The sequence below is a fragment of the Trichosurus vulpecula genome, chromosome 1 (genome assembly GCF_011100635.1).
Source record: "Trichosurus vulpecula isolate mTriVul1 chromosome 1, mTriVul1.pri, whole genome shotgun sequence".
In the NCBI taxonomy this organism is placed as follows: Eukaryota; Metazoa; Chordata; class Mammalia; order Diprotodontia; family Phalangeridae; genus Trichosurus; species Trichosurus vulpecula.
Window position 1 is genome coordinate 392,389,185 of NC_050573.1, and position 72,089 is coordinate 392,461,273.

A 72,089-nucleotide genomic window follows, 5' to 3' on the forward strand; every position below is an offset into this window, starting at 1 on the left:
GGGAGGAACAGGAGAGAGAGGAAGAGGGGAGAGAGAGAGAGAGAGAGAGAGAGAGAGAGAGAGAGAGAGAGAGAGAGAGAGAATGTAACTCACCTTTAAACTATACCTCGTAGCACGTGACTAGTCCCAGGCATACAGAACTAGAGTTCACAAGGGCAGACATCTCGATTGCATGGGAAATTAGTTTATGATGTATGATTATTTTAAATATTATATACATACATGAAAAGAAACAGTTCTTGCATGTGTTTGAAATTCGATGGGGAGGCGGTGCCTCCAGCCTGGTGTTTTTAAACAGTCACGGGATGCTAAAGCCTGAATTCAGCGCTAGCTGCTAGCGGCAAAAATTAAACAGAGACACAGCTTCGGAATGGAGCCACACACCAGCATTCAGTCTCTGTTGCTTAGCGTTATTAGTATTAGCAATCACAGCAACAGTGAATATCTCCCTATCACAAAGTGGTTGTGGTTCCTTAAACTTTTGATTTTTAACATGGGTGTCACAAAAGTGAGTCGGTTAAAATTTGCCTAATTAAATGAGCTTGCAGAAAGAAGGGCCGGGAGTAGCAGGTGTTAGAAGGTGTTAGTAGGAAGCTGAGTGAGAGGAGTAAGAGTGGAGAATTAAATTGGAAACCTCGATTATTTACCTGTCCAATAAGACCAAAAATAGAGCTACAAGCACACGTCTCTAGATATAGAGTCTGGGCCTGTCTCTTCTATAGAGATTCTGTGACTCAGAAAAAGGGTCCATTTGAAAGTGTAATTGACAGCGTATTATTGGCCAGGACTCAATAAAGTTGGTCTATGAATAACTTTACTGTACACTCATGTGACAGGATGACATGTATGATTCCCCCTTTGCAGACAGAAGAAAGGGAGAGGCAGGCAAAAAGGTCAGTGAGAGTAAGATGTGTTTTCTAAATGAATTAAACCTTTCTCTTCTCACAAAGAAAGCACATACAGTATTTCGGGCAGTCCTTGTTTTCTTATCAAGTTTTCTCTAACAGCTGGAAGTGGTTGGAGGGGGCTGTCTTAAGGAGACCCCCTGCTCTTCTTTTGACAGCTGATCAAAAGAAAATAGGTCACGCTTCTCAAACTTATGTCCACCCTGTCCTTAATTACTGTCTCTTTAAACAAAGGCAACATCTGCGCAACCTCAGCCAGCTTGAATCTTCAGAGTCAAACAGAGAACACAACTGCCGGGGAAGGAAGGAAGCAGGGAAGGAAGGATCTGTTACTTTTAGGCATTTCAAAATGGGCTCGTAGTTGCCCTGCCTTTTCTTGATCCAGACCCATTATCTCTTCAGCTCCATTGCCATTCTAGGGATTAATGGAGTCTTTTTTTTTTTTTTAAGGTGTACTTTCCAGACTCACTTCTGGATATCAGAGTCGTGGTTCCTTTCTCGAAATCGAGTTAGAAATCACGGACGCTGCTCGAGTTTCTAAGACTCAGTAACGTGACGTGTGTGTGTGTGTGTGTGTGTGTGTGTGTGTGGTGTAATGCAGTGCGGTGTAGTGTAGTGTATTGGGAGGGGGAGGGGGAGTCCGTGCTTAGGGGTAAAATCAGCCTGTAGGATCTGAGTGATTTGCATACTATGTACCTCTACAGAAAGTTTGCTCATAATTAGCCGTTGCAACAATACCTCCAACTCCCCCACCCCAGAGCCAGTCTCCCCTCCCCCGGCCCCTTCCCCTTCATCCTTTTCTCCCAGCTGGAGAGGGCAAGTCCCTTAAGGGAAAGCTCTAATCACCTTAAAATTGTTGGGATGAGGCGCTCTGAGTTTTACTTTTTGTTTTGCACCCTTGCAGTGGTCCTTAGACTCACAAGCAAGAGATTTATGAGCATGCCCCGAAGTTTAATGAATTTTATTGGGTTAACTTTGCATGCAGTATGCCTGACGGTGCCTTGTTGCCTACGGATTTCAATCCGTCACCTTCAGTTAGCTGGAAGCCTAGGCGAAGGAGTTTATCTATAGCAGTATAGATTATGCACGTCTCTTCGCTGCAATTTAAAGTGAATTTAAATACATGAGTGCCTGGGTCTTAAAAGGGATAGACTTACTTCCTCTTTGCTTCTGACAATGCTAAAAAGATGCTTCTTAGGGTTTATGTGTACGCTTGTTTTTTACACCAGCCTAACCAGAATATCCTTCTGGCTTATTAGCTGCAGGAAAAGACCTCAGCGTTTTAGGAAAGGAACTCCAGAAATGTGTTTTCCCCCAGATTAATGGAAATGGAAATGGAAAATACATTGCATCTTTAATATCTCTCTCTCTCTCTCTCTCTCTCTCTCTCTCTCTCTCTCTCTCTCTCTCTCTCTCTCTTTCTCTCTTCCTCCCTCCCTCCCTCTCCCTCTTTCTCTCTTCCCCTCTTTCCTCTCTCCCCTCCCTCCTTGACGTTTGATTCCAGTAGCAAAGGAAAAAAAAGGCACCGAAACCTCAGCCAAACATGAAACCTTCAGTCCCGCCTCTTCCCTTTCTCATTGGAGCGTGTGTTTAGACACCCGGCTCGTTTAAAATTCTCCAGCTCTCAGCTGGTTGGTAGCAACGTCCATCTTGCAGAAGCCCAGCCCAGCCTGAGGGAGGGTAGGTTGTTAGAGTAGCAAACCCCTTCTGGACAGCTCCAGCTTACCCAAACAGAAGACGTAAGAGGAGGAAAGGGCTAGGACATGGCGAGGAACTGCACTGGCCCGTCTGATAGAGACCGGTGATTCCCTCCCTCCCCATCCCCCCTCCCCTCCCTTTCCCCAGACTCACACCCCATCCTCTCCTACCCCACCCCCATTCCCTTACACACACGCACACACACGCTTGCGCGCGCACACATACACAGACACGCCACATACACATACACACACAAACACACACACACACACACACACACACACACACACACACACACCCGAGAGGCCTTATTCACCACCTCAACACCAAGCCTCCCCGCAACCCCGAACCCCTCCCCCTAAACAAGCATCTTGCAAACTCTCCCTCACCCACCTCCCAACCCTGTCCCCCTACCCTCACCCCCACCCCCGCAGCCCCCGGGCCCCGATGGACTGAATGAAGGCTGCTTGTACCGCCTATCGATGCCTCACCAAAGATCTAGAAGGCTGCGCCATGAACCCAGAGATGACAATGGAAAGTATCGGCAGTTTGCACGGGGCAGCCGGCGGCAGCAGCGGTGGCGGCGGCGGCGGCGGGGGCCCGGCCCATGAGCAGGAGCTGCTGGCCAGCCCCAGCCCTCACCATACTAGCCGGGGCGCAGGCTCGCTGCGGGTCCAGCCTCCTCACCAGGACCTGGGCACCGCGTCCTCCCGCTCAGCCATGGTGACCAGCATGGCTTCCATCCTGGACGGGGGGGACTACCGTCCGGAGCTGTCCATACCGCTGCACCACGCCATGAGCATGTCCTGCGACTCGTCCCCTCCGGGCATGGGCATGAGCAACACTTACACCACGTTGACGCCACTCCAGCCCCTGCCGCCCATCTCGACGGTCTCCGACAAGTTCCACCATCCACATCCTCACCACCACCCGCACCACCACCCACACCACCACCACCACCACCACCAGCGCCTGTCCGGCAATGTCAGCGGGAGCTTCACCCTCATGCGGGACGAGCGGGGGCTACCAGCCATGAACAACCTCTACAGCCCCTACAAGGAAATGTCCGGCATGGGGCAGAGCCTGTCTCCTCTAGCAGCCACCCCTTTGGGAAACGGGCTGGGCACCATCCACAACTCCCAGCAGGGCCTACACAACTATGGGCCCCCGGGGCACGACAAGATGCTCAGCCCCAACTTCGAAGCCCACCACACTGCCATGCTTGCCCGAGGGGATCAGCACCTCTCCCGGGGGTTGGGCACCCCGCCCGCTGCCATGATGTCGCACCTCAATGGGATGCATCACCCGGGCCACGCGCAGTCCCACGGGCCGGTGCTGGCTCCCAGCCGGGAGAGGCCACCGTCCTCCTCCGGCTCGCAAGTGACCAACTCGGGACAGCTGGAAGAGATCAACACCAAAGAAGTGGCCCAAAGGATCACAGCTGAGCTGAAGCGCTACAGCATCCCCCAGGCGATCTTTGCCCAGCGGGTGCTGTGCCGATCTCAGGGGACCCTTTCTGACCTGCTTAGGAACCCCAAACCTTGGAGTAAACTGAAATCTGGCAGGGAGACCTTCAGGAGGATGTGGAAATGGCTACAGGAACCGGAGTTCCAGCGGATGTCCGCCTTACGCCTGGCAGGTAAGCCTGGCATACACTGGGCTGAGCAACGGCAGTGCCGCAGAGTGTTACAGCAGCTTTTTACCTCTCTCTCTCTCTCTCTCTCTCTCTCTCTCTCTCTCTCTCTCTCTCTCTCTCTCTCTCTCTCTCTCTTTCTCTCTCTCGCCTTGTTTTCTGGTTCTGCTTTGGTTCTTCCTCCCCTTTATCCTTCTCTCCTTTTCTGCTTTTCCCTCCTCTCCTCAGGTCGCTCTGTCTCTGCGTCTGCATTGACCGAGAGTCCCTGGCCTGAAAGGATCATAGCCCCTTTCCGCTCTACACCCCGCACTCCCCAAGAATTTGATAGGTTTTTTTTTACTTCCTTCCCCACTCTCGCCGCCTTTACAGCTCCTGTTTTGGTCAGCGCCCCAGGCAGAAAGCCGCGGGGCTGGTTTGGGTCAACCCTCCCTCCACTAAGCACAATGGTCTGGTCTGCTGGGAGACCTTTGACTGTAACAATTCGGCGCTGGTCACATTCTAAACCTCTTGCACTTGAAGTCCCTCTTGCAGACAATGCAATTAAGCCGACTGGGCTGCCCAGTCTACTTCAGTAAAGAGGCACCAAAGGGGGCTTTCTTCTTTAGAAAGAGAAGCCTGCTCCCTCCGTCCCCCACTCCCCTCCGCCCCCAAGCAAACTTCACTTTGCACAATCGGGAGGCAAAGTATTTCAAGTGCTCTGTGCGGGCTGCTTGAGCAAAGGATCCTCTTCCAAAGCATCAGAGGCTGCCTTTGGACCTTCCACTGGGGACATACGCCTTTCCCAGGAGTTTGTTTTGTTTTGTTTTTCTTGAACGCCCCAACCAATTCCTTTGCACTGGACAACGCTCCAGTAATGCTTCTACCGCTGGTAATTACAGTTCGGGAAGGAGAATGCTGGGGCTGTCGCATTAACATCCTGGGGTGGGGGTACGCCGGAGCTGGGAAGTCATAAATATATGCCTTGCTTCCTCAACCTCCCCCCCCCCCCCATCCCCACTTTGTATTGAGCTTTTCACAGGCAGAGGTTGGTTGTTTCTATGGGAGAGCGCCCCCCCTCCCAGGTGCTAAGAAATTAAGATGCAAGTTAACGCATCTACAAGTAAAACTGCAATCTCCGCCTTTGCATTAAACGGTCGCTGATTGTGTGCGGAGCAGCGAGGTGGATTCGCTGCTCAAGAAGGGGACAATTACATTGGGCATATTGTTCTAGTGAACGATGAGTTCTTTGTGCTCCCTCTAGTGGCACAATGGAGAGCTACAGCCCTCTATTGTTCTAAGATGTCAGAATCTGCCATTAAGGTTGTTGGGGGGCGGGGGGAGAGAAGAAGAGGTTTGTGACGAGAGGGACAAAAAAGGGGAAACCACAGTTCTAGTGACTTGAAAGCGAGAGTCCTTTTGGCAATAAACTCAGGGCCGAAAGTAGCTAGACCAGTAGTCATTGTGTAAATGTAAACCTAGGGGCGACTAAAGAGACAAGATCAAGTTTACGTTTCAAGAACACCCCCTAATGAAGTTCCCGAGAGTACAAAAAAAAAAAAATCACTCAGTCTTCATGCTGGTATAAGGTTTCTGGTTTCTTCCGTTGGGAAGAACTCGGGTTAGCCTCCAAGAAGGATGAAGCGGTCTTGGCCGCACAGCAGAGTAATTGCCCGCTCGCCCAGACAGCTGGTGATTTGCATAGGCGCATGCACTGGGGCGCAGGGCATGCTCCGGCTTCCTCCTGGCGTCTCTGAGCTCACACGCGAGTGAGAGAAGGCGGCGAGCTCTGTGCGGGTCCCAGGCGACCGCTCGTACCGCCAAGGTGCCTGCCGCTTGCAGGGGTGGTTTAACACATGCCAAGCCGATTTGGGTAATGTGACAGGCAACATGCTCACAGATGCAGCTTCGGGAGGCGTTTCTGCTCTGACATCTGCCTTCTTCGCCGCCAGTTGGAGGGATTCAAATCTCTGACAATCGCTTCTGGGCATTGATTAGAAAGTAAATAAAATCCACTTTTCCCAAGGAGCTTACCCAAATCTGGTGGACACGAGTTGCTTCTGGGTGGTTTGATAATGGATTCCCCTATAACCCCCCCCTTTTTTTCTTTTAGGTTATTAATTTCTTTCTCCTTCTTACTTAATTTAGCGTTGCTCTGATTTTATACTGTGCTTGGCAAAAATCGGAAGCACCAATAGAAAGTAGTGTGGGAGATGTGCTCTGTCTTAGAAAATTAAAATCAAGATCAGGAACAACGTCTTTGTTTCTAGACGAAGATGGTCCTAAATGCTCCCTCACACCTTGTCACAATGCTGCCTGGAGTTGTGGGGCAGTGGAAGCGATTATCAAGTTCTAGCTCAGTCTTCAGAGGGCAATTAATGTGTGAGCCATCTCCATACAAATCACTTTATCCCCCTGGTCCACCTCAGAGATCTGCCTTCCTTCCCTGGCTATAGCTGTAGAAAGAAAAGGTTCAGAGCTAGAAAATCTCTCTCTCTCTCTCTCTCTCTCTCTCTCTCTCTCTCTCTCTCTCTCTCTCTCTCTCTCTCTCTCTCTCTCTCTGTCTCCCTCTCCCTCTTCCCCTCTCCCTCTCCAGTTTCAAATCCTTCAAGGCACAACTGAGATAAAAATGAAAACTCTAGGCCACAGGCCAGAAGTAGTTTTTTAACAGGAGAAAAACTCGACCTGAATGATTCAGACACTACACAGAAGCCTACTTCTATGCTGAAGTATTCAAATGTATCTATTTTATTACCTACTGTTGAAAGAGGACAAGAGTTTTTGCCTTTTTATCTGGTCATTTTATCAGTAACAAATATGTTGAGTGGTTATTAGTACATTGGAAGCTTTTTAGTTTGGGGTCATGAGAGCACTCTCAGTAAGTAGACAGTAGTTCTGATTTGGATAAGTAGGTATTCTGTGTTAGGTAGAGCTGGATGTGGGGGGGGGGGGACAGAGAGCGAGAATTGAGGTTATCTCTCCATGAATTATTAATGGAAATCTCAGTATGACTCCTTACGGGAGATGCCAGCGTCATTTGGGTTAAATAAGCACAAAGTGGGCGCCTGGCTGGAGTTTGGGTTCAAAACCTTTCACCGAAGGTCTCAGTCTGACAAAATCAGATCTGCTCAAAGACAATAATTTTCTTGCTGTCTCTGTCTCTATCTCTGTTTCTTTGTGTCACACATACACACACACACACACACACACACACACACACACATTTCACTTTCATTTTACTTCCAAAACAGTAGTGCTGTTTTGCTCTATTCCAGTAGCCAGACCACAAAGACAGTTAACTGGTCAAGGGAATTGAAATACAGTCTTTGGCCCACCCCCTGCATTCCCAAGTATGAGCCCTTTGTGATTTCTAGGCAAATTCCCTAATTTTGTTTTCCATGAAGGAAGCAAGAGTTTCTGAAACCTGGCATAGAGGTAAAAAGAACAGAGAAGGAAAGGATTTTTTTAATGATTGGGAAAACAAGACTCGTACTTGATTTTTAAAAAATGAACAAGAAATAACTCTACATTTATTCGAAAGGCTAGCTAGAGCAAAAAAGGGTTGCTTTAAAAAAAAAACAGGAGGAAACTCCCAGTTTAGATTTGCAACCTGTTTGAAGAGTGGTAAAATTTCTTGCTCCTTAAACTGGGTCCAGGGACTTGGATTAAGTGGTAAATCTGACTGCAATGCCTTCTACGCAAAGAATCCTAAGTAAAATATTTCCAGCTTCAGGGACTAACTCTGCCAAACACATTTTAAATGACAGGGAGCAAGTGACTAGAGTATCTGCCGGTGAAGAAAGTGAAAATTCTCCTTGAAAATGGTAAGGGAAGAGAACTGAAACCCACATGCCTCAAGCGGTTTTCGCCAAAGGTGAACCAGAACCAAAGCATAGGGCTTCCACTCTCTCGCTTGCTTTTTACAGTCTTGTTTGCGTGGGGACTGATTCTTTGAGTGTAAATCCTCGGGGGGATAGCCCGAATCCCAGTGTAAATAGCTAATTTCCCCTCCATTAGGATGTAGTCGGCTCGATTTTCTCGAGCTCATATTTTCTGGCCCGCAGAAAAAACGAGCAAGGGTAGCCAAGGCCCGTGTTGGTCGAATTTAAAAGGACAGAACGAGGTTTTTCGTGGGAGATTTGCCATCCCATGTCTTCCCCACTTCCATTTTTCTGCTGCTTTTCTCTACTTCAGTTCTAATCCCTCTTGGAGAGAGGGGTGTCCTAGGAATGGAAGATCTGAAAGGTGGTGGGTGGGGGGAGGGTTGGGGGAGCGAGGAGAGTCACCTGGTCTTAAATTTCTTTGAAAGTCCTTAGCTGTGGGGCTACTATTACAATCTAACCAGAAATAGTGAGTTAATTATTATTAGTGGGGATTCTTTGGGCTCGCAGTCCAGCATACTGGAGTATATACAGTCCCGCTAAGCTCAGCCTTCCTCTGGTCCCACTTCCCTCTCCTATACTAAACCACTGGTTCTAGAGTTGGCATGCTGATGCCATGAAACAGAAGTCTTGGTTTAATGTCACGGGATGCACTCCCCTCAGCCCATTACAGAAACACATATAACAGCGGTGTATCACATAAAATATTTTTGCTTGATGGACTAATCCGATTAATAATTGAAGAGCTCACTACTGTCCTTGCATCTTCAAATCCCTGGCGGTTCAATAACACCTTTCTAATATGCATTAGTGTGGGAGCCCAGAGACTATCAAGGGAAGGAAGACGAAATGCGCACATGAGAGATAACCAAAGCAGCCAGGACCTCGCAAAACAAGAAGTCTCCGCATTTATTTTTATTCCAGTCGTTCCACCGTGTGGTTATGTCACTTTCTCAAACAAATGTGTATATGGAGGCAGATCGATGCTGATAATGTTTAGAAGATTAAAAGGGCATTAATGCTGGCAACAATAACATAAACGTGTGGACCCAGATTTCATTGATCTGGAACTTGATCCGGCTAGTTTCCAGTAAACCTGATGGCGCTCTCTTCCCAGCATCGCGCTCACCATCACCCTGCCTTCTCTCTCTCTCTCTCTCTCTCTCTCTCTCTCTCTCTCTCTCTCTCTCTCTCTCTCTCTCCTTATACATCTTCTTTTCTTTCTTCCCTCCCTCCCACCCCCCCTTTTTCTTCCTGCCTCTTTCCTAACCCTTCTCCTTTTCTCTCATCTTCCCCCTTCCCCCCGCCCCCCAGCCTATAAACATGCGTAAAAACATATCGAAACCTTTCCTCCCTGACCACTTTGGAAAGTCAGGTTGGGAAAGAGAACACCGGTAGGAACTATTGGCCCCGTTCACCTCTCTATTATTCTACGGGGCTAGTTCAGTTCACCGGTGACTATACATTTTCCAAAAAAGAATATAGTAACAGAGACAAACGTGGGAGTCTTTGCATAATGTTTTTAACCAGTTGGACTCCGTCATGGAGTGGGAGGGAGCTCGAATTCCACGGTTGCATTTTAATAGTCAGGTCTGTGAGACTTATAGCTCACCTCACTAGAAGACTAGAAAAAGTGGCCCTCTCTAATGAAGAAGGGAATTCGGACAGTTTTCCTCCCGTAATATCGAGTCCCCCAAACCTATGAAAGAGATTGAAAATCCCCAAAGGCTTCCAAGAGCACCTTGAATTTTAAAAAGTAGCAACCAGTTGAATGCAGCCTAGGCAAAAAAAAAAAAAACAAATTGAATTCTAAAATGAGATTACTAAAGCAGATTTGGAAATTGAGTGAGGTATTACAATCCTGAGAGATGCAGAAGCCCGAAAATGCTCAGAGACACTACAGGATAAATGTGTTTTAGGAAACTACCTTGTGTATGTGCCAGCTACTGTCTTTACCACCCCTCTCCTCCCCACAGCCCCAGAGCTCCAATAATCATACTCAGCACACAGACTTCCTAACCATATTTCTCTTCAAGTAATAAATATCCCATTGGACTTTCAAAATGGCTGTGTTTACCTTTCAAATAGCTCTTATTTTCAGTTCAGTTCAGTCACAACCTATGTGACTTCTGCTGGAAGGGCCTCCTGAAATTGGCTTATAGCAGACCAGACCAGGTACTAGATCTAACAAAAATCTCTGGAATAATTGGGTCAATAATTTCAAATTTATTTTCTACTTTATTCAGGAAGATGAGGTTGGTGGAATAACATGGAACTAAAGTGATTTTCAGAATCTCAGACTAATCCAACATAGCCAGACCTGTGCTGCTCTCCTCTTGCTTATCTCCTTCTGGTTTAGGTAGTGGGGTTTGCTTTTTCCTGTTATGCCTGAGTCTGAAGCACTGGGGTCTAAAGGCTAAATTAAATTTGGGTGGGAGAGGGCCCAAGGGTTGTACTTTGTCTATGTGGCTTGTAAGGTTTAGGACAGATTATAATTTGGAGGAATGCGCACACACTCATGTACACTATTTCTTCTCTAAAATATTTCCCTTCTCTCCAAGATATTTATTCACATTTTTATTCCCCAATAGAAAGGACATCAACTGGGTCCAGTTTTTAAGCAAAAAAATAGATATAACCCTAAGGTAATAAAAAGGTCTGGAAAGGGGATTAAAATTCATTTGATACAGAATTATTTGCTTTTTATTTAAGAAGATCTACTGAACTTACAGTAAAATATTATGATGTCATCCTAACCACAAGAAGAATTAGAGGGCAGAGAGTCAAAAAGAAGGTAGAGGATAAAAGGGATCCTTTTAGGGGCTATGTTCCCTTCTGTCAGTCCTATGAGGTTTAGGCTAGATTATAATTTGCAGTGAATATACAAATATATTATTCTTTCTACAGAATATCTCCTTCATTGCTAAGGAAATACTTACTCATAAAGGTAAAAGGAGAGGTCTAGAAGAGAAATTAGATTAAATTCTTAGGACAGTGACTGGCACATAGTAGACCTTATACAAATACTTATTCCCACCCCTCTTCTTCCCTTTGAGCTTTGCTCCCATGGGGGAGGGGGGAGGAGTTAATATTTATTTTCTAGCTTCTTCAACATAAAGCTAAAGCATTAGAATGGCAATGGCCCTGCTGGGACAGAAAATCTTTCTGGAAGAGAGCCTACGGGCATCATGGGGAAATAGGGGAAGGTATTTGGATATACTTTTTTAACTCAAGCTGGGATAAATCTATGATTCCTTTCCATTCAGAAGAACCAGTTGAAGGCTAACTAGGTCACCAATAAACTTCTGAGACCGACGTTCCGGCATGGATTGTTGTATTGACGTTTAATTGGCCGTTGACAGGAAGAGAAATCTGATTAGGGAGAAATGACAAGCGGTCAGTACATAGTGAGGGAAGGGAGGAAGGAAAGGTGCACCTTTGAGAAGCTGTGTTGGGGAACTTTTCATTCCATTTCCTCTCAGGAAGATGAGGTTGGTGGAATAACATAGAACTAAAGTAATTTTCAGAATCTCAGTAAGCAGCCTCTCACCCACCGGCTTGAAGTTAGTAAGGGGAGAGAGCAGGGATGGAGGGAGGACAGAAGGAACATCATGGTTGACTTCTGACCCAGCTTCAGAGTAGCCCAGCTCCTCCACCTGGGCCTTTCCTTATCCCCACGCCCTACCCCAGCCCCAGGCGCATTGCTGTTTTTTCACAGCGAATGTGACTCCCCTGGAAAGCAAGGACCTACTCCTCTCTTCATAATTAGGGGACAGAAAGGCCTTTGGACAGTACTTGCCTCTCTTTTGCTCCGGAATATACGTCCTTCAAAACAGGAAAAAGCCGGAACTAGTTTCCCAGACGTCCCAAGATAGGGTTGGCCGGAAGAGTCTTCTGCGAAATAAATACCCATCGAGCTCTAGGAGCTCTTTGGGAAGGAAGCTTCTAGGGAACTGAGACCTTAGGAGGCTCGGGAAGGAAGAAGTGGGCTACCCTGGAATGGGAAAGTGAGGAGGCCTGCGGTTGTGGAAAAGCCAGAAGGGAAGTGAAAAGCGAGTTTGACTTTTTAGAGCACAAAGTCTAGACTTCTCTTCCCCCTCCTTATTACATTGCACTTCTGCGTTATTCATCAAATACCCATCCCTTTAGTCCCTATTAAATTGCAAGCTCATTGAGGACAGGGACTGTGTTGCTTTATATCTTTGTTTGCCCAACACTCAGCAAAATGTTTTACACATAACACTTGCTTAATAAATGTTCTTAGAATCATATTGAATTAAAGGCAAGGGCAGGAAATTGAGGAGGGAAAAGAGGAAAAAGCTTAGTGGTAGGGAGTCAGAGTTTTGTCCTCCTTGGCCCAAGCTCACTTTCTAATTTCTCTGGGGCCCAAACCCTGGCCTATCATTTAGTGAAGTGGCAGAATAATCTAATTGGGAAGAGGCCCTCTAATTGGGAGCTGTTGTTGATGTCTTTCCTAGGAGCAGAGAGGAAAACCAGTTGTCTCCAAGGAAATTATTTTTCCTTCTCCTGGAAGGGAGTGGGGGAAGGTCTCTTGAATTCTATGTGTAGTCTAATTTCAGATGTAGATAATCCATCTTTCTTTCTTGGTTGTCTGATTTAAAGGATCCATGGCAAACCATTCCACCCAATATTGTCCTTCCCCCATGTCTAATGTTCAGGCATTGAAATTTTCAGGGAATTTGTTGAGAGCTTTTGGCTCTCAGGTTGCCATACTCTGAGAAGATATTGGAGAAGATATTGTAGGGTTTTGTTTTGGGGAGCAGTAGGGTGGCTGAACTGCACTAAGGTGAAGACTTGCACTTAGATAAAAACTTAGACCTCCTGCTGACAGGGATGGTGTAGAAGGATGAGGTGTGGAAAGGTTGTAGTCTGTTACTGTGCTCATAGTTTCATTTGGGGAGCAAGATTCCTGAAGCCATGAAAAAAAATTTCCAAAGTGAGAGTTCAGAAGGGAAGGCAGGATTTGTATTCAGTCTAGGCTGCTTTCTTGTCATTTGAGGATCCATTACTCTCCTGGAGAAAGCAGACTTTGTTTGGGTTGGAAGCATACCTCCAACGTAATTTAATCAGCTGTGGACTTTGCTCATGTAATCAAATATACATATACTTTCTCCTGCAGGAAGAAAAATAATTTCACTGTAACTGGTATTGACTTTGGAGTCATGTAATCTCTGGAAGCCATCAAATTTTTAAAGGAAAGGTAAAATTAAGGGGAAAAGAAACCATGATTTTAGTTGTTGTCCTTGTTATTGTTAAGAAGAGCCAGTTACCTTGTTGGAGAGTGCATTTAGCTGTTGCTGGGACTCCTTTGTATTTGCTGCTCTTTTGCCAGCATTTTACTATGAGAAGCCAAGAAGTCCCCAACTACATCCAGAAGGGACTCAAAGCAATCAACCTGCTGATCTAAAATGTGGTCAGAAACTGCACTGGCTAGTTGATTGCATCCAAAAAAAATTATGTTTAGTGTCCTTTTATTTGAGCTTATCTCTCTCCAGTGACTGTCTTTATGGACCAACAAATGCAGAGTTGCTGTTGGATTGAAACACACTGAAAGGAACCTAGATGGTCCTTCATTTTCTCATTGCATTATAGAGGTATGAGAAGGCCATGGGGCTCTAGCTTGCTAAGTTCGGACAGGAACTGAATAGGAAGTAGGTCCCTTCACTAAAAAATGATAGTGACTACTATCTGCTCAGGTCTGGAGATCCTCATCGTAGCCCCAGGGCTATAGGCAAACTGCTGTTGTGGCAGTGCCTCTTCACTCAGCCAGGACAAGTTTGGATTCCCCACCCCCAGGTCTGAGGCATCCTGGCATTGTCCAAGTTGAGTCTGTTAGAAAATCTGTTGTAAACACAGATCCATTGATTTGCATTTGTCAGAGAGTAAAGTTAAACCAGTGAAAAGAGGAGCCCTTACCCTTTTATGCAGGGCCAGGGAAACCTTTCATATTGATCCTATTGATCCAACCTTTCCCTTTAAGGAAACCACATAGTTAAAGACCCTCGTTCAATAGATTTACCCTTCATGCTTGTGATATTCCTTTAAGTGTTCTCATCTAGCATAGCGCTGCTTTAAGCCTACAATACAAACCAAACAAAAATGAAAGAGATGGGGGTTGGGAGTGGGAGGAGGGGGAAGGGTAAGGGGAGACTGTGAGAAATGAAATTAAATCACACTGAAACACTCACCACAAATGTGTAATAGTTCATTTGATGTTTTAGCTATATAAAATATATAGGGAAAGGAGTAAAATAAATGAGTTTAAATTTTATAATATTTTAAAGGAAAAAGCCTGTAAATGTGCATAGCGGTTTGTGGCTATAACATTGTTCTAATATATTCAATCATAGTTTGAACTTTTTCTAAATATTCTAGCTTCATTCATTTCATTATTTACATGATTTGGTTTTCATATGAAAACAATTATTCTTTCTCATTAATAATGCTGGTGAACTGATACATTTGTAGAAAAGTCAGAAACAGAATCCAAAGAAAGGGAATATTATAGACTCTTCTCCATCCTAGCATCAATATTGAACTGATTTGATATAGAATGAAAGATACCATACCATAATATGTTGCTGGAAGGCAATGTAGATAATTGCATAGAGATACAGTATAAATTTTCCTCAGGAATAAAATATTATGGAATAAATAGAAAGAATATTGTTAAGTGTTTCCAGGAAGGTGAGCCCTACTCTTGGATACCAATAACAGGCTCTGTATTCGGTCAAATAATTACAGTTGTTAAAGTCTATTTAATTTCCAGAGAAATTCACACAATCAGTTTCACATAATTCCCCAGCCTTTTTTTTCCATAGATAACAAAAACACAGGATCTATACTTTTAATGGGTTGGCTTTTGCTTAGGTTGTTGGATCTTTCCTGTTAGTCTGTATGTTGAATGAAAAATATTAATGGTTCCTTAGCTGAGCTAATATATTTATCTGTTTAGTGAGTTCAAAGGGCAGAGTTCAATTATGGTTCAGGTTAATTGAACACGGAGCAGTGTGCTCCTAGGGAAGCATTGAACTGGGAATATATCCCTTTAAAATATCGTGTTAAGCAAACACTTCTAGAATGCAATTTGAGTTCTTTCATCTTGGAGTCTGTTGTCAGTTGTTCAGTTCAACTTGTAAGAAAATGTCTGGTTAAAAAACAAAAACCAGTAGCAACAACAAACAGAACCCGTCTTGAATCTCCCTTGGGGAACAAGAGTTTTCTCATTGGATAATTGCTTTATTGGTACTACTGACCTGCAGAGCAGCTGCAGGAGCCTGAGCCCAGGCTTAGTTCCTGATCAGAATAATGTGCTCCATTAGAATGGAGCAGGGCATTTTTTGTTTGTTCAATCTGATCCCACAGCGAAGTGCCATTAACCCCGTCCCAATTGTTCATGCTTTGCAAAACCAAAGGTCATCACTAGCCATACTGTACACATAGCCACTCCTCCGTAGCCAGAGAGGCAGGCGACTGTCCTGCCAATCCTACAATCTGTGGAGCCTTCCACACCCCCCATGACCCACCCTAACCAGCACGCAATCCCCCTTGACCCAAGGAAGCTGTTGCATAACTTGTTTACATTTCCTGGTTGCTGAATCACGTTATTGATGATTAAACATTTTTGGCCGTAGATGCCATCAATCTCGGAAGGGGGTGGGGGTGGGAGGTGCAATCCTATCACTGACCCTTTCTTTTTCTATTTATATTATTTTAATCACAACACATTTTCAGTCAACGCAAATATGCAAACTCTCTTGTAGCAAAATTACAGTCTCGATAAGTGCATGGATCTGGAGGAAGACAGACCTGCAAACATTGCTGGTGCCAGCCACTGGATTCTAATCTCCCTCAGAGAAGTTGGGGTGGGGGAGGGAGGACTTTTGACGGAGAAGGATTGAAGGAGACATACGGAAAGAGAAGTCAGGCTTCTGAATCCACTACGAACTAGAGCACCACCTGCCGGAAATTTTTTTCTGCACTGATACCAATTACTACTATTACCATCCCTGCTACTACCACTACCATAGGCACCACCACCACCACCACTATTCCTCTTCCTCCTAATATTAATAACAGAAACAAAAACCAGTAGGTAACATTAATTTAAAAAAATAATAAGACATTACAATTCAGATGCCTGAAAAAATATTCTCCCTAACCTTACCCCGCCTACCCCTGAGACTTTCCAACATTCATCACACAAATTAAGTAGGGGGCCGGCAAGGGGTGTTTGAGTAGTTTTCTTGTCTTAAGGTGAGGAAGGGAGGGAGGGAGAGAGAGAGAGGCGCCAGAATACTTTGTGAGACAAATGTCTTCGTGAAAGAAAGAATATGAGCATGTTAGTGAAAGATAATGTTTTAGAGATAGATAATATATGTAAGAGAGAATATGTGTACGTGAGAAAACTTATCATGACTAGGGGGAGGGAAGAGCTTAACAAGAAAGATCTGTCTCTCAAACAAGAAGTGGGCACTACGCAATCCTCTAGTGAGAGAAAAGGTAAACCAGGCAAACGGTGATAGCAAAGAAATTAGGTGATCAGCTTGGCGTGGATCTTATGCTACTGAAGCATTCAAGAGTAATAGCAGCTAAATTGTCTTGCTCGCTCGAGTTTTGTAAGCGGCAGCTGTTTCCTAGCTCTCCTCACAATTTATTCCAGCCCTGGAGTCCCTAGCAGTAGCTGCCTGAAGGCAGTTGAGCGGCTGGTTCTTCAAAGTGGAATTCAGCACCACGAACAGCAGCAGCTTTGCTCTTCCTAGCTGAGGGCTGGAAACGAGGAACTTTCTCTAGAGAAAGAGAAATACAGACAAACTGTTTTGAAGTCCCAGACAAGACCTTGACTAATGGCACCAGTTTTGTAGATCTCTGTGCTGCAGACAGAGCCAAGTCTCAGGCATTTCTCTCGTGCTGAGCTGCCTCCTTGGCTCTCTGTGTGAGGTCAGTGACAATAAAAGGCAAGGAGGCAGCGTGGGGTGAGAGGACAAAAGAGGCTAAATGACCTTTTCCTTCAGATAAGGAAGGAGAGTGTTGCCAATTTGGGGAGGGGGAAAGAGAAATTGCACTGTTGTTCCTTGGCTTTATTGCCTTCTGCAGGGTTGGCTTTTTGCCACAAGCTTTTTTCAATTTGTAGATTTCCCTTTAAATATTAAATGCTTGCTTGTGTCCAATTCTCTGAATCCCTTCATCTCCACTTCACACCCCTACATATAAATAAATATACACTCAATCTGCATGTGGTTCTGTGTGTCTATGTTAAATTCATTATTATTCTTGGATCATTTTTCTAAATGGCTGATTGCTGAGAATATGTTTTCATCATATCTTGCCATAGCCCAAATTAATTTCAGAATGTGAAAGTAATAACATACATCTCTGCACACTGCGGAGACATCAATAATGTAGTCAGGATTTAATAAAAAAAGATCAGAAAGAATACTGGATGGAGAGTCAGGAGCTCATTTGGGTGTAATACTAATTAGCTTTGTGACCTTGGGAAAGTAGCTCCTCTTCTTTGAGACTCGGTTTCCTCATAGTAAAATGAGGAAGCCATTTTAGATGAGTCCTAAGATTGCATCCCACTTTGAAATTCATGTTATGATTCTAAGATTTAATGGCTTAATAGTAAGGATTGATGCTGACTGTTCTTGCTCCATAGAGAACCCAGTTAATACTATTCTGTCTTTGCAGAAGGGCAGAAAAGGTCACAGAAGAGGGTCAGATGGCCATGCCTAGGATGGGAACTGACATTGAGTATTTATCCTGAAATTGAGATTTTTTCAATCAATTGTTTTGCTTCATTTGTTTACATACTAGAGGAGAGAACAACTTGCAGGTTCTTTGGGAGACATGTTTGTTAATACTAATAGCTGGCATTTATATAGTTCTTCGATGTTTTTAAAGCATTTTACATGTTATCTTATTTGATCCTCAAAACGACCATATGAATTAGGTGCTGTTTTTATCCCCATTTTACAGGTGAGCAAACAGAGGCTCAGAGAGATTAAGTGATTTGCCCAGGGTTAAACAGCTTGTAAGTGTCCAAGATAGGATTTAAATACAGGTCTTCCTGACTCCAGGAAATGACCTATCTACTACACTACATACTTACCTATTTAGAAGCCTTGGACTAACTCATATATCTCTGGGCTTCTAGCAAATGATTCTTGCCTTTCCAGAGATTAGAAGATAAAGACTTCAGTTTTACTTCATAAAATTCAGCCATTAGCTGAATCCAATGTGGCTGCTAAGGAAAAGGCAAGAACATTTCCAGCTTTAAAAAAAATATGGTGCATCAAAAGCTATTCACGTCCAGTGGGAAAATTTGTCTTCAACTATCAAGTGACTCTCTTATTTAAAAGTCATAACAAGCACACATCCTCTATACTCCCATACTAAATGCAGTACTGAAGTCATTTGAACTGTTTTGAAATGAAGAGATTAGTTGTAGATCAAATGCCATAACAAATACAGCTCCTAAAAGGGACCAAAAATAAAAGCATTTTTTCTTATGTTTAGTAGGCAGAGAATGAAGGCACCTTCTTCAAACCACATCTTCATATTTGTGAGCAATTATTTCTGAGTAACTATTCCATCTCACTATCAAAATCCTCTTATGGAAAGGTGTGGATTTGATGGTGAGCAAAGTCTTTCTATTTTTGGTTTAGCCTATATCCATTACTGTATCTTATTAAAATAGGATAGAATTCTCCACAGAGCTGAATGCATTTCCTTTTGACATTTAACTGTTTTGTCAAATCTGCTTACTTGGAACAGTGAAAACAAGATCTTCTATAATCTCTTATATCATCATGAGATTAGAATTGGAAAAGACCTTAGAGATCAGTTAGTCCAACCTCATCATTCTATAGTAAGGAAGAGGAGATCCAGGTTAAATGATATGTCCAAAGTTACATAGGGAGCAAACAGAATTATGCAAGTAAATGTTTAACAACTGGCTCTCTGAAAACATAAGACCATTGTAAGTTTAATCTGCATTATTCCATTTTCTCCCACACTTTCTTAAGTTTAGAAAATCAACAAAACAATAAATCAAGAGCTGATTTGTAGCATTTTCCAATTTCCAAGGAGTAAATGCTTACACTGAAAATTTAACAATCAGCTCCAATATGCCCTCATAGTAAGTAAAAGAGCTGTGATTTGAAATAAAGTCATCTGACTACAAATCCAATATTCTCTCTATTACGCTAAGATCTCTGAGCAACACTATAGCTATTTGGTCACCAAGCAACAATATTTGAAGCAAAATAATTAATTGTACAGTCAGCTATATGAGTTAATGGCACAGATTCCAATATCCAAACAAGGGACACATTTGGGATGAAATTGTTTTCCTAACAATCCTGTAGTATATGTCAGTACACATTCAAACTCTGAGGTTCAATTCTTCAGAGTAATGGATGCTATTAAGATCTAAATGATGACATGTTTGAAAAACTTTCCATGTGGTTTTGAAATTTTTTGACTTTATGATTACACAGCACTTTACATATATTAATGTAATCATTCCTTACACTAACCCTGAAAAAGCTAGAGAAGATACTATTCTTACTTTACAGATGAGGAAACCAAGGCATGGATCTACGGAGGTCTCTGTGTTCTTTCTACTACACCATGACACCTCAGGGTTGTCCCTATAAAATGCCAATTCATAGAGGGATTAAAAAGAGAATGTTCTTGTTGACCTGAAATAAGACATGAACTTGATATTGGAGAAATAGTGCTTATGGTGAATCAGCTTCATTTTTGTCTTTGTATCTCCATAGCCTGACTTAATAAATGCTTATTGATTGTTTCTAGACTAAGTACTATACACTAAAACTTCCTGTTAACACTCAGCTTTGGAGCATCAGATTAGCACAAAATTTAAGATTATCATTTCATTGTCTTATTTACCAAAAACTTACAACTCTGGTTGCATGCAACAGTTGAAGATTAAATCTCATTCATTCTTTCATGATATCTCCATTAAGCCATAATCGAACAACTTATTCAGCTTTATTTCTCCTTCTACTTCCCCCACCATTAACATTCCACTCTGATAAGCCTGATCTCATAATCTCTCTCTTCACACTCACTCATACAATTTCCCCATACTAGAATACTCTCTCTGCTCTCAGATTCAACTATGGCTTCAAGGTCAACCACAATTCTTGTCTTCCTGGGCTACTTCTGAGCACACTGGTCTTCTTTCTTGGAATTCTTTGTGAACTTGATTATGCCATACTAGTGAGCATTTTATCATGTACTGTCTCATATTATTCACTATTTCTTGTGTCAAGGATGCCTATTCTCCCCAACATGGTTGAAAATTCCTTGAGATCAAAGACTATTTCCTAAATTGATATTGTAGCAACTGCAGAGCCTAGCACAGTACTAACAAAACACTTTTTTTCCTTTATAATTACCTGTGATTTTATCAAGGAGTTTCTAAATAGGTAATTCTTCACACAAATAAAAGATTTAAAGAACTCTGAATGTAGAGACATAGAGTCTCCCTCTGTATTTGTAGCTTTAAAGACTTTCCCAGGACACTGAGACATTAAGTGACTTGTCCATGGTCATACAGTTAGTATATGTCAGAAGCAAAACTCAGTTCTGGGTCTGTAGCCCTATCTCTCTATTAAATATCTTATGCTGCCTAGCCCATATTATATTGGATAAGTGTTTCCTGATTTGATTGAATTCTGCTTTTTTTTAATAACAATCTTCTAATACTAGTGCCTTTTTTTACTCAAACATTAGGATTTTTTACATTTTTTGGATTTGGAATTCTTTTCTATACTTATCTCATTAATAAAAGGTATCCTTTGACATAAAAAAAACTTTTGATCTTTGGCAGAAATAATTGCTTACTTCATTAAAAAATAGACTTTCTTGTTAAGTTGAAAGGAGATGGGGAAATATTGGGGAACACATTCAATCAGTTAATAATCATTTTCATTTTATGCAAAGTTATACATATTTACATGAAAACAACCAAGTGCAAAAGGATATTAAAAATTTTTTAAATGGTTTCCTTTAGCAAATAATTTTAATTACAAGTTACATATATTTCCATTTATTATTCCATATTCCATTTATTATTTCCACAGCAATGCCTATTACTTTATAAATGAGCAGGTCAGCATTACTGAACTTAGTTACTTGCAAAAAAAAAATCCAATGTTTAACATTCTTGCATTTTCAGCTTCCTTCTATACTTCCCCCCTCCATTCTGCTCATTTTCCAATTATTTTGAAAAGTGTAATCAAAAGTTGTCTGAGATTTTGGAATCCCATAATGTCCAATCTCTTTTTACACACAGAGTAAGCTTGTTATACACAAAATAACCAGTCAAAGAATGAAAAATTCTGTTGTACAACTACCTGTGTGTTCTTAACCTACTTGACAAATTCCTTCACTGAATTAAATTCTTTAGGCTATTGAGACAGATCTGTGAAAATATTCCCATGACATGAGAAAAGGAAGCTATTATTGTTATCTCAGATAGCTATTACTAATATCACAGACATAAAAAAGTTTGATTGTCTATAATTCTCATATGACATTTATACTCTTGTGGAATGCTACCTTTAAAAGAATGAGTGGACTACAAAGTTATGTGAACAAAAACTTGAAAAATTAAAATATCTAAAGATTCCAACATTGCCATCAAATGAAACTTATAACAAAGTTAATCTGATATATTTACTGATAAACATGTATTATTTGCTGCATAGTAATTAAGAATAAGTGATGTTTCACATAAATGCCAGATTTCACTTTGGCTTTTATGCAATCAAAATGAACATATCTATTGTAATCTAGATTAAGATCAAGGGGCACTAGGAAGAGCAGGGAGATGTTTAAGGCCCTTCCTCAAACCCTGGAGTAGCAAACTAAGTAGAATTGGGAAGCAGGCTTTCTGCTTTTCAAACAGGAAGGAAGGAAACAAACATTTATTAACACCTATTATGTGCCAGGCACTATTTTAAGTGCTGTATAAATATCTTATTTTACTCTCACAACTGTGGAAAAGAAGTACAATTATCATCCCTATTTTACAGTCAAAGAAACTGAGGATGCAAGAGGTTAAGTGACTTGACAGAGTCAGAGAGCTAGTAAATGCCTGAGGATGGATTTGAACTCTGCTCTCCCTGACTCCAGGTCCAGCACTTTATCCATTGCCTAGCAGGTGGGTACCTTAGCTTGGGTATTGTTGGAAAAGGAAAGGTATACACAATTATTGATTTCCCCACCAAAGCCACCTCTAGAAATCGCACAATACAAAACCCTATCTAATTCATTTGACTGAGAAGGGAAGGGTTGGTTCTGGATTTGTAATTTCATTGTTTGGAGAATTCCTTATGAAGAAACATCCTCCACTAAAGCAGATCACCTATGCTGCATTATATTGTTCATTCCAGGTCTAAAAAATTGAATGACTTGCCTAGGATCACACAGTCAATATATGTTCAAGTTCTACCCCTGACATTTTTGGCTGTGTGATCCTAGGCAAGTCATCCCTGTGGGCCAGGTTTTGACTGAGAAAACCACAAATTAACATTACATATGTCATATTGAATTTTAATTTATTTTGTTAAACATTTCCAAATTGCATTTCAATCTTGTTCTGGAAGAAATTTTGCAGGCAGTGAGTTTGACACTTCTGCTAAATCAAAACTGTCCAGTTTAAAAAGAGGGGATCCCACCCACCCCCATTCCCCACCCCCCAATTGAATTGGATACTAACCAAGGTTGATTCCCAACCTTGAATTGAATATTCTTGGTCTGGATTACTCTTCCTCATGTAAAATCCAAACCACTTGAAAAACTGACTTAGTGTTTGCCATTGACAAGAGAAATATGTAATGAAGTAATCTAGCAACGATGTTACTAGTAAAGATTAGAAAGGATAGGAAGATAGGTGGTGAAGAAGAAAAAAGTTAGAAAAATCTGTGTCCAGATCCTTGGTTAAAGAGCTGGTGGAGTCTGAATGCAGATGGAAGCAAATTTTTTTTAACTTTCTTTTTTGGGAGGGATTTTTGGCTCAGTATTTTCTTTCAGAAAATGACTAATTGGGAAATATTTTTTGCATGACTGCACAGGTATAACTTACATCATGTCTTCTCAATGAGGGGGGATGGAAGAGAAAGAGGAAGGGAGAGAATTTGGGACTCAAGTTTTAAAAAAAACAAATGTTAAGTTTTTTTACATGTAATTGGGAAAATATATATTTTTAAATTCCTTGGTTTATTAGTCTCTAACTCATGACCTTGGGCATGTCGTATCCTCTCATATACCTGAGGGTCCTAATCTCCAAAAGGAGGTTGGGGTAAATGGTCCCATCCAGCTCTGAATCTCTGATTCTTAATGGAGGCATCATGGCGAAGTGGCAAGCGCACTGTGTAGTCATATATTGGCTTTTCTGTCTACTACCTGTGTGACTGTGGCCAAGTCACTTTCCCTTTCTGGGCCTCAGTTTTCTAACTGTAAAATGAGAGAACTAGATGACCTTCAGAGTTCTTTCTCTTCTCTAAATCTAGGAACCTATCATTCTATGAATCTTTGGAATTAATTAGTTTTGTAAAATCAAATGTCTGACTTTCAATGTGTATGGCACCATGGTAGAATATGCTATTGGTAGTCATGTCTTTTAATGATTGGTGGAGTTTAAAAAAATTAACAATATTTTTCTTAAGACCTATAAGGTAGTGGTAGATAAAAGAATGGCCTCCACTGATATGTGCATTGCCACTATGGCTTTCTTTCTGAATCTTCATTCAAGTAGTTTCTGTTACATAATGGCCTGGTGCATAGTGGTGCACTTAACCTGATTTATATGGACCTAGACTGCCCTCATTTGTGCATATTTAGTTCAGAGAGGTAATCAAATTGATTTCTGAGTCCTACTTTCTAAGCAATTAAACCAACATAGTTATTTAAGAGGTTGCCCTAACTAAATTGCCTGAAAAAGAAAACATTTGAAACCTTTGGAAGTACTTTTGAGGATCATTTCATTGTATTCCATATTACTAACATAATTAAATTCCCTTCACATTGAGATCTGTTTTAAATTAAATTGGGAAATATTTTTGAGTTCCATTGGGCAGTTAACTCAGTTTAGCTAGGATTGTGCTGTACACATATGAAATGGCATACCATGAATCAATATGCATTGCTTAAACTTGCCAAAGATGAGAGAAATGAGGTTTTTCTTAGATAGATGTAATCAAGTGAGCAAGCAATAATAATTTATTTAGTACCTACTATGTGCCAGGTACTGTGCTAGGCACTGGAGATACAAGTATAAAGGAGGAAACAATTCTTACTTGCAAAGAGCATGCATCGGTCTGATGAAGAAGGAAACAAAAACCACATATATAAGTGTATATGTATAATACAAAATTATGATATGTAGTAAGTATATAGAATAGGAAATTATCACATCATATCATATAAACAAACACATAAAAGTAACTTGAGAGGGATTAGGAAGACCTTATGTAGAAGGTGGAGGCCAAGATTCACCTTAAAGGAAGAGAGAGATTCCATATGGTAGAAATGAGAAGGAAATGCATTCTATGGATGGAGGATGGCCAACATAAATGCTCAGAGATGGGGGATAGAATGTGGTATGTGATGAACAGAGAGATATTAGGCTTGGCTGGATCACAGAGTGAGAGGGGGAGTAATGTCCAATGAGGCGAGAAAGATCAGTTGGGTCCAGGTTGTGAAAGATTTTTTTCTGATTATTTAATAAAACAAAATATTTGATGTAGTAACACAAAATGCCTTCTTTTTTACTTTAATTTATTTTTGTTGTATTTTAAGTTCTGAACTATCTCTCTCCCTTCCTCCCCACCCTGCACTAGAGAAGGCCACCATTAGCATCTTCCTTCATGATTCAAGTATTTATAATACTAAGAATAACTTAGTCATTGACAGTTGTTCTTTGAACAATATTGCTGTTGCTGTAAACAACATTCTCTTGGTTTGGCTCATTTCATTCTTCATTATTTCATGCAAGTCTTTCCATTTTTTTTTCTAAAATCAACCAACTCATCCTTTCTTACAGCACAGTAGTATTCCATCCCAATCACATACCACAACTTATTCAGGCATTCCCCAATTGATGGGCATCCCCTCAAATTCCAGTTCTTTGACACCACAAAGAGAGCTGCTACAAATATTTTAGAACATATCGGTTCCTTTCCTTTTTTCCTGATCACCATGAGACACAGACCTAACAGTGGTATTGCTGAGATTATGAAAGATCATAGAAGATAAAAAGGGGATTTTGTGCTTTATCCTAAAGGTAATCAGGAGCCACAAAAAGAAAATAATACAGGGCAGTCATGCAAAACATCTAGTAACTATATGCAAACCCTTACCAATTTTAAGCATCCAGGATTAACAATTGCCTACAACTATCTTTCTGAGTTCAAATCTGGCTTCAGACAGTAGCTATGTGACCCTGAGCAAATCACTTAACCCTGTTTGCCTCAGTTCCTCATTTGTAAAATGAGCTGGAGAGGGAAATGGCAAACCACTTCAGTATCTTTGCCAAGAAACTCCTGAATAGGGTCGCGAAGAGTCATATATGACTGAATAACAACTACAAAGTCCTCATGTTCCATGATTCATAGCCATACATAAATGAAAGAAACCAGTGTTAAAGATATGTTCTCTTGCAACAATAAGTGGTTAGGGATCATAGGGAAAAAAAATGGTAGACTTTCCCAAAACCTACCTAGTGCCATCCTTTACTTCCGAGTCCCTCTGGCAAGTTCCTACATGTATTTAATTGAGAAAAGGCCTCTGAAATGTTCCAGAACATGTCTATTAAGCTTCAGCTGAACAAACAAAAATAATTTTAAATAATGATGTTGAGGGAGGAATTTTGTTATTAGAAATTCTTAGTAAGACACAGAGTTTAATGCAATGGAAGCAATAAAGATAATAGGTTCAGGTTACATGATCCTTTATGATTTTTGTAAATATGAAGCATATATAAAGTATTTTCAAGAAAAAGAGGTTACTAATAACTGGGAGTATCTGGAAAGTCCTCATATGAGAGGAGACACGTGACCTGTGCTTTGAAAGAAGCTAGGGGTTCTCTGAGGCAGAGATGAGATGGCAGGGTATTTCAGACCAAAGTGACCATTTGTACAAAGGATGGAGGTGGTAGATGAAATGTCAGGTATAGAGAACAGCCTAGTTTGACTGGAAAAGAGGGAGTAGTATTCTCATGCTTTATCAGGCTTTTCCTGAACTCTGACCTATGGGGGCATTTATTAAGAAGGCCTGGTTATCTGACTTAATAATGACTTCCTATTTCATGAAGTTCATATATTGCTTTTGGCACTGTAATAGCATACCTTCTCTAGAAACTTTGGCAATTTTTGTTTGTTATTTATCATTGTGTTTACCATAGATAAACCTGTGCATTTTTCTTTATTATACTGCAGCTTCTCAAGTGATCCTTTTTTTCAAATAAAGGTACTTTTCTTTTTACACATGCTTCTTTAGTTCTAACTATAAGAGTATATTTAAACAGGCTTCAACATCTTCTGACCCCAAATTATTGAGTTGTATTAATTACTCCTGTGGTTTCATTTCTATCCTATTTCATATTCATTAATGTTTCTCTAAAATTATTACACTAATTAGAGTGGTTTTCCATTAATTCCCTTTGGTGATTCATTAATCTCTATCTCTCTTGGTGCTCTGCATGTGGTCATCTTTTTTAGAAGGCATCCAAGATGTAATTACAGCTCTTTTCCCCTAGTGATGATAGCATAATGCCATTAAGCTTTCTCCACATGCAAAGCCTAGGGCAGCTTCACTGGGGGAGTATGGCCACAATCTGCCTGGGCAAACAATGGACTCAGGCTGAGGGGAGCAGGCTCTGTGCAGGTGCACTTATCCTTCCTCCCTGGGAGGTTGAGCTCAGGGAAAGACATGGGTCCAGACTGGGAAATGACAGTAACCCTGATTGATCCCGAGACTTGGGGAGAAAGAAGCCCTGTGAGATGGTCCTTGGTGGGAGTTATTTATGTCGATTCCACAGTGTAGTTAGTCTAAGAGGAGATGAAAGGAAGAGAGAAAAAGAAAGAAAGAACTAGGGAGGGAGGGAAGAAGGAATGAAGGGAAGGAGGGAGGGCGGGAAGAAGGAAGGAAGGATGGATGGAAAGAAGGGAAGGAGGGAGGGAGGGAGGAAGGGAACTGGGGAAATGGGATGTTAACAGAGCTACCCAGGGTGTAACACAATGGCAAATAATAATTGCTACTATTTATACACTTCTTTGGGCAGCTAGGCTAGCTGTGTGACCCCAGGCAAGTCACTTCACCCTCTTTGCCTCAGTTTCCTTATCTGTAAAATGAGCTAGAGAAGGCAATGGCAAACCACTCCAGTATCTTCGCCAAGAAAATCCTAAGTGGGGTCATGAGGAGTCGGAAACACTAAAAACGACTGAAGAACAACATTACCACTTTAAGTTTTGAAAAGCACTTTACAAATATTACCTTATTTGATCCTTACAACAATCCTAGGAGGTAGGTGTTATTATTTAACCCCACTTTACGGATGAAGAAACTGAGGCAGACAGCAGTTAAGGGACTAGCTCAGGGTTGTCACATAGCTAGTAAGTGCCTAAAGCTATATTTGAATTCAGGTCTGCCTAAATTCAAATGCAGCACTCTATCCACTGTGCCACTTTGGCAAGCAGGGACACTCATTGTAATTAATTTAATTTTGATTAATGCATTAATTTTTAATGCTAGAAAGTTCTACTCTCCTTGTCAGATTAGAAAGAGGGGGGGAGAGAGAGAGAGAGAGAGAGAGAGAGAGAGAGAGAGAGAGAGAGAGAGAGAATTTCTGTTGAGTGCTAAATCCCACATTATACACTGAAGGATAACCCAGAGAGGGATCAATTTTCAAACCTTCCCAAGGGCACCCAAATATATGTGTGGTTCCCACTCTGGATGAGACTTTGACATCTTCCAGGAGCCAATGCTCTGTAACATTTGGTTTTCAAGGGGAATCCCTAGGCCTACCCTAGACAACCTCTCTGAGACCTTGTCTGAAAAAAAAAGCATGTAGGAAATTAATTCTGTTGTCCTGGCAAATATAGCTGGTGCTCACAGGAACTGCAATAATGAATTACTCTGCACAGGCTTAAAAAGTGAAATAATTATCTTAACAACTCACCACTGCTGTGCTGAAAAAAGGCACACAAAGATTGGTCCTGACACTCCTAAGTATGAGAGGAGAAAATAGGACCATCCCAATGCCTCCCCTGAATGGATGTTTGACTATATAATGCTACATGAAGGAACTTCCTGCCTCAGCCTCTCTCCTTCATCCACCAAAACCACCAATCTACCAGGAAATTTTGGTGAGGCTCATCACCATGTGGTGAAAAGATCCCTGAAATCTGAGTCAAATCTTGAACTTGTCACTTTGTTTTCTTGAATCTTGCTTTGCTCTTCTTTAAAATGGGCCTATAATATACTATTTACAATACAGGCTGTTGTTAGAAAAGCCATTTCTAAACCATAAAGTACTTTAAATGTAAGCTATTATATTTGATTCTGCCTTCTTCCTCTTCCTTCATATTTGGTTAGTTCTGTCAATTCTTCCTCTGAAGTATCTCTCACATCTATCCTGTCCCTTCTACCACTGCTACTGGTGCCTTATGAATCAAGCAATCCCTTATTAATCAATGAACAATTATTAATCACCTACTGTGTACCAGGCACTGTGCTAGGTACCAAGACACAAAAACAAAATGAAACAGTCCCTGCCCCACAGGAGCTTACTTTCTATCCAGGGAGGCAATACATAAGGCATGAAGATGTATTAGTATTTACAAAATTGGTATGTAAAAATATATAAAGAATAAAAACAAGATATTTTAGCAGAAAGATGCCAGCAGTTGAGGGGGAGAGGAAAGAACGTGAAAAACCTTTTGTAGGAGCTAAACCTCAGGTCAGATCCTTATTACCTCTGTCCTATCCTAGTAGTTGGTAAAGCCTCCTGAACTGTTCTCTCCATCTTTAGTCTCTCTCCCTAGACACAGCTTCCAGATTAATCTTTCTTAAACACAGCTCTGATTTCATCACACCCCTGTTCAAAATAGCTTTAAGGCCACCCACGGCTGAATGAATAAAGTTCAAACCCCTCAGTCTGCCATTCAGACCCTTCACTCTCTGGTTGCATCCTGTTTCTCCAGCCTCATTTCCTCTACAGAGAATACCCTGTGCTTTAAATGGAATGACTCATTTCTCAAACATGCCTATGTTTTTTATGCCTCTATGCATTTGTTCACCAAGTCCCTACATCCGAAATCCCTAGCCTGGGCTTTATCTATACAACTCTTACCCATCCTTCGAAGCCCAATCTAAATGCTTCTTCCTTCATGAAGGCTTCTTTGACCCCTCCCTAGCATGAAATAATCCCTTTCCTTGAATTCCTAGGTCTGGGTACTTCTTTTTTGCACTTGGAATATTCTGCATTGCATAAAAATTATCTTCTTACATTTACCTCCCCAGGTAACTACAAGCTTTGCAAGCACAGGGGTCATGTCTTAGTTTTATTTGCTTTTTTTTAGTCTTCCTGACTCTGGGGCCAGCTTTCTATTACTATGTCATGGCTTCATCATGAGACTTGACTTATTAAAAATAATTACCTTCACACCATGGAGAGTGTAATTTGGGAACTTTAAAATATGTGCATTTATAAAAAGTTATGTTACAAAGTGCCTTTCTGAGTTTCTACTGTATTCTACACCCAGTGACTACCAACCTTGTCTACATTTATGCCTGACTCCAGGTGAGGGAGAGAAGAGTGGAAAGAAAAAAAGAAAATCACAAGTAGATTGTACATTCCTCTTCTCTATTCCCATTGGACGAGCCCATAGCATTTTTCAAAAGTAGGGCTATTTTGTTTTTTCTTCTTCTTTGCTAGATTAATCTGGAGTCAATAAGCTAGCTTCTTGGCTGAAAGAAACTATTTTCTCCTTTCTGTAGTACTAGGAAAATCAAATCCACCTACAGACATGGCAGGCTTTGTCACTTACTACCCCAGTGACCCCAGGCAGGCAGTCTCCATTTCTTCATCTGTAAAATGACTGCTTAGGACTTTAAGGTATGCCCTTCACAACTTGGTGATCCTTGAATCATAGGTAGGGATCGTCCCAGCCTCCTATTTATTTCCTGTCCAGAGAACAAGTTGGCTTCAATAGGTAAGGCATGGGGTATCCTTACAAAAGGAGCCTGGGGTTTGCTTTCTTGAGGTTAAAGAAATGGTGAAAAAACTCGAGTATCTTGCCACCTGCTTGAGGTTAATGCCGAAGTCAAAGAAAGACTTCTCTCTGGGGTTCTCTTCTTGAAGGGGATGGGCTTCCTGCTGAGATTGGGCATTCTGTCCCCTCGGTCAGGACCGGCCCCCTCCCTGGCCACACACACCCAGTGGAGGGGCTCACACCAGCTGAAAAGGGCCTGGCTGTTGTGCTGTTGAATGACCCTTGGCAAATTAAATCCTATGCTTCACTGCTCTTGTATGTTGGTGACCGAGCTCCTGTGTGCTGGAGCTGAAAGCTCGGCATCTATTCATCTCAGGCTGCCGGAGTTTTTCTTGGAGCTTGGTTGACTACATGGTGAGTCTGTATCTGGGAGGTAATGGCTGACACAGAGGAGGGGCTTGGTGATCCTGGCAGTACTGCCCAAGATAAAACTTCTTCAAAGCTGGTGTGTGGGTGTGGGTATGGGTGTGTAAGTATATATTTTCAAATTGAAAGCCCCAAGGTAGATTCTGAATGATCAATCATGTTGCTAAAATGTTTTACAATTCCAAGATCTGAGACACTCAGAGTAACTTGGCTGGCTAGAAATTTGCTCCCTAAAATTTTCCAGGGAGAAAGTATACAAGGGGCAAAATATCACTTGAACATTGTAGTTGAGGCCTAGAGTCACAGCAGGTGAGAAGAAGGAGGAAGATTGGGCTTCTCTTCACAGACAATGCCTGATTCTCCAGCTCCAGTTTAACACCGAAGGATTTTGATGACACTAACAGGGCCAGAAGTACTGCCTACCTTCGGGCATTTATCATTTGCTTCAGCTCAGTCTTGACCAACCTATCCGGCCAAAGCGGACAGGTTTCTGCATAACCAAATTTGCCAAGGGACTATTTTCTTTCTGCCTTACCTCCAAAAATTCAAACTCCTCAGGCCAGGCAAGAGTAAGTGCACTTCAGGGCTAAGTATAATAATACTTTTAAGATACTGTGTTAAAGAAATGCCTGTTGTTTTCTTAGAATGAATTTCAGGTGTGTGAGCTGTAAGCTTTCCGGTTTTCCTTTGCATAGATGAGTTTAAATTAACAATTTCCTTAACATTACCTATTTTCGAGTAGTTTTGCAGGTTATTCTAGTGACTCTCCCAAATTTTTGATGCATGTTACCTGGTAAGAAGGATTATCAAACCCATTTTCTAGTTAGGAATTGGTAGGGAGGGGAGGGAGAGACAAATTGTTGTCCTTCATTCTCAAAGAGGACCAAAATGACATCACTATGCTAGAGTCCTGTTATAGTATGTCCGACTGTGCCTGATCAGACCAATACCAGCTCAGAATGCTCTACCACAGGCCAGCCACAAATAGTTCATGTGAACATTTGGGGTGGATTCTCTAAATTTGCACATCTCCCATTTCTTTTGAGCCACTTCAATTCTGCTTTGCTCATACAGCAAATGATGAAGGCACATCATGCTGAGCAGTCCTGTGCCAGTGTCTCCCATGTCACACAATCAATTCCAAAATTCTTAAGAGAGACATTGAGAATGTCCTTGCATCCCTTCTTCTGACACCATGTGAGCACTTGCCCTGTGTGAATTCTCCATAAAATAGTCTTTTTGGCAAGCATACATTTTGCATTCAAACAATGTGGCCAGCCCATCAGAGTTGTGCTCTCTGAAGCAGAGTTTGAATGCTTGGCAATTTAGTTCAAGAAAGGACCTCAATGTCTGGTATCTCATCCTGCCAGGTGATCTTCAGAACCTTCCTAAGACAATTCAAATGGAAGCAATTCAGTTTCCTGGCAAGGCGCCAGTAGACTGTCCAGGTTTCACAGGCATACAACAATGAGGTCAGCACAGAGATGTTAAGATACTTACCTGAGGTCAGAAGTCACATAGTGGCAAATCTGGGATTAGAAATGCTGAGCTTTGGAGGCCCACAGCCATGCTTAGCTCACTGAACCCTTGGTGCTTCCCTTAAACTTTCCTCAGGATATCAACAATTCCAGAGTGGAATTCCCCGAAGTTGTGCACAATTATTTTACTGCCTCACTTCTCCTTCCTTCCTCTCTCTGCTTTCTCTCTATTGTCTCTCTCCAACAGCCTCTCCACTCTCCTCCTTCTCTTTCATGCTCACTATTCTCCCCCTTCTTTCTCTCCTTTTTAAAAACTTTTTCTCTCATTTTCCTTCTCTTTGCTCTACTTCAAGTCAATTCAACAAGTATTTATTTAGCATCTACTAAGTACCAGTGGGAGAAGCAACTTGGCATAGTGAATAGAGAGTCTGGCTTACATTCAAGAAGTCCTAGCATCAGAGGGTTGAGGAATGATGTTGAGAGAGGTGAAAGACAGAGGACATTGAAGAGAAGGAAAGATGAAGAAGAAACCAGAGCAGGAACTGTTTCATTTTCATATTGTAAGCCCAGCACCCGACACTTTAAAAAAAAACAGACCTCTGATTTCTTCACTGTAGAAGCCCTTCCTACTCCTTCTATTTCTCATGTCAGACAATGATGATCTGACTGGTATGTAAAATATTGACACCAGAAAACCCTGGGTGTCTAAGAAGATTTGCCAGGGAATTTAGAGAGTCTCACTTTTGACACTGTTCACATACTAAATCGAGAAGAAAACCCCAAAGCAGTTCCAAATCCATTTTTGTGGCAGCAGCATCCACAATGCCATAGCATTTCAAGTCCTGCATAGATTAGATTTAGATGTGACATTCTATACTGTATGAGGAAGTTCCTATCTGACCCAGAAAGATAGCCATTCCAAGGAAAGCCAGAGCTGGACCTTAAGGCCAATCCATTAAGTCTCTTATTTGACTGGAGCCTGTGGTAATCAGGCTTTGACCAGTGGTCATTATAGCCTGAGCAATTTGGAGAAATGAGAGTGATGTACCAGTTGGGATCCCCATGGACTTTGTGCACATCACAAATACTGGCACTAATCTAGGGAAGACTGGCCCTTAACAAAAGGTCAAGAATTGAAGAAAAATGAGTTAAACCTATTGTGAGGCAATATTGGGGAGAAACTGAAAACATTTCAGTCTAAAAAGTCATATATGTATATATATATATATATATACATATATACATATACATACATATATATATATATACATATAATTTTTTTGCCATCCCTGAATTGTTTTCTGAAGGCAAAGTATTTACTATAAAGCTGTGTCATCACTTGAATTCTTTTGTTTGCTTGTTTAAATTTAAGGAGTCACAATGTTTCTTAAAGCACTTCAATAGATATAACACCTCATTTTCATTTCTTCCATACCTTTCTCTCTCTTCTTAGAGTGCTCCTTAGCTCTTCCACCTCACATTCAAATGAACCATTGGTATCACCAACTCAGAGTTAAGCAGAATTCTGAAATCTTTTAGTGATTTTATTTATGCCATGCTTGGGCTGCCAATGATTTTGTGGTTCTGCTTTCTTCACTCTGCATCAGTTCATTCAAGACTTTCTGTTTCCCTGAATTCCCCACATTTATAATTTCTGACAGCCCAATGATACTGTTCAATTTAATTCATTCAGACATCCCCCAGTTGACGGAGTGCTTTACATTTTACAAAACATTCTACTTATGTTATTTCCTTTTTATCATCACAACAAAAGTCAGGATCTACTACTTACTCTCCATAACACCAGAAGACACATTTTGGCTCTCTGGGCCTCAGTTTCCTCAACCATAAATTAAATAATTGGATGAAATGAACTCTAAGGTCCTTTTCAGCTCTAAATCTCTGATCCTATGTTCCCTTTTCCTTGTCTTAGAAACTCCCAAGATTTTTTAGTGAACAAAGCTGGCCATATTAGTACAATTCTATCACATCTCAGCAAAATTCCCTACCATTACCCTGCTCCTAACCTCCTCCAGCCATTGTCCCTTGAGGTCAAAGTCATTTAGCATTACCGTTTTTCTCCAGAAATTGACTGACATTTCTCCAAATCTGTTCCTGAGGTCTGTCAAGTAAGGCACCTCATATCACCCCACTGCAGGAAGAAAATAATTCTGGAGGCATGTTTCTCAAGTTCATACTCTTAGAGAACCAGGGGAGCACTCTTCTTTTTTAAAAACAGTGTTGATGCTCTTTAAAAAAAAAAAAAAGCACTGTCAGTTCCCAACAAACATCCCCTCCCCCCACCCCACACCCTCCCTTGGAAAAATGATAATAATGAGTACAATCAAGCAAAACAAAGTAATCCCTTGACTACTCCAAAACTGCACACTCCATTTCTTATCTGTTGTCGCCTAATCGTGGGCAAGGGGCAAGCATCAGCACCAAGTCCTCTGAAGCTATGACTGGTCTCAAGTCTTTCCATGTCATTTTTCATTGGCTTGTTGTTGTCATTGCTATTTGGCATTCTCCTGATTCTACTTGAATTTTTCTCTGCACCAGCTCATGCTGATAGCTTTTTCCAATCTTTCCAGTCTTCTTCACCTTACTTCCCTCCACATATTCTATGACCTAGTGACATAAGCCTTCTTACTGTTCCTCAAACAATATACTCCATCTTCTTATCTTGAACATTTTCATTGGCTGGCTTCCATGCCTGGAATGTTCTCCCTGATCATCTCTACCTCCTGCCTTTCCTGGCTTCCTTAAAGTTTCAGCTAAAGTCCCATCTTCTTCAAGAAGTCTTTCCCTGATCTCAGAGCTTTCCATATTACATGTGTGGTGGTGGTGGTGGTGGTGGTGTGTGTGTGTGTGTGTGTGTGAATGTCCATATGCATGCACATGCTCATGTGTTTGAGCTCCTTGAAGAAAAGCACTATTTTTGCCTTTCTTTGTAGCTCCATCACATAGCATAGCATCTGGTACCCAATGCCTTAATAAATGCTTGTTGATTTGATGACTTTATACAAATCTTTGCAAGTTTCTCTAAATTCTCCAAACTGAAATTTTTATGGAACAATGATGTCCTATTAAATTAACTTAAAAGAGACAGTGTAGGGTAATGAATAGGGAACTGGCCAGTCAGTCAATGGTCAATAAACATTTATTAAGTGCCTACTATTTGCCAGGAACTGTGCTAAGCACTGGGAATAAAGGAGGAAGGAAAAGACAATCCCTGCCCTCGTGGAACTCACAATCTCATGGATTTAACATCCTCACAGTTAGGAAAATAGGGATTCAAGGTCCAGTTTTGACATACCCTGGGCAAGTCACTTAATTCAGTGTTCTAGGAAAATATCTGGGATTTGGGGAGCTTCCTAACTCAATGAAATCACTATCCCTACATTCATATGCCATAAATTTTCAGATATTCCCCAATGGATGGATATATTTTCTTTGATTTCTTTGCCTTTATATAAAGTGTTCTATAAATTATTTTCATGTATCTATAGGACCTTTCTGAGGACTCCCTTCTTTCCCCATTCTTATAACCCCATATCCGGGAAAAACTGTCCAACCCTCCCCCATGCCTCACTCTGTCAAGAACAAGCTGAACTATCTGAGGAAAGTATTTACTGACTGCATGGAACAAGAGTACTTCATGCATTATTTATTACGGGCTAACAATACCTATCATGTGTAGAATGTTTATGGATATAAATTAATGATGTAAGGAAACACGGGTGGTCCAAAGCCTATTAGTATCCATAGTGCAGATGCAAAGATTTATAACATTCCATGCCCTGTACTGCTATGTCAGGAATTGTATGGGAGCCAAAAATGAAATAAAATGATATTAATAAAGGTTCATTTTGCTGTGGAGCTTTACAGTTTATATCACCCTTTCTTTACAACCCTATGAAGTAGATAATGTAAGTATTATTAACTTTAACTTACAGATAAGAAAAGTGACATTCAGAAAGGTCTTAAAGTGACTTGATCATAGTTATATGATGAGTTTAGTACTGAAGCCAGGACTTGAACCCAGGTATTCTGATCACATATTTGGTACTCTTTCAATTGCATCATTCATGTCTCTCACAGGAACCCCAAAAGACCCAAGTATGTGCTTGCCATTAGTGCCCTATGTACTTATTAGTTGTGAACCCTTGGGCAAGTCATTCAACTTCTGTTTACCTCCATTTCCTCACCTGTAAAATGGGGATAATGATAGCTCTGACTTGGAAGGGTTTTCGTACCAAACGAGATTACATATGTAAAGTGCTTTGAAGACTTAAAGTGGCATATAAGTGGTAGCTACTGTTATCGTTAGCTGTTCAGTGACATTCATAGATGTTTATAAGTAAGGCTGGACAGTTTAAAGTCATGAGTGCCTTTCCTCACCTTGTTATTTATGCAGGGACAGTCCTTAGCAATAAGGCAAGCAGATCTGGCTCAGTCCCCCTCCTTGTGTGCCCTTTCCCCTTTTGATGCCATTTCTTTCTCCTACTTTCTCCATGTCTTCCTGCCTCTAGAGTCAGGGCTTAGCTAACGATGGCACTGGGCTTGAAATCAGAAGCCACCTTAGGCTTGGGTTCCAGTTTTGTTGCTCGCTGACTATGTAACCCTGGACTTCTCTGAGTCACAGTTCCTTCATCTATAAAACAGAATTTGTTCATCTACAAATGGAGATGACTCCCTTTCTCACAAGGTTGTTTAAGGAAATTATTATAGAAACATTATGTTTATTTACCCTAATAAGTAGCAGCATGACACAGTGAATAAAGAGCAGAACTTCAAAGTCAGAAAGTCCGGGGTTCCAGTCTTACTTCTCACCTCTGAAATTTACTAGCTGAATGGCCCTGGGCAAATCATCTAACCCATGGTGCCTTCAGGCAATTCTCTAAGACTATAAATTGCAAAGCAGTTGCTAATTTGCATCAGTGGAGGAAGTGTCCTCACCAGGAACTCCTTTAAACCAATGAAATCCCAGATCTGGAAGTACCAGCCTCACCTCACCACCACCACCCCACATTGCTTCCCATTAATCCATTGAAATCGGAATCATATCTTTCACTAGCCTGAGTTGTAAATAACAGATAGCTGCTGTAAGTTACACCTTCCAAATGGCTTTGTATTTCAATTCGAAGTCTTCTGTCAAAGAGGGAGGAAAATCTATATGGAATTATAGTTATCAGCAAAGATGAGTTGAAGGAGCAGGTTCACCTGTAGGGGTGGAACAACCTCAGCACCTTCTTGATATGCTGAAATCATGAAATTTAGCCAATTCCCTACTCCTTACATGTTCAGGTGTGCCCCAAATAAAGGTGGCCCTGATCATGATGACATTAATATGTTATAATCAAACCTCACCATAAAGTAAAATTTCACTGATAGTGAATGATCTTCCATTTATAACATTGAACGTATGAAGCTAATTGCCCCCTGTAATATTGTTTCACCTTACACTGTGTTTTTAGGAAGCCAATTAAGGATGTTAAGTAAAGTATGCTTGCAGAATGGACTACTTAAATCTACTTGCACCCTGACTTTTTCCACTGGTTTAGCACTATTCTGTTGTTATGGCACTTTTGCTTGTGAATTAAATTTCATTCAATACGCCAGATACTTTTTGCCTCTTTCTCATTCCTGCATAGCACTAGAGAAAAAGGGTTTTGGGGTGTGTGTGTGTGTGTGTGTGTGTGTGTGTGTGTGTGTGTGTTTCTGCCATAATGCCAAGTGTTCCCGTGGTATTCTGGGAAAAGTGTCCTAAGGAAAGATGATTCCCAGCAGGCTTCCATATGCTAGCCTAGTAGTCAGCAGGAAATTGATATTGAGAGGGGGAGGGAAGGGATGAAGGAGAGGAGTGCTGAGACGAGTCAAGAAAGAATTCTGGGAGGAAAAGGGTGCAAGGACTAATAAATAGAAATGACAGGAGGATAAGAGGAAATAGAAGAGAAAATAAAAGAGAGAGAAGGGTGGTTAAAAAAAAAGATAAGAGAAGAGTGGGAAAACTGAAGAGGGGAAAGGCATGCAGAAAGTAGTCAAAGCCAGACTTCTTGAATTCAATCAAGTACTTGCTTGCACATAATCCCTATTTATGCATTTGCCTAGTGTTTGGTCCTAGTCTGCACATCCTTCACATGTCTCTCTATGTGGAGATCTACTTGTTTGTGCTAAGAATCTTCCTTCCCTCCTTCCCTTCCTACCTCCCTTTCTTCTTTTACAAACAACTTCCATTTGAGTGATTTTCCTAGTGCTTGAGCTACTTTCTCATCTTCTCCCCCCAAAAACTATCAGTGGAGTGACTCCCAACCTTTTCTCATTTGTATTCTAACTTGAGTAGCAGTGAGGCTTTATTACACCAATGATTAATGGGGAGCTAAAATAGCTAGGACCTATTACTTTTAATTTAAAAATTCATATGTAACCCCAATTACCACAATATAAAAAGCCCTTCATCTTTAGTCTATTCCTTCAGTGCTTTCATAGGACATTCCTTTCACCCCATCTCACCAGGAGCATTTTGGGGGGCTTTTAGACTAGGATCTCCCTTGCTCCCACCATCATAGCTTTTATCAAAGCAGCCATTTTGGCTTGGGCAAAGACTGGTTCTGCTCCCTCCTCTAACCAATGAGGAGAAACTGATGAGTGTGGTGGAAACCTTGTAGATGTGCACTCATTAGAGTTGGGGATGGATAAGGAAGAGAACAGTGTTGTCTGACAAGGAACTTAGGAGAATGGATTTCAGAAAATTCAGAGAAAAGCTAGATGGGATCTCAGTGGCCTGAGATGCTAAAAGGAAGGTCAACACAAGAGAGATGGGGGACTCTGGAGAAAATCATTCTAACAAGGCAGTCATAAATGATTCTGGTGAGGAAAAAAAGGAAGAAGTTTCTAAAATGGTGGATGTGGCTTTAGGGGAAGCTTTCCCATGGGCTCATATTTTAAAAGGTCATGTACAGAAGATGGAAATGAGGACAAATATAATAAAGTATCTTGGACTTGGAAAATAAGTGTAAAGAAGCCAAAAGGCCAGCATGACTAGTTAGAGGTTTGCAAAAATTTTAAGCTTAGAAAAGAGCTATGTTGATAACAAGAAAAGGTCAAAGAATGGATAGACATTTCTTGTGGTAAGTGTTCTAATAGAGATGACAAGGAGAGCAAGTTATTTACCTTCTCATTTGCTTCTGTGTTCTTTGTGAAAAGAATGACCTTTAGACTAAAGAGGGTGAAACACTATGAGTTCAAAGGAAATTGGAACTGAAGGTAAGTGAGAAAATGATAAAATAGTTCCTAGTTATCATTCAAGCCTTTGAGAATGGACATATTACATCCTAAAATATCAAAAAGTATGGGGATACAATTATTTCATCAACTGAATCATGGAAAGTGGGAGAGGTACCAATTGGAGATCAAAAACCGTTTTACTAATTTTCAAAAGGCAATGGGAAAAGGAAGGGTTCAAAAAACTCTAGGCTGGTGAGCTTGATGTGGAGTTTCAGAAATTTTCAAGAACTGATTATTAAAAGGAAAGTTTTGGATATTTGGAGAGGAAGGTGATGATCACTATGAGAACAAGTCATGAATCACTAACCTCATTTCTCTTTTTGATAAGATAGCTAGACTAGCAGATCAGGAACATATCATACCTATAGTATACTACCTACATTTCAGCCATGCATTTCACAAAGTCTCTCATATCCCTCTAGACAAGAGAGGTAATGTGATATACATTGGAGACAACGAATACTGTTTCTTCTGGATGATAGCAATAGATAGATAGATAGATAGATAGTCAGATGGGTGGATGAATAAATAGAAAACAGACATCAATAGATAGATACATAGATGGATAGATACATAGATGGATAGATACATAGATAGATACATAGATAGATAGACAGATAGATACATAGAGCTATCCAAAAATTGGGAGAAGGAATTCCCTTTGGAGGTTGTGCATTCTCCATCATTGAAGGTTTTCATTCAGAAATGAGATAAAAAACCAAAAGAAATTGTATAACCACTTATCATTGATCCTGAAAGGGACTATTTTTGGTTTCCCCTAAGCAATTGGTCTGAATAACTTCTGAGGTCACTCCCAACTCAGAAATCATATACATCTAGCATAATTATTAGTCAGTCAGACAGACCACAAAGCTGTCTCACCCTTGGTCCTTCATATTTAGCCAAGAGATTTAAAATTGGATTTCTTTTAAGACAATCAGGGATAAGTGACTTGCCCAGGATCACACAGCTAGTAAGTGTCTGAGGTCAAATTTGAATTCAGGTCCTCCTGACTCCAAGGGTAGTGCTCTATCCACTGCACCACCTAGATATCCTCCCCCTTTTTTGGAGGCCCCTAAAATTCTTAAATGCTATTGTAATTATCTATTACTCTCTTTAAGTCAGCTCCACTCTCCTTTGGGAAAAACACCTGATTGCATTTTCCTTGTGTGAATCTGAAATTTTCAGTAAAATATAAGGAAAGCTATCTTGTACAACACTAAAGGTATGAAGTAATGCCTTGTAAAAAAAAAAACAGCAACCCTCTCTCTACTCCCAGGACTGCTCCAAACTGTTCCCTAGTGGTCCTAGGGAATCCTGCTCATTCTTAGTCATGCCAACCCCTAGGAGTCTTTGGGGCCAGGGTGAGATGTTCTAGTATAAGATTTACTAGCAATTAATTGTGTGTTGTAAAACCAATTATTCCATCAGCCCATGCCTCAGTTTCCTCATCTAATGGAGATAATAATGCTTGCCCTATCTACCTCTCAAGGTTGTTATGAGAAGAGAACATGTTTGGGGCAGAGGGTACACTAGACTGAGAGTCAGGACACCTGAGCTCTAGTCTAAGCCTTGACGCCAACAAATAGCCACATTGCTTAACTCCTTTAGAGCTCAATCAGTAGATGGTTGGGCTGGATTAAAGGTTCCATTTCTAAGCATCCCTTCTAGCTCAAAATCTCATAATCTATAACAAACAAAATCAAATGAGATTATACGTTCATGCCTGTCAAATGTAAGTAATATAAAATGTTGGTTAACCCAAGACTGGCCTCCAAATAATAGACCAAGCCAGATGATTCAATTCCCCCCTTTCCAAAGCATCAAGCCCAACCCAAAGCAATTATAAGCCACCCTCTCAACCCCAGAATCAGATTAGCCATCTCAGGAAGGAAGGAACCAGGAAAAGTGTGCCAGGACATTTAGTCTCAGTCCTTTGTAGTTGATGCATTGTAGGCATATAGCTAAGGCTCTGACTGCCTCCACTGTCCCCATCTATGCCAAGTCCTAGGAGGAATAGACACCTGAAAAACAGGCCTCTGATGCCCTCTTGGGCACAGCCCCATATGCCCATCTGCATCAAGTGCTCAGCTTCCAATAATCCCTTTATTCCAAGCATTCAAATTTCAAATGACCTTTGTCACCGGGAGGAAAATTAGTGGCAGGTGAGTGCCTGGCTTTTCTGTAGGGGGAACCACATGGTTAATTATCTTCCTAGTTAGCCCCTATCAGCCCCTTCCCACTCTGACAGGCAGATGAAAGCACAGGATGATACATGTCGTCACTCAACCTTTTTTCTCTTTCTGTCCCCCTCCCCCCCATTCTTCTCCTCCCCTTTAATCTCCTCATGGAGTGAATTATCATTTGCTTTTCAAATCTTTGCCTCTAAAGTCGGTGCTCCAGGAAAGCATTTTGAGGTGAAAATATCTCACTTTTTACAAATCCTGGTCTGCTCTATTTATGTATGTTTGCGGAAGTTAAGAATAATGAAGCTGAGCTTTTCTAACCCTGAGCCAGTCTCTCTAACACAAAACATTTACAAAGAGCTAAGGTTGTGAAAATGAGCAACTAAACAGACAACTTAGAGAATCATTCAAGGGGGGGATGTCTTAAAAATAGATTTTTATTGCTACCTTTTGGGTTTTCATTGCCTACATTTCCCCCTATATCCCTCCTCTACCCACCCTTATCCTTCTCTTATAACAAGGACGGATTTTTTAGAAAAAGAAGAGAAAATCATGCCTTGAAACTGATCAACATGTCAAGAAAATTATCTATATGTAATACTCCAGACATGCAAACCTCAATGTTTCACAGGAGTTAGAAGAGGTGTGCTCTCATATCTCTTCTTTTGGGCCAAGTTTATTCTTTATAATTTCACAGCACTTAGTTTCAACTGTTTCATGACTGCGGTTCTTTCTGTGTACAACGTAGTACTCAATATACAGTGGTGTATATTGAGCAGCTAAGTGGTGCCGTGGGTAGAGCATCAAGGCTGGAGTCAGGAAGACTCCTCTTTAGGAGTGAAAATCTGGCCTCAGACCCTTACTAGTGTGTGACCCTAGGCAAGTCCCCTAACTCTGTTTATCTCAGTTTCCTTATCTGTAAAATAAGATGGAGAAGGAAATGGCAAACTACTCCAGCATCCTGGCCAAGAAAACCCCAAATGGGATCCAAAGAGTCAGACACAACTGAAAAAAATGACTGAACAATATTTATAAAATGTATACCAAATAAATTCAATAAAAAAAATTTCAGAAGAAAAACACTAGCATCCGTGGAGAATGAGATCAGAAGAGTCCTAGAAACACATAGTCATTATATATATAACAATAAAAAGGAAAAGATACAATAACCCTGAGGATCTACTTAAGGTACTTAGTACTTAAGGGATTAATTAAGAACTACTGGGTGTTCTTGGATTAACAGTAAGCATTCTTATTTTTTGTTTGGTGGGGCAATTGAGGTTAAGTGACTTGACCAGGGTCACACAGCTAGGAAGTGTCAAATGTTTGAGGCTGGATTTGAACTCAGGTCCTCCTGACTCTAAGGCCAGTGCTCTAGCCACTGCACCATCTAGCTGCCCCAATAGGAAGCATTCTTACATGAGGTTCTTGTCTAGGGAAACTGAGATTCAGGAAAAGAATGGCTGTAGGTCCTATAGGACCCAGTAGGAAAGAAGGACCCTTGCAAATCAATACCTAAACATAATGGCAGAGATGTCACAAGGTCCCTGAAGGGCCACAACCTTTCTTGTAATGTTCCTGTAGCAGGATACAAACACCAAAATAAGCAAGAAACAAAACCAAACATCTGAGCCTTAAGGAAAATAGCTGTCGCACAGGCCATGCACTTTACCTTATAGAAAAGACCACAGTTAAGGAGTCACACTTAGGTCAATTGCCTTAGAGTCACAGTATAAAATAAGCAGAAAAAACCCAGGAAGATAGAAATAGGAAGAAAAAACAGAAATAATTAGAATAATTGATTATTTAGTGTAAGGGCAAACAGCCCTGCATACCTCACTAGCCCTTGGAGGCATCACTCTGGATGCAACAATGGATATCAGAGGCTCTAACAAGGTGGTGGGCCGGGGGGGGGGGGGGGGGGGGGGGGGGGGCGGGGGAACCAACCAGACTTGAAGTCAGGACAACCTGGTTTTGAATCCAAACTCTGTTCATTAACAAAACACTTATTAAGCATTTATTATATGCAAGCACTGTACCAAGCACTATGAATATAAATAGAAAAATAAGATAGTTCTTGCTCTCAGGGACTTACATTCCAATGGGGAGATCACACACATGGAAGGTCTCGCCTGCAAATCAGATGAGAAAGTCCCATGTTCCTCAGGGTGCATTAGCAAAGCAGATGTTAAAGCTTCTTCTTTACTGTCATTTCCACTGATAAAATCTTAACTTTTCCTGATGTTGAACCACTTGACAGTGTCAAGGACTTTGGTGGCAAGAAACTTTCTTTCCTGGGTCTTCAGTAACTGTGGCAGTAGCACCTGGCACACACTGCCTTCTGTTTCTCCCGGTGGGGGGGGGGCTTATTGCTTCAGCTAGGCTGACCTGTCTATCCTGTGTGTGGCAGTTGGTTAGCGCTTGGTAGGGATGATTGGCCCCTTATCCATAAGAGTTGCTTTCCTGGATGATGACAGTGAGAGATGCTTGAAGCAGACATGATGACCTGGGGAGCAGAGGGGAAGGAAGGCTACCATTCTCAAGGCTCTTGTACCTTTCTGCCCTTTAGGGGCAGTTGGTCAGCAGTTGCTGCTAGTGGTAATGAGAAATGTGGGCCCCTTCTCCAAAATGACTTCTCTTCTCAATAATGGCTGGAGGCTGAACTAGAAGAGGTCTGGTAGTTTGAGGAGCACTTCCAGAGGCTCTTAGGTTCAGGGGCCTTGGCATTCCCCATCAGGGTCAGAGGGAAGGCAGTGATCAAGGTGGTGCTGGTTTGACTTGAATGGGACATGCTGCCACCTGTCTCGCTATTTCAGCTAAGTTGGCTTGTCCACCCTGGGTATCTCAATTAGTCGCCCAGTTGGGAGGGTGGCTGACTTCTCCTCAAGAGTTGTTCCCCCAAATGATGTCTGTGAGGGAGAGATGTGTGGCTAGGAAAGCAAGCAGAGGGTTGTTACAATAGTCCAGGTGAAAGGTAAAAAAGGTCAAGGTACCAGGATGGTAGCTGTATGAGTGGAGAGAAGTGAATATATATAACAGATGTTGCGAATTTAGAAATGGCGCAATTTTACAGTGGATTAGACATGTGGTGTGAGATTGAGTTAAGGGTCAAGAATGACTTCAACATTTTCAGCCCAGATGACTAGGAGGATGATAGGACCTTGACAGTAATAAGGAAGCTAGAAGAGGATCGAGGTTTTGGACGTGTCACATCTGAGATGTGCATCTTTAGCTATTATTAATTGTTGATGGTAGCTCAGGAGGAAAAAGTAGAGTTAGATACAGAGATCTGGGAATCATCTGCCTAGATGTAATAATTGAACTTATGGGTGCTTTAGAGATCACCAAGCAAAAATAGTATGGATGGAGAAGGAAAGGAAAGGACAGAGCCTTGGGGGACACACATAATTAGGGGGTATAACACAGATAAAGATCAAGCAAGAGAGACTGAGTCATGTAGAAGGTGAACCTAGAGAGAGCCATGGCATGAAAACATAGAGACAGGGTATTCAGGAGATGGTGGTCAACAGTGTCAAAAGTTACCAAGAGGTAAAAGGTAAGATTGGAAAGAATTCCATTAGATTTGTCATTACAAGATCCTTAATTACTTTGGAAAGGGCAATTTCAATTGAATCATGAGGTGAGAAGCCAGAGGGTTTAGAAGCTAGCAAGGAGGGAGGACGTGGAGGCACATAGTATATACAGCTTTCTCAAAGAATTTAGCCAAGAAGAGGAGAAAAGATAGCTAGCTGGGATGATCTGATCAAGCAACATGTTTAAAGCATGAAGGGGATATTAGTGTGTTTGTAGGCAACAGGGAAAGAGCCAAGTACATAAGAAGTGATTTGAGAGTGGAGATGATAATGAAGGACAATCTGCTGGAGAAAATGGATAGGATCAAGAGTACATGTAGAATTAAATTAAAAAGGTTTTGCACAAACAAAGCCAATGCAACCAAGACAGAAGGGAAGCAGAAAGCTGGGAAACAACTTTTACACCCAGTACATATACATTTCTAAAATGTATAGAGAACTGAATCAAATTTATAGGAATACTGGTCAAAAGATATGAACAGGCTTGTGTTTGTCCTTCCTTTTGGAAGAGGACCATGGCATCAGGGAAATGATGACATGGTTTGCAATTGACTTTGAGTGAGGGAGGGCTGTGCAAGGTCACCAGCCTCACTTTGTCCTCCAGAGCCATCTGAGTTCAGTGGCCTGATATTCACCAGGATGACTGGAGATGGCCCAGGATGCAATGGGAGACCCTGGCCATTTTGGGCTAAGGCCTTTGTGTGTTGTCGATGCGTAGTCATCTCACAGGCACCCCGCTCTCCCCTCGGTATGAGAGGCTCTGCTCTCTGAGATACGGATGCGGGGAAGCGAGAGGGAAGCCTGCGGTCATTTGGTGAGGGTGCGCAGGTGCTGTTTTTCTGAGGTCTCACCAGGTCGTCCCCCTGCCGTGTCCGCGTGGGTGGGGTCTGTACCAGTCCCAGTCCCTCTTTCTCGGATGCTCTGGTCCCGTGCCTAAGGTGTACCTCTGCCAGGCCTCGAGTGCGTTCGTGTGGTGGTGGAGGGCTTCCCATATGAACAGGCAGTTTTCATATGATGAAATTAAAACTATCTATAGTCATATGAAAAATGCTCTAAATCACTATTGATTAGAGAAATGCAAATTAAAACAACTCTGAGGTACCACATCACACCTATCAGATTGGCAAACACGACAAAACAGGAAAATCATACACATTGGAGAAGATGGGGGAAAATTGAAACACTAATGCATTTTTCTTTTTTCTTTCTTTTTTAGATTAATTAATTTATTTATTTTTAGCTTTCAACATTCACTTTTATAAGATTTTTGAGTGCCAAATTTTCTTCCTCCTTCCTTCCTCTCCCCCAGATGGCATGCATTCTGATATAGGCTATACATGTATAATCATATTAGACATTTCTACAAAACTAATAGTGGAGTTGTGAAATGATCCCACCATTCTGGAGAGCATATCCTTTGATCCAGGTCTGTATCTCAAAAGGACCATAAAAAAGAAAAGGATTCACATGTACAAAAATATTTATAGCAGCTCTTTTTGTGGTAGCAAAGTTTTGGAAATTGAGGGGATGCCCATCAATTTGGGAAAGGCTGAACAACTTGTGGTATATGAATGTAATGGAATGCTATTGTACTATAAGACATGCTGAGCAAGTAGATTTTAGAAAAACCTGGAAAGATTTACATGAACTGATGCTGAGCAAATGAGCAGAAGTAGGAGAACATTGTACACAGTGACAGCAACATTGTGCAATGGCCACCTTTGATAGACTTTGCTCCTCTGAGCATTGCAATGATCTAAGACAATTCCAAAAGACTCATGATGGAAAATGCTATCCACATCCGGATGTAGATTGAAGCATACAATTTTCTCTTTTTTTCTTTCTCTTGGTTTTTCCCTTTTGTTCTGATTCTTCTTTTACAACATGACTAATGTGAAAATGTGGGTAATATAATTGTACATGCATAGCCTATATAGATTGCAAGCCACCTCGGGGAGGGGTGAGGGAAAAGAGGAGGAAAAATTTAAAACTCGAAATCTTATCGAAGTGAATGTTGAAAACTAAAAATAAATAAATAAATAAATTGGGGGGCGGGGAGGGTACATGTAGAGAGGGGTTGGTTTCCACAGGAAAAGGGACATCTCTTCAAGTGAGCATAGAAATGCAGGTGATTGTGGGGAAAGAATAATGTGAGATAAGAAGTGCTCATTAAGTGCCTTTATTAGGTGCCTGCATATGTATGTGTATGTGGGTGGGGGGGAGGGTGCAGTATGAGGCAAAGTAATAAGAATGCTGGGGAGGGGCTGCTGAGGAAAGTTAAATTAGCTGCTATGGTGAGTGGGGTACAGAATAATTTAGTGAGATATAAAAGGATTGCCTTGCTACAGTGAGAATCCAGTTAAGAATACATAACATAATTTTGTAACAGGCCCCATCAGCATGGTTTCGTGACTTTCCCCAGTTCTGTTCAGAAGTATGTGAATAGGAGTAGAGGCCAATGGTGAGAGTTACCCAGGGTTTAGGATTTGTGAGGCATAATCAGATGTTATCAGTGATAGGAGAATGGGGCAAGGGATTTGAGAGTAGACAATAACATAATCTGAACTGGTTCACCAAAGGGTCAAGATAAAGAAAGGAATAGATTGCGGCCAGTACAGGTGTGATGGCATGGGGAAGAATTGAGGCCCAGCAGAATGGAGGTCAGAGTGAGTATAAAGAACAGAGTTAGAAGTCCTAAGTCATAGGGAAAGAAACAATGATGAGATAAAGACATTTCAGGGTTCATGAATACAGAGATAGGTTGTGAGTGAGGGCAAGCCCAAGGGTGGGATCATCTGCATGTAGCTCAGGTGATGTGAAAGAATAGGTCAAAGGAATTAAGTTGAACAAGGGCCTAGGAAATCAAGATATTTGAGAGGGTATCAATATACATGTTGAAATCTACTAATTTTAGGGAAGTAGTTGGGTAGAGAGAAACATTATGAGCCAGGAACAGAAGTGTGTTCAAGCAATATAACATATCTGAGCTTCAGTCTCCTTATCAGTAGGGGTAATTAATAATAATATTTGAACTACCAGCCTCATGGGATTTTTCTTTTTAGGAAGGTATGCTATAAACCTTAAAATATGATGTAATTGTGAGTTGTGACAATGATGACGGTGTTGGATGACAGAGAGAGAAATAAACAGATAGAAACAAAGCGGGCAAGGAGAAGGGAAGGAGAAAGAAGAGAAAGGGAAGAAAGAGAGAGGGGAAAGAGAATGCAATGCTGGAAAGCTTGCTGGATTTGGGAGTCCAGGGACCTTGGTTCTAATGGACCCATTCACTGTATTACTTCCCAAAAGTCACAACCTCTGTACTCACCATCTCTCTGTGTGTGAAAATGTAATAATAATAGCTGACCTGCTTACCTCAGAGGAACATTGTAGGAGTACTTTGAAAAAAAATAAAGTGTATACAGTATAAAAAATATAGAATTATTATTATTGGATAAATTGGTGTCCATCAATGAACATTTTTTATGTTGGAGCAGTTTGTAAATTATGTCCTAGAAATAATAAATGTATTTTAAATTATCAATAATATGAGAGAGACTCTGGGCAGTTCTTCTTCCTAATTGGAGCAGGTACTAAATTAATGTGTATTGAATTGAATTAAATTGAATCAAATATCCCAAACCCTCAAGCAGACCATCCAAGCATTGAAAGGCCACATAGCATTTTGAAAGTCAAAACTTCGGCATCTCAATATGCCAAAGTCACTTCAGAATTCAATTGTCATCTCAGCCCACTACAAACTAACCTGGAGATGAACCCAGATTATTTAAAGAAATTGGAAGGGATACTTCCTCTGCCTTACATTTGAGTAGAGGCTGGACTAATTGTGATTGGCAAAGCCAGAATAAGGCAAGGTTTGAAAATTATGCTTTTCATGTGTTGTCTAATTTCAAGCTTTGAGCTTTTACTCTAAACGCGTACAACTTCACCTGTCACAAAAGACATGCCTGTGTACACTGGAAAATAAATTTTTCTAGCCCTAAAATAGTTGCATTTTTTTAAACAAAGCAATATTTTCAAAGTCTGTCTCTTTAGCTGTGCCCTCAGGAGCTGCCAACTGCTAGTCCAGGCTCTGGCGATAGCCCTCACCCTGTGGCACACAGGGAACAAACCACACCAAGAGGGAAAGTTACCAAAACTAGGCAGAAATGATTTATAAATTATTCTGTCTCTGAAGACAGTGCCCCACTCTTAATAAAGGTCAATTTTGCAATATCCTTCTTAAATGCAATCTACAAATGTTTGGTATTGCTATTTTTAATCTGGATTTTAAGCAGTTAATTCAAGTTTCCAGCAAGAGCCATCTTTGTCCTCTTAGTCTGGTATGTTAGGGCCAGTGAAAGATTCTAGCAGAGCCCTGCCTTATACCCTACTTTAACATGGTGGGTCCATTTGCCTCTCTACAGACAAATTTGTCACACACAGAGACACACACATGTATATATGCACACATTACAAACCCACCAACTCATGAGAGAATTCTTTTTTTTTGTCTCCTGTCCCCTCAAGAAGATCATACAGATGTACATTGCTTTGAAGGGTAAGAAAGGAATTGGATACAAGCCTGAGGGTAGCTCCTGAGGGTGCTGACCCAGGATCTTGCAATCTCAGCATCTTCCAGCTTTTTCCAGTTTGAAAAACCATTATGAACAGTCCCAGATAGACTCAGGAAGACTGAGGGCTGTGGGTGTTCTTCTCGCATTTTTCTGAATATTTCAAAATAGAATTCATACTACTTGTACAATACAGGTCAGAACTCTCCCACCATCACATTGTTGTTGACTGATATGTAAAAGTATGTAAAAGTACATATGCATGTGCTTATTTTTGGACTGGGCCTGTGATTTCATTAGTGTAGGGAGCTCAGGGTGATAGACTGCCCCCTCCTAAAGAACATTAGAATCCGTTCTGTACCTTGGCATCTTAGAAAACCATCTAGGGCAGTATGAGATTTAAAAACTTACCTAGGGTTATGCAACCTTAGGTGTAAGAGATAGGACTTGAACCTTGGTCTTTCTAAATAGGAAGTCAGCTCTCTAGCCACTATATCATGCTGTGTCTTATATCAATGTTTGTTGTTGTGTTGGGGTGGTGTTAAACTCTCCATGACACCATTTGGGGTTTTCTTGGCAAAGATACTAGACTGGTTTGCCATTTCCTCCTCCAGCTCATGTTACAGATGAGGAAACTGAGGCAAACAGGGTTAAGTGACTTGCCCAGGGTCACACAGCTAGTAAGCATCTGAGGCTGTATTTGAACTCAGGTCTTCCTGACTACAGGGCAGGCTCTCTCTTCACTGCACTACCAAGCTGTTCTCTTACATCAATGTACATACAGCTAATACAAATAACTTGCTATCTAAGCATGTCAAAGTTTGTGGAGGCATGTTTTCAGTCCTAGAAACCCTGAAAAGGAAAATGGTACACTTGCTAAACCAGAGTCCAGGAGCCCCTCTGTACTCCCCAGTCTGATTTTTTTTCTTTCTTAGTCTTGCAATTGTTTGTGTATGGAGCAGGGGAGGAGTTTTCCCATTATTTCCGTCTTCCTTTGACTTTTTAATAATAACATTTGTGAGGAGATACATCAGGGCAGTAATTACTGACAGAGAGCACTAGGCAATGTAGATGAATGATGTACAGATGGCCAGTTGCTTTGGGTCAGGGACTACCAGTGTATTCCTAGCCTGTGAGAAATTAGAAAGGTTGCAGGGCTGCCTTTGTTGGTGAGGTATCTGGTGGCTTCAAAAGGCTATTAGGGAAGTGTAGAACATATTGATTTGTTCTTGTTTCTCTGCAGTTTGCTGAACATTAAGTCTTTAACGTTTTTCTCTTAAATGAAATATATGTATTGACCACCAAATGTGATCTGACAGGACCAACATTTACCTGTACCCACACTGTCTAAACACCTTATTAAAAGCACAAATACAGCATTATCTGATGAATAATCAATATCAGTATGAAAATTGAGGGGCCTATGGCTAATCCAATGGAACATGAATTGACAGAGAACCTTAGGCAATGTTTGCCAGGATATATTTGCCCAGTTTTAGATACAAGGTGATTATCATCAAACAATATTTATTCAGCATTCTCAGCATAAATGACACAGACTTGGAACTATACAACGGGAAAGGAGGATGAAGAGAGGTCCTGTGACTCATGCAAGGGAAGCAAAGAAGTCCAGTAGGGGGAAAAAAAGCAAAGGGCTCCCACAGACATGGGCCCTCCTCTTGATACTTTGACTAGCTCTGTGTGATGATCCTAGGTGAATAACTTAAGCAGTCTTGGCCTCAATTTCTTCATCTGTAAAACAGGGATTAAAAATGGCTATCCTACTCATCTCTACTGGTTATGTTCATAGGAGGCAAAAGGCATTTTGAAAAGCTATAACTACTATTCAACTCAATTTGACTGATATTCATTAAGTACCTATAGAAGGCAATAGCCCTTGCCGTTAAAGTTGGACAATACAGAACACAATGAAAGATTAGATTTTATTCAATATACAAGCACAGAGACTTGTACATTAGGAATAGAGGAAACCAGGCCAGTGAGTTAAGGTGAGGCCTAGCTTCCAGAATCTAACTTTTATCAGTAGTTTTTTTTTTATGTGTGCATGCCTACATACTTTTATATACTTTTAAACATCAGCCAATAATGATGTGATGATGGGAAAGTTATGACCTGTGTTCTACAAGTAATGTCAGTTTTATTTTTAAATACTCAACAAAATGCAAAAAAAAAAAACCAACGACCCTCAGTCCTCCTGAGTCTATCTGTGACTCTTTACGTATAATGGCTTCTCATAATGGTTTCAGAACAAGAAAGGCTGAGCTGTCAGTCATCCCACTGAGCCAGCTGACCTATTGAACATGCTTATACAACATGCTCCTCTTCCCTTCTTGTAGGCAGAGTTTCCCTAGAGGTTCCCCCCCTCCCCGGGGTATGGTTTCCCTTCTTAAGCAACTCTTTCTCCTTCAAGAGTGGGGCTTACTTTTCAAAGCCTGGGGTAACAAGTGGCCTGGCCAAAGTCACAAACAGAAAAGTAAAAATGCCTGCTCTTCACCCTTCACTTCCTTTTGTTCTTACCAGCTCACAATTAAGTCAACTGGAGGATTTACTGTGTGCCAGGTACTATCCTAAGTGCCAAGTCCTAAGTTTATGCAAAGAAAGGTAAAAGATACAACCTGCTGTCAAAGAGCTTACAACCTAGTGGAGGAGCTTACAATTTAATACAATTCTATTTCTAGGAGTATCTGAATCCTGAATTCATCACCAAGCTTGTATTTTTCATTACTGGTCCTCCTCCTTTTCCCTAAAGGCTACAAGTCCCAGCCTAATTCTTTTAGGCCAGGGCTATCCAAAATGTGGTCAGCTTACAAGCATAGAAATTTACATAAATGCTTTAGTAAATGAAGACGAACTACCACAGAGCTCTCACTAAAATGGCAAATCAAAATCTATTGTCTATTGTTTCAATAAAAACCTAAGGTTGGACAGCCCTGATTTAGACAAAACTTCTCATCTCTGGAAGAAGAATCCACTCCCTCTCTAGTCCTTTCACATAGATTCTTTGGCACTAAGTAAAGTACAACAGTAATTCTGGTGTGTTGGTTGATGATTTTTACTGAAAGTAAAAATCCTTCAGAACTAAAGCAACATTTAAGAGGAAAACAGGTAACAAGGGAAAGAATTGACTACTTTTCTCTAGGAAAGATGAGGTTGGAGGAAAGAAAGTATGGGATAGGATTCACTATCTTTCTCCCTACTCATTCTGGGTTGGCAATACATAATGATTTTCAACAAATAGTTTCTGATTGTGATATGCCCTGATCACTCTTCCAGTCCAAGGTGGCATCTGCTGTACTATCTGTAGATTACTCCTTGAACCCATTCCTTCCTGCTTGCTTGGATGCTTTCACATCTCCAGCTTTTTTTGTCTACACACAGCTCCATTTTCCAAAAGTTTGGGGAGGGAGAGTGAACTGAAGAGACAAGGTGTTAGTGAGTATTTGCCCCCAAGTCCTTTCTGCCTCCTTTTTTAGACATGGCAGCTAAGCCAGATCTACATATGGGTAATCTTCAGACCCTGTGTTTATGTTTTGACCCATGGTTTCCATTTTATTCTGACATCAAGAAGAGTGTTTCTGAGGTCCCATGTGTGAATGGAAACAGAATGTTGCCACTAGAAAAAGTCTGAGTAAAGAAAGAGAAACAGAATGTTGGGAAGGGTAGAACAGTATCCATCAACTATTCTGGATTTCACTATTAAGTCATGCCAGCCTAATGGCAGTAACCAAAATATTTATTTGGGAAACTGTTGCCCTCATATGAAGAGATTCTAAAATTCTGGCTCTTAACACTGCTTTTGATCCAAACGGTAGCGTACAACCATACCTCATAGCTTCCCCTACTGATATAAACTATAGACATGCATAGAATGTGGCCTCGACATACTGTCTGTCACACCAGGGCATACCTGACCCATACTCTATGCATGCCCATGAGTCATATAAATGTTTCTCTGAATATAACTCCCTTTTGGCCTTTAATCATCTTGGAATAGCTTCGTTTTGAACCTATGTCTCCACTGAGTTGGAGCTTTTTTCATGTGCTTGTAACAAACACAGTCTCTTGGGTTTTTTTGCTTAATGTTTCACATGTACTGAGTATTTTAACTTTTCCAGACTACTTTGCTAATAGACTGAGTATTACTGGCTTAGAGTATGAGGTCATTGAGAAATCATCATGAATACTTCTGGGCCAGAATCAATAAAAGCATTTATTAAGTGCCTAATGCCCCTGTGCTAGGCTTGGCCAAAAAAAAAATTACATAGACCTTGTCCCTGCCTTTTTGGAACATACAGAATTAGGGAGGGAAGCATTCATAACTCAATGTGCTAGGCACATCAACCACAGTATTAATACATTAAAAACAGCCAAGTGTATCTAATAAGTTATTTACACCAACTCAAGGTCAAGGATAAGAGTATTTTAAGGGTGGAAGGGAAAGGTAATATAATAGCACTTTAATACTTTAAGGATCTGTAATTCCATCAGGAGGTACTCACTCCATGAATGCAGATTGTAAGCCTTCTGTAACTTAATATGTGGTTTTCATGTGTTGATATGACTGAAAACCTATTATCCTGTGGCCAACCTAATAATGAGACTCTCTCAACTCAGCTCAAGCAATCAGCATCTGGCATGTAGCCCATCACCAGGTATGTGTGTGTATTCATGTATGTATGTATATACATGTATACTTGTATGTATACACATATACATATATGCATCCATAGACATAAATATGTGTATCTATATAATGATATGTGCATATAGATGTATACAAATATACAGAGATATATAGACATATACACACTTAGACATACACACACATATATAAATAATCTATATAATAGACAGGTTGCCCAAGTATCCTTTCAGTCTCAGAAGAAATGAAGGAAGGCAGGTTAGGAGGAGGTGGACTTCGCGTAATGAGCTTTGAGGAGAATATAGACAAGAGTCAATGATGAGCAGGCCTGGATAGGCTGCATTCTACATAGCTGGAGAGAACTTCCAATCTGATAAAACCATAGGCTAACTGGAGTATTTGAGGATAACCAAATATAATAATAGCATCAAAATACTACCTCACATTAATAGAGAACTTTAAGCTTTTCAAAGTATGCTTGTTTTTTCTCCACATCTACCCTATGTTCCTCTAGGGATGACCCAAAGGTTATGTGACTTGCCTGAGGTCAAGCAAATGATGTGTGAGGGTGGAAAGGCAGCCCCATGGTGCTTCTCCTCACTGGAATGAAAGCTTCTTGAGATCATGAATTGTTTCATTGTTGTCTTTGTATCTCCAGCAGCAAGCACAAAGTCTGGTATATAGTAGGAGCTTACTAAATGCCTCCTAAAATGTATTACAGATAACAGAGTAGTCATAGGCTAAGGGAAAGCCATCAATTTTCCCTGATCAATAAAAGTACATTGTTACCAATCAGTGAATATTAAATTACCATTGTCCTCCTCATCTTCTGTCCAAAGTGAGGAAAGATAACATTGAACCCAGGAAACTGAGGCAGACAGAGGTTAAGCGACTTGCCCAGGATCAGACAGCTAGTAACTATCTGAGACTGGATTTAAACTCAGGTTTCCCTGACTCAAGGCCCAGTGCTCTAGTCACTGCATCTCTTAGGTGTTTCTTATCTCCCACAACAATCTTACAAAATAGGTGCATATTTTACAGATGTGGAAACTGAGACCAAGAAGGGTTAAGTGATTTGTTCATGGTGATATAAAATGTCTAGTCACTGTGTAAGGTGAGATCTGAGCATAGATTTTCCTGACTCCAAATCTCAGACTCTAGTTGATATTTCATGATGCCTTTTACTTCTACTCCTATTCACACCTGCTCCATAATGAACAGTTCAAATCCCTATTTGTCCACAGAATTGACCAGAACTGCATTTTCAGGATTTTTTCCCTCAAACTCACATCCAGCTATTGTTAGGTATTTTTTTAAGTTTAAAAGATGGGGATTTTGGTTGGGATAGCAACTTTCTGCCATCTCTTTTTGAACTAATTTCTAATGTCATTTCTTTAAAAAAAAAGTCAAATGGCATTGAAGGGTTGATCTTAGAAAAGTATGAAAAAACCCATTGCACTTTAATGTTATAATTCAATTATGAATTTACAAATTAAGGCTTTAGATATCTGTTGTTGTCACTTTGAGCAGTGATCCTTTCCCTGGCTCAGAGAGATGCAGGGACCCACACAACAACAATTATTCCTTTCATTATCACCTATTTCCAGAGTGGAAAAAAATGGTGGATTGGGGGGAGGGAGTTATAATTTGCACAAATTTAGACTCTTTAATCTCCCCTAATTTTCCATCTCCTTCCTCCTCCCAACCATGCAGGCACCTTCCATCACAAAGTGATGAAGTTGGAGGCCTAGTTATTGACAGGTGGGCAGTTTGCACAATAAAGTTTAACAGTTTACATCCCTATGTATGGCTTCATCGATGCTGTCGATGGATCCCTTACTTGGTTTATGGGTACTTATGCATACATTGATTCTTCTTCTTCTCTTTCCCTTCAAGCATGCAAACGCAAAGAGCAAGAACCAAACAAAGACAGGAACAATTCCCAGAAGAAATCCCGCCTGGTTTTCACTGACCTCCAACGCCGAACACTCTTCGCCATCTTCAAGGAGAACAAGCGCCCATCAAAAGAGATGCAGATCACCATTTCTCAGCAGCTGGGGCTGGAACTCACCACAGTCAGTAACTTCTTCATGAATGCCCGACGTCGCAGCTTGGAGAAATGGCAGGACGATTTAAGTACGGGAGGATCCTCATCAACCTCCAGCACTTGTACCAAAGCATGACTGAAAGAATCTAAATTGGGCACAAGTCAACTGTAAAAGGAAAAAACAACAACAAAAAAGGAAAAAATACACAGGATTCTTAGCTGGGGCCCTTCACTGGTGATTTGAAAGCACAATTCTCTCAAAAAAGAAATTTCTATTCTAGCTGTAATCATAGGACATGTGTTCTTTTTTTATGGCTATGAGTCTAAGTGCAAGCTAAAAATTAGTCTCTTCCACAAAAAAATACTATTCTCTAAGCATGCTAAGCATACCAGAAACCCAAATGGGTCTCTCCTAAAAGCCAGTCAATTCCAATGTGGTTTCAGCCACACTTAGGATTGCTTAAAAAGAAAACAATCCAACACAGTCTTACTAGCCTCTTGCAGACCGAGTTCCCATGAATAGCAGTGGGAATCTGGCCTCTGTGAGGAATTCCAAGTCTGGGATCCCCAGATGCTTCAGTTAAGAGGAGATTCTAGGAATATTTATGACCTCATTTGCTTTCCAAATGCTTAGCTGCCTCTCACTACAATATACCAAAGTTCACAGCCATAACTAGTGAAACCTAAAAATGATAATTACTGAGCACAAACTTTAAATGTGGAAATCAAATCCAAGAACCTGTTTTTCCAACTCAGGCATCTTTTCACCAAATGGTTTAGGAGCTTTTAGGTCGATCCAGTTGATGGTCTTCTTTCCCTTACCTCCAGAAAGTCTCATATGGTTATGGATCGGTTAAAACAAAATCCATTCACTTGAGCTCAAAGTATCAAGCACAAAGATGATAACTATAGAAATAAGCAAGGTTCTGGATTCTTTGCGTCCGTATTGTCAAGACATTGATTCTGAAGTCATTAGCGGATAGCAAGGGAACAAGGATGGCTTCAAGCACATTTTGCAGTTTGCCACCAATTCTGTGTTTGTACATGATGCAGACGCTCACTCAGGAGGCCAATTTAACTGCTATGGTACATGGAGCAAATGCAACATATTAAAAGATCTAGATTTTTTTAGATCATTAGTGTATCCTCCTTGGTTATTGGCCATCTAGTCCCTCCTATTGTGCATTGTTACCACAACATTCATCTCATTATTACTATTTCAAATTTTGTTGCTATTTCATACGTTCCTTTGGTGGGGTCCCTCAATGTTTGCTGGCCTTGGGGGAGATTCCAACAGCCAACCAACATGTCATCTCAATATGATTGTTCATAACTTTTCATCTGAATCCCAAGCCTCTTTCATTGTTAAGCCATCCCTGTATAACGACTGATAAAATCTGGAGAAAACACAGCACACCAAAGAAGCAGAGTCCTGCAAACCAAAGACATTTCTTACTTGCCATTTTCTAGCCTAAAAATACTGTGATTACTTTTAGAAATCAGAATGCCTCTGCAACTCCAAATGGCACTCAGCTGTTGCATTTAGCTAGCCCTTTGGGTGAGCAGTATGGCAATGCTGAGAACATTAGCCAAGTCACATGGGAAGGGTTAACCACACTGGCTGTCCTTAGTGGTGACCAGCTTCCAAATGAGGCCTACAGTCCTTCTCCTGGATATTGTGATGGTCACAATGTGCATATTTACCAGTGAATGGCCCCTGGAGAGCACCATTGGAGTGTTCAAAAGCAAGCCAAACACTGCAATGATTCTTTAAAGACACTTGAGACTTTTTTATGTATTACTTAATCGAAACCAAAGAAACTTTTCTGCACCTACTTCTGCAACAAACAAAAACTGTTCCATTAAAGATGAATAAGTAAAAATGAATAAGAAATGAAAAACAGCAAAGAAGAAGGGAAAACAATGCTGTGTGACACATTGTGTCTGGACAGACCTCTTGGAACATTTTTCGGAAGCAGATTTCAAAGAAAGGGTTGAAACAGGAATGGAAACAAAGAAAAGCCTCCATTGGCTGCTGCTTCATTTGACAACTCACTTGGTAATCTTAAAGTTGAAGATTGTCTTTAATTTGTGCCTATGCAGTTTTTCAAAAGAACAAGGAACAGAGCAACGGAAACCTCAACAGCTACAATACCAAAGATGAGGATTTCTCACACCTTTTGTTTCAGTTCATTATCTCTTCTTGCACGGCTAAAATGCTAATAGCATCATTGATTTGTGTAAAGGTAATCAATTCTGTTTCTTTGAGCAACAAAAGAAAAGGGTCATTTATTTTATTTTATTTCTTTTTTTTTTTTTGCTTTTATAGTCTCTACCCCAGCATGGAATCTTTCCAAAGGTACCACAGACTCCAAGTGTAAGATGTTGGGATACTTAACTAATCTCTCTTCTCCATCCAGGGAATGTGGGAGAAGAGATTGTCACTTGAATGTTCTTTGCCTGACCACCTAAAATTTGTTCCTAGTATCCGAGCCTTATCATCAGGGGAATGAAGGGGGACACTGTGCTGGGCAAATCTTTTCCCCTTCCACAATACCAAAGAGTTTGCCATCATGATAGCTTTGTCTCCATGTAGTTGCTACATCCGAACAGGGCTCATTTCAGAAAACATGTAAAAATTATTGTGATTTCTACTTTTCTATTAGCTTTTAAAATCATCTATAAAGCTGCATTTCTAAGAGGAAATATATATTCCTATATATGTATTAAAGTATATATGTTTTATATATGCGTTATTTACATAACACATATATACATATATACAGGATGTCCCAAAAGTCTTTGCACAGTTCTCAGCTTTAATAGCTTTATACTGCACGAAGACTTTTGGGATACCCTGTATATATACATACACACATATATGTATACAAAACTAACTTGATATCCATGAGATCCAGAAAATATTGCTGTCAAAAAGTGACATGTTGTTATTATTGTATGTTTGATTTGTTAAGTATACACTTCAGAATTGTAGTCATTTTCCATGCCATTCCAAAGGCAAAGAACCACTGTAGACGTATGGTATTTAGACTGAGATGAAATGTCCAGGCAAAATTTAAACTTATGATCACATATTCTGGAATTATATTCACTAAATAAGAATTTATCCTGCAACAAACTCACCATTTGCAGTTGGAGTGAATAAGATGTTCTAAGCTTCCACCCCAACCCACTTATTGTTATAAATCCTAGGTCCTGCTCAGGATTGAGCTAACAACAATAAAAAGCCCATCTTATGTAATGCCAAAAAATATTCAACATAGCTTCCCCATCCTGTTACCTAAGATGAGAGTCCCCTCAAAATGAGAATATACCCCATCATTGTTTTTCCTCAAGGAAATCTCATGTTCTTATAGCCTGCTCCAATATACGTAGTTTTTAGACATGCAGAAATGACTTTTAGTAGGGAAAGGTCCAACCTTGCTTTGACAGGCAAATCAGGTTCCTCGGTGGTGATTGTAGAACTATATCAAAAACCTGGATACAACTATGGTCAATTAGGAGGAATGAGGAAAAAGGAAATGATATTTTCCACAACAGGAAAAAACAAACTGAAGTTTAAAGAGGCATGTGTGTCTGGAACTTCCATATCCTGGAGAGTTCTGTCTGCCCAAGGTATCTCCCCCAACTCTCCATCTATAGAGGTTCCTTTCAAATTGAGTGGCTTCATATGTGGAGTAGAATTCATGGCCTAGCAAGACAGTCTTCTAGCTTTCAAAATTCTTCATTGCCTAAGTGGATATTCCTTTATTTTTTTCCCTTGAATCCAAAAAATTCTGTCCTATTCAAAAACATTTTAATTCATTCTTTCAATCAACAAGCATTTGTTTTCTCTACATTCTTTATCTTCCCTCCTCAGTGAAAAAGAAAAACAAAAACCTTATAACAAATATGCAAAGTCAAACAAAAAAAATCCCATATTGGCCATGTCTAAAAATGTCAGCAAACATTTATTAAATATCTGCTATGGGCAAGATATTTTGCTAACCTCATTTCATTTCTTCCCCAACCCTCCATGGTACTGAGAAAAGAAAGTATTTCAGACAAGAAAATATTCAACACGTAGGATAACAAAAGCAAATTCTCCCTTAGACATATTCCTTCTCAAATCAAGGTAGTCAGCCTTTGCCCAGAGAGTGATTTAAAGGACCATCACTTCTTGGAATTGAGAAGTCTTAATGTTCAGATACCTGAACTCCATGAGGGATTGTTATCTTCAGAAGGCATCCAGCCTGAAGAAAACTATTTTTTGGATAAACTTGTCAGCAAAAGAGAGAACTTTACTTTGGGGCACCAGTCACACGTACCTCCAATTTTTCTTGTGTTTGGGAGAAGGTTGCACTTTGTAAAGAAGACAAGAATGTCCCTCCAAATTTTTTAACAAAATCTTGCACAATCTGAGATTTTTGCTCTTAAGAGAGAACATACACACATAACTTTCAAAGTTTCAAGCCTCTTTATATCAGAAGATTCTAGATTTAGAGGTCATCTGGTTCAATGCCTTCATTTCATAGAACCCAGACAGATTAACTAACTTGGCCATGGTCAAACAGGCAGTAAATGAAAGATCCAGGATAGGCACACAGCACATTCCCCTCCAAATACAGTTCTCTTTCCATACACCAGACCACCACTCAGCTAAACTCTAAAGTATAGCCTATTGTCTTAAAGCCTGAAAAAAAAACCAAGCATTCATGATCTGGAAAGGTGATGGGATCTAATTGAGTTCATTTTCTTATATTTTCTGATCTGATGGTTTCTAAGAAAAAAATAACCTAATTGCACTTTTTTCTGTTTAATACTCATCCATTTAATCATGGAAATATCACCAATGCAACACAATAGCATAAGGATAGCATGAAGTAGGGATTTTACAGCAAATTTTATACTCTATTTGTTACATGGAGTGTGTATCAGCTGTGAAGTGGAAGGGATAAGTATGCCCTGAAGCTACAAATCTTGAAATTTAGTAGTCAATAAACAATGAAAAATATCTCTAATATAAAAAATGACCCCAAAGAAAATATTCCCCTAATTTGGGGGATGTTATTTGGTTTTTGCTATTATAGAAGGTATCAGTAGTTACCATTAAATATATGCTGATTGCAGCATAATGCAAGGATGCAGATGAAACCATTCTGTAGTCCTTCTGATTTTTTTATATATGCCTTTGAAATTGAGTGGCTTGGATGTGGCATGGAATCTATAACCTAGAAATGCATCCTTCGAGCTCATATTTTCAAAATTCCTCCTAGTCTACATGGGTTTTCCTTGACTTTTTTCCTCAAAGTGTTATTAATTTAACGATTCTTGGGGCTGTGCCTCATTATTTAGTTCATTCTTGGCATTCTGCCCCACTCCCACCCCCTCATCTTGCTGCCAATATGTGGTGGGGAAATGCGCTCTATCTTCCACTTAAACAAAGGAAAACAAAAGAAAGAAGCTAAATCTTCTGTGTGTCTCTTTATTATCATTAAAAGCAAATAATGATTTCAGAGCCAAATTGAATACCATTTAGAGTCTCCATTTTCCCTCCCTCCAATCAGTACAGGTACCTGAAAATTGACTATATTGAAAATATCATGAGAATCCTGGAAACAATACACCACTTCAGATAGTTTTGGTGGGATTACAGTGGGGCCTGATTTGACTTATGTCACCAAAGGCATAAAAATTTATACCTATATTCAGCTTTGATTTTCAGAAGATTGTACTAACCTTAGGTTTTTTATATACCTGCCACTAGAAAGATTACAAAAATAAAAAAGATGAGTCCTAATGATATCCAGGAGCAATAAGACACCTCGAAAAGTAAAAGTGGCCCATATATGCAACAGCCTTGCAGATCACCATCAAGGTTTGAAGCAGGCTAGGAGTGGAAAAAATAGATTTATTTTGACATTCCGTGTGGTCTAGGCTTCATCACCTTGATAGAAGAGGGAAATCTGGTAGGCCCATAGCATTTTGACATTTATCTGCAATGATAGATAACTAGACAAGTGTTTCACTAGGCTCTCAGTCTAGGATGAATACTCTATAAGAACAGATAATTGTGGATATAGACAAAATCCTAAGTTAAAGAAATTGTTTCTCAGAGTTGGATGAGAGCATGGAGGAAGTCTAAGTCCAGCTTTGACCATAAGCTTGAAGTTTTCTCCCCTGGCACAGGAATCTTTAATAAATGAAGAAGGGACTGTCCCATATTGCCAAGTAAATGCCGTATAGTTGGGACCTTGGATGAAGAAGCATGTATGTTCTCATCATGCTGAATTGCCACCACCAATTTCTATTCCTCTCCAGGGAAAATACCTTTTTTTTCTTTTCCAAGAAGCCCTCAGGCATTCATTCAGGATGCTTAGGAAAGAATTATGCTGAATCAGAAATAGCAGTATAATCATGCTGAGTCTCATGTTCATGAACAAAAAAAAAAGGCTTACATAAAGGTTGCTGCTTCACATGACCTGAATCCTTTAGGGGAGCCATAGTTCCATGGGGCATGAAACTAGTCACCCATCTCAAACCCCAGTACTACTATATTTGACAAACAGAAGCAGATTAAGTCGAGAATCTAAGATTTCCTTCCAGTTTTTCAAGTTGAGTCCATTGAAACTAACCAGTTAGTGTCTTTCTGTGAAGGAAAAATGATCCTTGTATGTCCCTGCAAGATTGGACTTCTTGCTTCCTTGGTCATTCACTCCATAAAAATCTTCTGTTCCATCATCTCTTACAATAGGATTCTTTCCACAGCACTGATTTTGGTAAATGAGTCTTCTCTAAAACATATACAGTATGTATGCTTGAATGTGTACAGACAACATATAGTAGGAATATATTGTCATATATGTCTATCAAATATGTACCTTCATGGCAGCAACACATTGTCACATTAAAGTATCAGCACTGCATGTGTCTAGGTGTATACTCACATGCACACTATATACTGTGTGACGTTGACCCTCAAAATGGCATTTCATGTATCTATGGTACATCTACCATGTGCATCGTTTCATTTCTTTATTGTAACATTGAAAACCAAAGTGCAAAAAAACCAAAACAAAACAAAACACTAAGTCCCAGCATCTTTTGTGTGTATCCTTGGAGATACTTTCATTTGGGCACATCTAAGATGAATTCAACTTGCAAGAAACCTTGAATATTGTTTAATCATCTGTGAAGGAATGAAGAATGTGCTTGATTATTTCGGTTGAATAGCTTTATTCTGGATCTTTCTTAACTAAGGCTAATTCCAAAGACCCAGGAAAGGATGAAACCAGCAAAGCAAAGCTCAAACCAAGCTAGAGAAAGAGGACTCTCATTTCTGAGGGTCAGGACAGCAATGACATAGCTCTGGGGAGGTTGTGCTAGCTATGGGGAAGAGGGAGGGAGGGAGGGAACTGGTATTTTTTTTTTCTTGCTTGTCACAATATCTTAAGTATTTTTAAAGAAAGTGAGAAAGATTTATAGGTTACACTGCTGACTTTACATTAATTAAGGGGATCTGAAAGTGTTGTAAAGTTTTGTTTAAAAATTGAAACTGAAAAAAAAACTTCAGTTTTCTTTTATTTTCATGATATACTTGGGCTATGACCCCATAGGCTAACTACCAATAATGTAATTAATTTATTTAAATTAGTTTCTAGGCCAAAAAATGTATAGAACTTTTTTCTTAATTATTTAATTCATCCTTAATTAGCTTTGATTTTATATGTTGTACTTATTTATCAAAATCTAGAAGGGTAGCGAATGCATCAGAGATGCAGAATTTTAAATGAGAACACTGAAGGTTAGTTTGCTTTATAAAGCAGCCAAATTCTGTTACAGACAGGAAAGAAATACCGGTTACACTTTTTTTATTTTAAACATTTGAGGGGTTTTTTCCTTTTATTAATTTTCTATCAATTGTTTAAATACTGACTATTAAATTATTTAACATGACTCACAACCCCACCTGGTCCATTGGTGAGCTTCACCATTTAATTATTGTGGCCCATGAAGCCTTCATAATGTAACTTATTTATTTAACTTATTCCACGCCTGCTGCAGGCGCACTTGTATAGTTTATATTTTTTATTTAAGACAACAGAAAGCACTACATTTTCTTTGCTGTCAGAACAACAGAGTGAATTTCATGGACAAGCAATGACTCTTCAACCTGAACCCATGCATTCAGAAACAAAAGCCAGGGCCTGACTTCACTGGCCTGGACTTTGGGGCTTCTACAACATAAACTAGGGATGGGGGTGGGGGAGGGAGGGAGGGAATCCAAACCAAAAAATCATGACAAGCAAAAAGAGAGAAACCCTTCCACTAGCTGCTTCCAAGAATGAACTCTGTGTGTGTGTAAAACCAACAACCAAAAAACAAAACAAAAAAAAAAACAACAAAAAAAGAGGAAAAAAGAGAAAACAAGAGAAAAAACTTTCTATTTCTAGTGAGAACCAAAGAAGGCTACCTCACTGACTTTTTCCATTTGTAATTTTAATCGTGTTGATGATACCAAAGATACCAAAGATTTCTTTCTCTGTGCGGTCTGCATTTTGCTTGTGCTCTTTTATAGTTTGAACTCTTCTCTCTGACATATGGTGTGTACAGCCACAGCTCAGATACCCCAAAGAAATAAATACATAGGCAATGGTGGCTGCTGACTCAAGAAGGAATGTTTTCTGTGTTTCTTTCATTTGTTTGCTGTCCATCAAGAAATGTGGTCCAAGTGTTCAAGGCATAACTTCAAGTGATACTGCAATTGGATTCCAATGAGTTTCTGGAATAAATTTGGAACCAAATTAATGGGGTGGGGTAGGAGATGACTGGTTGGGAATGGACATCAGTTCCACTTCCATCATCCCTATCGCTGCCTCATAATTTTATGGGTACAGATATATTCCCTCAGAAAATCAAAACATAAAATGTTAGAGCTGGAAGGGAGAGAACATCTAGGCCACTCACTTCACACAATTTTAATGGGAAAAGGTAGTGTCCTCTGATGAGGCCCAGAGGAGATAAGTGATGGCGTCACAAATGGTTTAATGGCAGGATTTAGCATATTCTTTTGCATTCCTCCAGTCCCTTCTCATATTCACCCCTAGTTTCTGAATAAGTCAACAGTAAGATGACTCAATAGCTACCAAAATCATTCACCACTGAGAATAGGTTAGTATTGCCTATTTAACATGTTCACCCTGCAAAAAAGAATTGTCAGCATATTCTGGTAGTCACCATACTGTTTGACAAGCATAATTAGATGCTCCAGAAAAGATTTTTCATGACAATAATGTTCCTACTTCTACAAAGTCAGGCTTTGGTCTTAATTAAGCTACCTGCATTGGTCAAACTACTTGGATAATTGCTACATCTCCATTTCACCTTGTATTGCCTAAGTATGATCTGTAGCCCCACAGGGAAAAGGGCAGGGCAAGGAGTAATATTTGGCCTTTTCACATTAATGAGTTTTTACTGTTGTCAGATAGTCAAGATAAAATAAACTTGATTGATTCTATACAAAAATTAATTCCATTCTTACACATTTTTAAGTGCATTTCATTACTAGGCCTAATCTAATATTTCTCACACAGGTGTTAGATAGATTTACATCCATGGATATGCTAAGAGAAGATCTAGGTATATAAAGAGTTAAAATTTCAGAATAGTATGTATGCCAACTTAAGAAATGATTACTTAACTGTTGCCTCTCTCTTACTTGTTAAATTAATTAGCCTTCTTTTTGGTTTCTTTTCATCTCCATTAAATGATTAAATTGCTATTAAGCTCCATTCGTCAAAGTGGACTTGTGCGTAAGCCAGTGAAGTCATTCATTGCTTTCAACCAAATAGGTTTTAGACACATTCAGAGATGGTTGTAGTCTATAAGGCTACATACTGAGTGATAGTGTGATGCACTTTCACATAATATGGAGTCTTTGAGCTCTTAGATGGGACATTTAGTCAGAGAAGGTAGGAAAGACCCAATGGCTCACCAATCTCACCACCACCTCTCCCCACCGCCCAGCCCCAGGCATGAAGTAGATTTGGCAGAGGTCATTAGAGCAAATAACACAATATTATGCAGAAGCCACCATTTTGTCCAATGTATCCACTTTTGTTTTGCTCCTAGACACTGTCCTGATAATCTTGCAACTTATTTTCCTCCCCTTCTTCATCTACGATGGACCTCTCTTATCCTAAATTAGGCAATCCTGAACCAGACAGCAAGGCCTTTTGAACATGGCAAAGATTCTTTGATTCTCTTCCCCTTTCCTCATGGAGCTAAAATCCACAGGAGGCTAGCCAGGCATGGAAATGACCTAATTTACTGAATTAGGTGGGTCCCCTTCCCCCACCCAAACCTCCTCCCAACCAGTCACCTGGGAGAATCCATTCAGAATGGTGGTAGCCTGAACACAGAAAACATCCTTGATCGTCAGAATCCTCCACAGCAATTCCTTGTCAGTCTCATGCTTCACTTGCAAAGTGTGACATAACCACGGGACGAGTGCCTTGCTTGAACCAAAGCAACGATTTAGCCAGTCTGGACCTCTCTGTGCTTTTTTTAATCCTTCCTGTGAATACCTCAGCTTCAACTGGGCCTCCATACTGTACCTGGTGGACTTATTGTACTGTGGTGCTTTGTATTGCAACCCTGCAAAGAACAAGATTTGTAATAATACCAAAGGTTCTTTATCTATCTTTCTTCCCCCTGTCTCCCCTTGTTCTTCTGCCCTTTTCTAGTTCTTCATGGTTCCAAAGCTTTAATATAAACCTGGGCATGTTGGCAATGCAGACCGCACAATTCCTTACCGAATTTTCTCAGATATACCTCATAGATAATAGTGTTTAGAGTAATGTTATATAGCATATGTAATAAATTATTCACTGTTTCTTTTGGTAACTGTGATTTAAAAAAGAAAAATGCTTTATATGTTTTAGGTTGTGCTTTTGTAATAGACAAAAAAGGTGCGCTTAAAAAATGTACATCCTTTCTCCCCCCCTTTGGATTTTATTTATTCTGGATTGGGGAAAGTTGCAGAATGAGCCCAAAGTTTACAGTTTCATATTTTGCTGAAGAAACAATCTGTGTTCATTTGCTGTCTTGAAAACAAATTATTTTCTACATTTGTGCTACTTGGTCTGAACAATTAGTTGTCCTGTGTTAACAGTGTAGTATTAAAATTAGCAACTGCCAATCAGTGCTATAATTTTATGCATGAGGCTAAAAATTTAGCAGTGTGATGCATTGTGGTTCTTAATAGCAGGATTCTTCATTTGCAACTAGACCTTTCCCTTTGGTTTTAATGGACTTTATTTATGCATGGGAGCCTGTCATTTGTTAGCAATTGTGGAACAGTTGTGTATACATTAAACTGTGAAAATGTGCACAGTTCAGCCTCAGACAGTGGTAATATTGGTTTATGCTGGGAGATGTCTCACTTCTAAAATACCTTTATTATAGGCTTGGATTTCAAAAGGAGACCAACTGAACAGGCTCCAAAATTTACAATGGAAAACATTGTTCAAAGTTGGAGTCAATCAACTTGCATCACCCAAATAGTGCTCCTTGTCACCCATGTGCACCAGCTGATTCAGGGAGTGGTTTGAAAACATGCATCAAAAAATGAGCAAACCAGGCAAGGTTCCCCACACTAAAAGGAGTTGCTCTGGCTTCATGGCAGCACCCCTAAACCTACCATTCCTTGAATAAGGAGATTTCAATTTATCCAAATGTTTGCCCCAATTACAATTCTTTCTGTCATTTTTGCTGAGAATGACCAAGTTGACATATATGTGCTTGGTTTCTTCTTGTCTTTTCTGATCAGGTCAGCTTTCAGCATGAGTACACATGGATCCAGGATTAACTTTGCTGCCTATCATGCCTGACAGCCCTGCACACAATCCTAGTGATAAAGTCCAAAGAATATGGCTATACCACACTCCTATAAGCCTTCCTATGCAACTGAATTTCAGTTCTCCCTAGATTCTGACATGCCTCACCTGGGTTGACCTACCTCTTAATTGAGGTAGTGTAGACTCTAGCTTCCTTTTCCCATTCCTTTGCCATCCTATTTCAAAGGAGGTCTGCATTAGGTCTGCATTGAACCAAGTTCAAGACAACTATCATGACCCACACTCCCTGATTCTCTGAGGCATCCAAATCTTAAAAATTCCTTTTGGTGTTGTTGATGTTGCTGCATCAGAATTGGCAGATTTCTTCCTTTTTTAATATCTGGGCTTCAAGACCCATGTGCAAGTTTCACATCAACTTCCAGAACCAACCATGCTCAATCTGAAGGTTAGTCAACAATTCAACATACTTCCTGGTGCATAGGAGAGTACAGCTTCCAATCCAGTGGTGTCAAGGGGCAGTCTGCTATGCAAGACATTCAAGGTCACCCCCCAGTAGAGTGTCTATATTGTCTAGCAATTGAGAATATATTGGAAATGTGTTTTCGTTAGTGCAAAGACACATATTTTTATTTGGCCTTATAAAGTAGATTGTGATAATGAAAGCTTTGTAATATAGTCTGTTTATTTTTTCCCTTATTTATCTGCCAAAGATGGTAATGGATACAAAAATTCTAAATAGGTTTTTGTAAGACAGTTAATGATTGTAATAGTGTTAATCTTCCAGAAAGCTTTATATGTTCTTCCGCAATAAGCCAAATCAATATTTGTTTCAGCAAAGTTTTCCTCACGCTCACAGATCCACAAACTGTTCCAACTGAAACAGATGTAGTATCTACAGAGTTCAAAAGCATTTTCAATCCAAAGAAAACCAAAGGGTATATGAGACAATGAGCGTACCTGGCCCTGTTTAGCACAGGCCACACAAGAGCCCGCTAGCCAAGCTTTGCCAAGAAGAATTGTCTTATGAAATTTGAGGTTTATTTTGTTATGCCATTTTATGTCCTTTTTTTTAAACTTTGTGGAAAGTGATATGTTGAATCGAGTGTAAGCTAAGTTTTCCAGACAATTAAAGTAGCTACATCATGAATGTTATTTTATTATTAAAGGGTTTTTACTCAACACATTGTGCCAGTAGAAGTCCTTTTCCTTGAAGACACAAGACCCCCAGGTTGGTTTGGATTTGTTCAGAGCCTCTGCCCCCACTATTGGCTGGGCCATGTCAAGAAGACGATGGGGAAAACTTGACTTTTGCTGGGGAAACAAAAGGCCTTAGGCTGGAAGAAGCTTTCATAGCTCCAGCCCAAGGAATGGAACCTCCATGTGGAGTAATCTTGAAAGGAGATCTGGAACATTCTTTTATAGCCTCTTCACTGGGTGGGTACTCTTAACTAAATACATCCTCTGAAGCCATTTGGCTTACAATACCCAAAAAACTCCACGAATTTAAACTAAAAGTGAAACAGTGAAACAAAGAAAAGTGAAACACAAAGGAGGAAAAAGAAATTCCAGGCATACCACAATCTGAGTCAGGTAGACAACTGTCAACAAACATTTATTAAGCACCTACAATATGCCTGGCACTATGCTAAGTACTAGGGATACAATGAAAGGCAAAATTCAGTACCTAATCTCAAGGACATTATTTTCAATGGAGGGAAACTACATGCAAACAGCTATATGCAAACATATATATATATACATATATACATATATATATATACACACACACACATACATATACACATAAATATACATATATATGTGCATATGTATATATACACAAATATATACATATATATGTATTTATACATCTTGTTTATATATAATCATGATATAGATATATAATAAATGTAATCAATAGAAGGAAGACACTAGCACTTAAGGGGTTCCACTGCAGTTTCCACTATTCTCCTATTTGGGTTATACTACCAACCAAGTTCATCAAATAATTCTGGGAGGAAAAAGTGGTATATGAAAGTTGTCTTTACTGGAAACTTTTTTTCTAAAAGACTGAGTATCTTTTCTCCTCACCTCTAATATGATTATATGCTTCAGAAGGTCCAGGTTCCTTTAGGGGAAGAGTAGTATTCCTACCATCAACAAGCTAGAGTACAGACAAAGCCACAATCTCCTCCCAACTCTCAAGCATCCTGGTAGTTTCCTCCATGTAATCTTATTATAACTTAAGGGGAAAAAAAGCAAAATACTATTTGGAGAACAGAAAGGATTGGTTTGGGATTTCTTGATATGCTGCAGGAGTGGGGGGACATGGAGGAAGGGGGATTTAGACAACCCCATCTTTCTGGACTGAAGGAGACAAGAGGGGAATGGGGAAACACACTGGCCTTCTATATCTTGTGGTTTTTCCCTTGATGGGAGAATCACATGCCTACACTGCTGACCTTTCTTTTGGTGCTACCCTAGGTATAAAGACCTGGGATGTACTCATCAAAGTAACAAAGCACATATAGCCTCAACATTTAATTTTCCTGGGCTCAAAAGTGCTTTTTTCCCATGCAAAACACAAGAAGAGGCAAAATAGGTATTCCTTTGGGTTCTAGAGTCTGGGTTTTCTATCAGTTCGTGGGATTCTTCAGATAGAAATTTAGACTGATTGGTCTTTGAGAAGGAATTTTTGGCCACTGGCATGTCTAATCCATTTATTTTCATTATTTTTTTAAAATCTCTTCTGGAATGTGTCCAAACCATTGAAAACTTACTCTTTGCTTATTTCTGAAGTTTAAGTACTGTTATTTTTGTTTTTCACCTACCCTGGGTGAAAAGATGAATTTGAAAAGCCTTGTCATTGCTTTGGTGATCATACCACCAGCTGACCCATTCCTTAAGGCAAGACTTTAGTAGAATTTCAGCTTTCCTAAAATGTCACAGTAAATTCCACTGACCCATCCCAGGCTAGCAAAGTTTGGGGAATGTCATTGATACTGAGATGGCAATAATGGTCACAAGAGAAATTAGAAGGTAACTTCACAATTGAAACTCCTGAAACAAGGTTCATAGTGAAAGGATAACAAACAACTCAGTATTGTTTATGTCTTGGTGTTTGTTAGTTTTTTCCTTTTGAAATTAAGTGTCTAATTACTGAATCTTATTTCTGACCACAGTTAAGAACCATTCAGTTTTTCTTCCACAAATATCAGGTTACGTGGTACCTTAGTAAGCCCAGGTATTTAGATACTGACAATATCCAACTATTTTGTTTGACAAAAAAAAAAATCACAGGCCATCCCTAAAATCCTGTCCCAACTTTTTCTCCTGATAAATAAGGATTTATCGATATAGTACTGGTGATTCTTTCATGGGTTGATGGGCTGTTACAGAAAAATTATCCAACCAGTAAAGTTTTAAATAAATCTTCAGGGTCCCTACCTTCAACTAACTCTATTCTCAGACTCAGAAACATTTCTGGGTAGGAGAGGAATACAAGAAACTATATCATCTGAGGCTTCTTCCCTGTAGGTTATATTCTTAGATGCTCTTTTTTTGGCCAGGCAAAACATTTTTAAATTCATGAACTCTTTGGGAAGATCTACATAAC

General features: G+C 40.3%; 1 protein-coding gene across 1 annotated transcript; it reads left to right on the plus strand.

Annotated features, from left to right (window-relative positions):
• The first annotated feature begins 2,633 nt into the window (after positions 1–2,633).
• Positions 2,634–58,912, plus strand: ONECUT2 (one cut homeobox 2). The gene is made up of 2 exons (XM_036757418.1): positions 2,634–4,242; positions 56,465–58,912. Exons 1-2 carry the CDS (start codon positions 3,060–3,062, stop codon positions 56,749–56,751), a joined length of 1,470 nt encoding a protein of 489 aa, XP_036613313.1. The 5' UTR covers positions 2,634–3,059; the 3' UTR covers positions 56,752–58,912.
• Positions 58,913–72,089: the final 13,177 nt, after the last annotated feature.

Coding starts and splice junctions, on each gene's coding strand:
- ONECUT2 (XM_036757418.1), top strand. CDS start 3,060: ATGAAGGCTGCTTGTACCGCCTATCGATGCCTCACCAAAGATCTAGAA. Junction 4,243..56,464: donor GTCCGCCTTACGCCTGGCAG/GTAAGCCTGGCA, acceptor TTTCCCTTCAAG/CATGCAAACGCAAAGAGCAA.